The 60948-nt window shown below is 35.2% G+C and overlaps 7 protein-coding genes, 1 long non-coding RNA gene and 4 pseudogenes across 10 annotated transcripts; 8 read left to right on the top strand and 4 right to left on the bottom strand.

Annotated features, from left to right (window-relative positions):
- The first annotated feature begins 5238 nt into the window (after positions 1–5238).
- LOC120197576 lies at positions 5239–7046 on the top strand. The gene is made up of 6 exons (XM_039199063.1): positions 5239–5282; positions 5336–5402; positions 5506–5620; positions 6010–6092; positions 6489–6550; positions 6907–7046. Exons 1-6 carry the CDS (start codon positions 5239–5241, stop codon positions 7016–7018), a joined length of 483 nt encoding a protein of 160 aa, XP_039054994.1. The 3' UTR covers positions 7019–7046.
- A 362-nt stretch (positions 7047–7408) lies between these two features.
- LOC120198478 lies at positions 7409–9054 on the top strand. Its single transcript, XR_005523372.1, has 3 exons — positions 7409–7572; positions 8453–8636; positions 8871–9054. It is a non-coding gene; the product is annotated as an uncharacterized LOC120198478 (long non-coding RNA).
- Positions 9055–9388: 334 nt separating this feature from the next.
- LOC120198419 lies at positions 9389–12891 on the bottom strand (annotated as a pseudogene).
- A 1893-nt stretch (positions 12892–14784) lies between these two features.
- LOC120198400 (probable transcription factor PosF21) lies at positions 14785–18159 on the top strand. The gene is made up of 4 exons (XM_039199751.1): positions 14785–15713; positions 16505–16637; positions 16828–16912; positions 17367–18159. The coding sequence occupies exons 1-4, from the start codon at positions 15082–15084 to the stop codon at positions 17735–17737; spliced, it is 1221 nt and encodes a 406-aa protein (XP_039055682.1). The 5' UTR covers positions 14785–15081; the 3' UTR covers positions 17738–18159.
- Positions 18160–18370: 211 nt separating this feature from the next.
- LOC120198409 (protein STRICTOSIDINE SYNTHASE-LIKE 13-like) lies at positions 18371–20097 on the bottom strand. Its single transcript, XM_039199760.1, has 4 exons — positions 19680–20097; positions 19290–19574; positions 19016–19183; positions 18371–18786 (listed from the first exon to the last, which is right to left on the bottom strand). Exons 1-4 carry the CDS (start codon positions 20042–20044, stop codon positions 18387–18389), a joined length of 1218 nt encoding a protein of 405 aa, XP_039055691.1. The 5' UTR covers positions 20045–20097; the 3' UTR covers positions 18371–18386.
- A 659-nt stretch (positions 20098–20756) lies between these two features.
- Positions 20757–23440, top strand: LOC120198441 (B-box zinc finger protein 25-like). 3 transcript variants are annotated; one of them, XM_039199796.1, is made up of 5 exons: positions 20757–20773; positions 22225–22280; positions 22318–22545; positions 22662–22961; positions 23071–23301. In XM_039199796.1, the coding sequence occupies exons 3-5, from the start codon at positions 22363–22365 to the stop codon at positions 23299–23301; spliced, it is 714 nt and encodes a 237-aa protein (XP_039055727.1). In that variant the 5' UTR covers positions 20757–20773; positions 22225–22280; positions 22318–22362. The 3 variants fall into 3 exon arrangements, with proteins under 3 accessions (XP_039055727.1, XP_039055721.1, XP_039055731.1); XM_039199790.1 differs by lacking the exon at positions 20757–20773 and having other exon boundaries at positions 22067–22280; XM_039199800.1 differs by lacking the exons at positions 20757–20773; positions 22225–22280 and having other exon boundaries at positions 22363–22545; positions 23071–23440.
- Positions 23441–25177: 1737 nt separating this feature from the next.
- LOC120198426 (fructokinase-2-like) lies at positions 25178–27455 on the bottom strand. Its single transcript, XM_039199782.1, has 3 exons — positions 27015–27455; positions 26049–26381; positions 25178–25522 (listed from the first exon to the last, which is right to left on the bottom strand). The coding sequence occupies exons 1-3, from the start codon at positions 27420–27422 to the stop codon at positions 25277–25279; spliced, it is 987 nt and encodes a 328-aa protein (XP_039055713.1). The 5' UTR covers positions 27423–27455; the 3' UTR covers positions 25178–25276.
- A 10955-nt stretch (positions 27456–38410) lies between these two features.
- Positions 38411–39761, top strand: LOC120198433 (probable fructokinase-4). Its single transcript, XM_039199786.1, has 3 exons — positions 38411–38883; positions 38973–39305; positions 39425–39761. The coding sequence occupies exons 1-3, from the start codon at positions 38476–38478 to the stop codon at positions 39668–39670; spliced, it is 987 nt and encodes a 328-aa protein (XP_039055717.1). The 5' UTR covers positions 38411–38475; the 3' UTR covers positions 39671–39761.
- Positions 39762–40137: 376 nt separating this feature from the next.
- LOC120198389 lies at positions 40138–43543 on the bottom strand (annotated as a pseudogene).
- Positions 43544–48629: 5086 nt separating this feature from the next.
- On the top strand, positions 48630–48989 carry LOC120197342 (defensin-like protein 1). The gene is made up of 2 exons (XM_039198906.1): positions 48630–48687; positions 48771–48989. The coding sequence occupies exons 1-2, from the start codon at positions 48633–48635 to the stop codon at positions 48938–48940; spliced, it is 225 nt and encodes a 74-aa protein (XP_039054837.1). The 5' UTR covers positions 48630–48632; the 3' UTR covers positions 48941–48989.
- Positions 48990–51203: 2214 nt separating this feature from the next.
- LOC120197330 lies at positions 51204–52057 on the top strand (annotated as a pseudogene).
- Positions 52058–58797: 6740 nt separating this feature from the next.
- LOC120197555 overlaps positions 58798–60948 on the top strand; it is an 11695-nt pseudogene continuing 9544 nt past the window's right edge.

Genomic DNA, 60948 nt, shown 5'->3' with positions numbered 1-60948 from the left:
ATTCTTTTATGGCGGGAACGCCTCGGCTAGCGGGAAGTAACCGATTTTCCTATCTCTGACACTTGTCACAATTATGGGGTTGTGTTTTTTTTATTTGATTCCCGTTCTAATTGATGTAAAACCTAAACAATTAAGGGTTTGAGAATCGGAGATTGTTTTTTGAAGTTAATTATGATGGCGAACGCACCGGGGAACCATCAACGAGGACTGAATCACCCGTTGCCTTCTTTCAATGGAGCACACTTGAACAGCGGGAATCCGGTTTTTGGCTCGGGTTTGATGCATAGCCCGGGTATTTCAATGCAGTGGACCTTAGATGAGCAAGCTATCCTCGAGGAAGGGTTAAAAATGTGAGTCTTCATTTTGTTTTTTAACTTGAATAGAATTTTGTGAAATTCTCTTTTGTAAATCTTACGTCCTAATGTAAATTTTGATTTTTTTTTAAATAATAGAAACGAGAGTTTCGTTGTTGGGTTCTTATTTGTTGTGGTTTCTTAGAATTGATTGTAAATAATAAATAAGCCAATAGTCTGTCTATATTGCAGTTTTGCAATGGTTGGATTTTATAAAGGCCAGGGAAAAGTTAGTAGCCGATATGCATGGGAGCAACGTATTTATATCTATCACTGTTCCTCCGCGGAATACAATTTCACTTCAATGGTTTGGGATGTTTATGTTTTCCTAAGTTGCTTATCATAATCATAGTTGCAAGCTGAGTATTTAAATGTCTGTAAGCTAAGTCACTTGGATACGGGTGTAAGTGTCTGTATCCGGATGGGTATAGTTATATTTTTCTAAGGTTTTTCATTTATTCGGATGATTGTTGGTGGTTTTATCTCATATCCATGTGTTGGACACGGGTACTTCAATTTTTTTTAAGAGTTTGTGGTGCCAAGATACAGGAGGTAAAGTGAAACATTTTGCTTCGAAGAATGTGTACCGCTGACCTTTTAGACATTTATTTTCCATAAGGAAGCATATGAATAATATCTGTTCCCCAACCTCTGGGTTCATTTTTGCCTTCAATTGTATCAAAACTTATCGAATCACCAGCTTGAAACTTGCAGTGTATTTGGTTCCATAATTGAAAATATAACATTTTTGTGTAGGTTTTGCATCTTTCTTAATGTCTGGAAATCTAATCGAGTGGCTTACACATCCAAAGCATATTAGTTCCTCTAACTATTGTTTTTGTATTTGGTAATCATGGTAATCAAACTTTGTTCTGCTCAGAAAAATGTGGTTCTCTTTAACTTCCATATTTTTTTAAAATTTGCATTTCTTTCTTAATAGGAAGACTAAATTTAGTTACAGTCGGATGCTCGAATTGAGATTTTTCTTCGAAGTATGGAATGAATTTGAATTACAATTAGTAAGGCACTGATATATATATTTATAAAATCGAATTTTCTCTTGTGATCTGCCATCCTTTTCAATTTTCATTTGTTTTGCATGTCATGTCTACTTTATTTTTTTTGCTTGCTTCTTCCATGTTGCATTCTTTTCCTATATTGTATCTGTGTTTTTTCAATACCCATTATCTTCTTTACAACACCCTTCTATAACCCACTTTGTTTTCCTTCTTGGGATCTCCCATCTTTACCTCTTATCGATTGGAGGGGGGGGGGAAGGGGAAAAAATTAGTTTTATATATGTTACTGGTGCTTACCATTGTTATCCTAGAGACAGAAAAAAGTTTTTGATATTGGATCTTAAGGTTTCAAGAGTGAAGGTTAGTAGTGCTGCTCATGTTTTAACCATTCATTCTTTCTTTTTATTTCTTTGTGTTTGCTCAATATGGGTTTGTTGTGGATAAAACCTTTCTTTGGGGTAAGTTTCCCCCTGATTTGTAGATATTCGTAATGTGACTTTATCTTGTTAAGTAATAGTTTGGTGAACTAAATGTAATGGATGATACGCATGCTCTAATTGGTATCATTGTCTTATTTCTAATTTTCCTTGTGTATTGCGCTTAATTCAGTGGTAACTGAGAGTTACATCCCAAGCTGGTAGGCTTGTGAGATTGAACTTCCAAATGAATTACGACATATCAGTATTTACCTCTCTATGGAAAGAAAATGAATGATTTCCTTAGTAAGGCTTTTTTTATTCTGTTTTTTATCCCTGAGAAAACTAGATAAATGATATCATAATCTTTTATTCTTTTAAGCTGACATTTTAGGAAAAAGAACTCGAGCCTAGATCGATAAATCAGTTTTTGGGGGAAATTTGTTCCTTCCTCTAAACTACAATAGTCTGAGAAGTATTATTGATTGATTTTCCTTAAACAATTATCCAATTAGATGAGGAAAAAACTAGATTTGTCTAAAACAAAAAGAAAATAAACTGAAGAGATCTTTGATAGAAATGTTTCTTAATAATTTAGTAGACAATTAGTGAGGTGAACAAGAACAAGCAAGAAGAGCAGTTCATAAATGTAAAGAAAGAAGAAGAAAAAATTCTTTAGATATATTTAAGGACGTAGAGGGCAATGCTCTTGGGCCTTGCATTATAGAACTGTAATCTTGGAGTTGGTGGGGTATGGCTTTGTGTTTTATATATTAATAAGAGAGAAAGATATATCGCAAATATGCATGTGGGAGCTTAAACAATAATTGGCTCCAAAGAGAAGCCTTCTACCATTTTATCAGCTATTAATTCTAGACATTGTAACTACAAAGAACATTCATTTCTCAAGGAATGCATAAGAAGGGGTACTTCACGTTTGAATTGTCTGCTGAAGTTCTTAATTAAGTAACTGGAAGATGTCCATCCAGTTTATTACACTTGTTAGGAAATGATTGCAAAGAACTGATTCTCCTTCAGCCTTTTCTGCACTATAGAAACACTAATATTTGATATAGAAAATTCAAATTGGATTCCTTATTTATAAGCGTGTAGTTTGTCACAACAAAGAAAATTTATTGTTTAAGTAACACATAAGAAGGGGTAACATGCAATAAAACTTCTGCTGAAGTTCATAAGAAGGGGAAGGTAAAAGGGGTCGTCCAAACATTGAACCCGGACTGGTGTCAATTGAAGATTTGATAACAAGTCTTTTGCAACTTCACCTGTGGTCCAGTTGACATAAAACTCTTAATGCATGTGGTTTGTTGCTGGAAAGCACATTTGTTGTTTTGAGTAACGCATAAGAAGTGTTATCACTTGATATGGAAAATTGAAATATTGTGCCTTATTTATCCTGTAGTTTGTTGCTGCAAAGAGCGTTATTTCTTAAGTAACGCATACGAGGGATATCATGCTTTAAGGCATCTGCTGAAGTCTTAATTTGGTAGTTGGTAATTGGCCATCCAGTTTGTTGCACTTGTTGGGCAATGACTGCAGAAAACAGATTCTCTTCTTCAACCGTTTCTTTTTGGCACTATAAAACGCTGATATTTGATGCTGAGAATTGCAATGGTTCCTTATTTTTATTTGTGTAGTTTATTCTATTCCATACTTGGAGTCTCCGATTGCTTTTCTACTTGGTAAGTCATCAGGATTGGTAGAAATACAATATATGGTAGGATCTCTTTGAGTCAATTATTTGACAGAAATCATTGATCTAATATATTTAGATGTCACTGATGTTTTCCATTTTACAATATTCATTATAATCTAATCATTTTCCCTTCTGTTTAATTTCATGAATGCGTTGATTATGTTTCTTGACTTCGGTTAATTATAGAACCAAAGAAACAATTTTCCAAGTTTTTCAAACAACCATGTGTGGAGGAGGTATTACTGGTGAGATGGGTATCTAAGTTTCTGGTGGGAGAAAAACAGATAGAAGTCCTTTTCTTCCCTTCCCTCCCTTTCATTTTTTCATATTTTGTTTTTGTTAACTAATACCGGATGAACCCTTTGGAGGATGCACTCAAGCATGCTATCTTTTCCAGAACATAATTTTACTTCTGTTATTCAATTTGTCTTGTTTCCTTTTTCTTTTTTGCCAATTAATTGAGGTATTTTGCTTTCAGGGTTAACAAACTGAATTGTTTTTCTTTCTTTTTCCCTTGAATTGAGTTCATTGACTTAATTTTCACGGTGATATCTATGTATTTCTTGCAGATTTGCTTTAGATCCGAGCACAACTCGTTACGCGAAGATAGCCATGCATTTAAAAGATAAGACAGTGCGGGATGTGGCTTTGCGTTGCAGATGGATGACTGTAAGCTTTTTCTCATTCGTCTCTATTTAAACCTATCAGTTATTTTTTTGCCAGAATTGTAGAATGTAGACTCGTATACATAACCACATGAGGAACATATTTCACATTAGCATGCTCTGCTTCAATGATACAGGCTATAATCATTTTACACAATTCATATATATTTGGCCAAATGTTCAAATAAGTGCCTAACCTTTTAGAGTTTACTTACATAAGGGCCTAACCTTTCAAGCTGCTTGAATAAGGGTCTAACATCCTCGGTTTTGCTCAAATAAAGGTCTAACCTTTTGTAAAGGCAGGATAAAGGTTTAACGTTTCCGAATATGCTCCAATAAGGATCTAACTTTTTTTAATATGCCCAAATAAGAGCCCTTATTTGAAAACATTTTCAAAAGGTTAGGCCCTTTTTGAGCAGATCCAATAAAATTAGGCCCTTATTCAACCATTTTGAAATGTCAGGCCCTTATGTGAGTAACCCCTAAAAGGTTAGGCCCTTATTTGAGCACTTAGCCTATATATTTTGATGGTTTCATTTTAAATCTACTTTAGAAGATGAAGCATTCATGATTGGACAAAAGGATATTTACTCTGTTTTTACTGAGAAAAATGTTGTTTATGCATGCATGTGTGTATTATAAGAGCATGATTTGATTTATGCTTTATGCAGAAAAAATAGTGTAGCAAGAGAAGGAAGGAAGAGGCCAGCTCAGCCAGGAAAAGTAAAGACAAAAAGGTTAGATTTACTGGTTTTTTTCTGTTTGTGTGTGCAAAGCTGCACTTATTTGTGTTTGATTGCTCCTAAGAGCCGTCTTAGTTTCTTACCTAAAATTAATAAAATTAGACTTAAGCTGAAAGTAATTTAAATCTCTGTGAAACTGACATGCATAAGTTCTCTGTTTATCTATCTCTCTTCCAATCAGGCACACCTGAAAAGATGTGAATGACTGCTTTCATTCACACTCAAAAACTCTATTATACATGTGAGGTGTTGGAGGGAATCTACTCGACCTCAGGAGAGTTATTGAGTTTAGCATAATAGTACATGTTTTTCTTAGTAGAGATGTTGGATGGAGATTGAATTAGTTCCTGCCTCCTCTCTAGGGGGGAACTTGTATGGAATTTTGAACAGTCTTTTGTCTGCTGATAAGAAGTTCACGATTTCAGCCGATATTTAGACTTGGAATTTATTAGACTTAACCGGGAAGTTTTCTTTCAAAGCTTCCAGGTCATGGTAATAATTTGTTGATATGATGAGAAATAAAGCAATGATTTTATTATAATCATACATTGGACCAATAGATACTTAGCAAATATCTTTTGTTTTTGTTTTTCAGGAAAGAGTTGTTGATCCTTCAGCAAAGCCTACACATTCTGCTGGTCAATCTAGCGTTTCCCCAAATCCAACCACAATGGCTCCTATGGGCTATAATGATGGTATTCCATTCAAAGGTTGGATTTTATCCTTGACAATTTTTACGTTGCTCGTAATAGCTAAGTCTTCTTTGATTCTTTCTTTCTTTCAAGTTTTATACTTTATTAAAATAGACCTATTAGCATGCAATTTTAATTAAATTTATCAGTTTACATTTTCATCAAGATATAATTAGTATTATAATGAAAGAAGTTTTATATACATAGTCTTGAAGTAGGAATTGAGTTTTACTATCTCATATTCTGTTGCTTTAGTAGTTGCACTGAATTTTTGGTGTTTTCTCTCTATATAGTTTTATTTAGTTTTACGGTTGCCGAATTTTTCTATGCATGAAATCTCCTTTTGTCATCTATGCTGTTATTATTGGAAAATTTAATTGAAAAACTACATTAATGCCTTTTCACAGCCATCATCGGGGTGGCAGGTGAACTTCTGGAGCAGAACGCACAAGCCCTAAATCAAATATCTACAAATCTTGCATCTTATCAGGTATTGGCATGTTATGAGTAGATCAAATTTACTGTGTTACTTCCACTCTTCATTTTTCTTGAAGTTCTTCTGTTTACACCAACGTCTGATGCATATTCAGACTTGAGTATGGGGATGGGACCTCCCAAAGATCCTTTAGATACATGGAAAAACTTGGAGATTTTCGACATACCAGAGTCCAAGTATTATAGCTTCAATTTTCCGCTTACTATAGTTAAAAATATTCGAAGAGTCTCCTCTTATTATCTGACATTACCATGACGGTAATGTTTTGAGTTGGCATATATTATGAGTGTAGTTGCATATATTTTGAGTTGGCGTGGATGAAGCCTAACTTCTGTGCTGTTCAGCCTTGGCGGGTCGCTAATGGAATTTATCTCCTTTACCCTTTTCCAGGTACTGGAAAATATCGGTCTCCTCTCCCAAACTCGTGACAACCTTCTCCAACTATTGAATGTGTAAGTTCCTGGTTTTTGTTAAACATCCGTTTCTATAATAGTTGGAATCTTAATTTGTTTTCGATACAAAAGAATCGAGTTCTTTGAACAATTGTGAAGTTTATGCACTTTTTCTTTTCTTTGACTTATTCTCATATGATCGGATGCAACACAGGTTTGCTTCGTTTTTTTTTTACACATGCCAACTATTCTTAACCCGTTAAACCATCTTGCGGGTGCAAATATTATTTGGCATATTCCCCCTATGTTGCTGAGTCTTTACTTAAAATCTACCGTTCATCACTTGTGCTCAAAGCATATCCGAACATGTGTATCGGGAGGATTCTGATATGCTTCTATTGATTTTCCATTTGCAGGATGAATGACAACGTGCCCGATATCATGAAGCAGATGCCACAACTCCCGGTGAAAATGAACCTTAACCTTGCCAACGCCATCCTTCCTCCTCCACCCCCTCCTATGCCGTGATCGTCCTCCTAGCTTATCTATTTACCTTCCCCTTAGACACAGTGCTGTGCGCATCTCTGATGAACGGGAAAACAATTGCCCGTCGACGCTCAGTGTGTTTATTTTACTTCTCAACTCTACAGTTTGTTTCTTAGTTTATGCACTTTTTATATTTAGAATTTAATCTTACTTTTTGATTTTAAAATTTAAATTCAATTATTAACATTTTTTAAAATTATTTTGCTAAATTCATTCATGTGATAATTTTAAATAGAAATACTATCTTGGTAGTTTTTTAATCAGAAGAATGGCGTTGTAACGGAGAAAATTTAATAATATTAATACTTGGACTTCTTTCAATCTAAAAAGTACAAGGATTAAATTGCCTAAAAATAAAAGTTGAAGAACTAAATTCTAAATGTTTGAAGAGTACAGGGGCTAAGATCATATTTTAACCTAAAACAATATATCCCCTAGGGTTTTGTTGGGAGCGTATATAATCGTTGAATATCACAGAAATTAGGGTCTGGAGCGTGCTCTGTTGTCTGGGTTTCAACTAGCTTCAATCGAAAATGGTTAAGCTTATTTCTCTCTTCAATTATCTCTTTAGATTCTGAACCTGTTGTTGATTTGATCTTCGTTACCTCCTTTTTACGTTTACCGCCGATTGTATATATGTGTGTGTGTTTCTGGCTTCCTTGTTACTTCTTTTTTTTTCCAATTTTCTTCTGTAATTGAAATCGACTGAACCTTGAAAACTTCCAAATGGAGTTTATGAAGACAGAAGAAAAATGGTGGATGTGGGCTATGTCTTCAAGAGTTCTAGAAACTGTACAATCATGATAATTAACACTTTTCCATTGATGGGGTTTTCTTGTTTAGCAACATCTGTTTGATTTGCTTAATATTGGATCATCTGTCAGGTATTTAGTATCATTTTAGTCGACATAGATGTTAAGTTCAGTTGGAGTGAAATGCAGGGTGCTTAATGTGTTAATTATGATGTTTGCTTATGAAAAGTCCCCATTGTTTCAAGATCATAAATGTTGTAGGATAATAAACTTGTATAAAAGAACTTCAATAATCAATGATCTTCTATGCCACTATATTCCAAGGTATCCGATCATGTTATTTGTAAAGAATTTGTTAAGTTTTTTTAATTGTTTTAGTATCAATTTGTGTTATTGCCTTGTGCTTTGAGTTGCTTATTCGCTTGTTAGTGTGACCTTATGTTACTCGGACTTGTGTGTAAGCTGGATACCGGTTTTTTCCTTTGTTGGTATCTTCATTTGTTTTCAAATTTTCCATGTATTTAGAGTCCCGTATTTCCGTGCACATGTATGGACATAAAGAGGACATGGATACTTTTAGACAATGAAGAGTTGGAGCAATATAGATGTTACCTTTCTGTGTTTATGGTTATGATCTCTGATTTACATGTTATGATGCACACAGCCGAAGCAAATTCATGAGATCAAAGACTTCCTTCTCACCGCCAGAAGGAAAGATGCACGCTCGGTAAAGATCAAGAATAGCAGAGATGTAGTTAAGTTCAAGGTCCGTTGCTCCAAGTACTTGTACACACACTGCGTTTCTGATGCCGAGAAGGCTGAGAAGTTGAAGCAGTCCCTTCCTCCAGGTAGATTGATATGCATGAATATAGTAGCCTCTTTTTTCCTTTGTTTTCAAACGAACCACCATGACATAATTTTAGATAAAATGGATCATTGTTTATCTCATAATGTAGTGGAAACGTGTTGTAGTTTCCATTGCTAGCAGCATTACCGTTGACCTTAGTGTTGTTTCTTATAATGTCGATAACATAACGATATTGGTAATGAGTTTTGACCATAACCTCACTTTTTTTTTGCAGGTTTGAGTGTCCAATACCTGTGAAAATAGGGTTGCACCAAGTCTATCATTCAACTTCTAGGCTAAATAGAGTTTGATTCTAAGTTTTATTGTATTTTATGTCATTTTACATTCAAACTCAGCAAAAGTTTCTGTAATGGATTTATATTTTTGGTGTTTCGGTGATCTGTGCACTTTTTGATGATTGGTGAGATGTTGATTCTTATTTTAATAGGAACCTCTACAAGGTTGAAGAGGCGCATAGTTGCAAAAGTTCTTTCGATACCTTCATTGCCCTTATTCGGATTCATTATGTCTGGTACCAGCTTAACCAGAAAATATTTAGTAAGAGATTAACATAAGTTACAAATATGCAAAACCTATTCATCAAGAAATATACATATACATATATGCATGTAAATTGTCATCCTCAACCAATTACTAACGAATCAGTGTGCTCTGCTACATCATGCATCATGTAAAATGTCATCAGTACAAAATGATTCGGATGAGTTATCATGAGGAAAATATTAGTTTATAATAACAAACTTTTCTTTAACTTTTGATGTTAGATGTTTCGATAGCATCCACTGCTTTGAATTGGAGAGTGAATAAAACGAACTGAGAGAAGCAGATAAGCATGATCACTGCTTCGAAAAGGAAGGGATACTTATTCGTAGGATGCATGGTGATATAAATAACATGCAGAACCAGAGAGCACAAACCGAGAAAGCCCATTACAAGTGGGTGGAAAGCAATGGAAGAAATGAATTCCATGCCTATCTTGGTCGTTTGGCTATGATCACGAGTCTTGCTGCCGTTGCGTCTTCCACTTGGCCCACCAGGTGCAAAATAGACGAGTAAAAAGAGAGCATAAAGAGCAATATATGCTAGAACCAGTTTGTCCCGATGTAAAAGAGGAAACATAGAGAACATGGCAAAGTGTGTTAACCAGAGTAACGATTGATGCACTTCCAAAGCTAATAGGGTAAGAGGCAGAAGCGGAAGCAGAATAGACTTCCCATGCACTGCATATTTAAATGACGAGAAATGATGCTGAGAACTATTAAGCAACACATAGAGAAAACCCTTACTGCTCGGAGCAAGGACTTGTTGAACCATTGAGGGTAGACATGTTAAAAGGGTTGCGGCAAGGCCAAAAATCCTTAATGATTGTGTACTATATAATTTTTTCCATTTCACGAGCATAGAACTGGTGCACCAAAAATTAGCCACGTAATCCTCGAATATCCCTCTCTCAAATGGAGCAAGACGAGACAGAACCTGCAACAAGCAATCATATTGGAGGAAGTCACAATGGCATTCTTAAATGACCAAAATTTTCCTCTTCTTTTATTTTTAAAGAACCAGTATGAAAATTTTCTTTCGACAAGATGGTGACTTGGTATTCAAACCCTAAGTATGACGTGTCACCTCTGTTAAAAGGAAATATAACAAATACTGTATTTTATAATTTTTATTCTCCATTGTTATGGGAATGGTCCAAAAGTTTCATTTAGTGCTCAAGCAGTTATACTCTCCAGACAAGATTATTACACTCTCCAGACAAGAGTATTACAATATGGGATACTTCGATGGGCGAACCTCAAGGAGAGGTCAATGCCCTTGGTTGCTTATTGCCTTGAATTCCAATCTCAATTAAAAAGCTAGATCCACACCAACTAGATGCAATATGATTAAAAATTGAGAAGCATCTGGCCTGTTGTTTGACGAAAAGATCAATAGCAGATTAGTACCAATCCAAAATAACTCCCATAAGTAAATGTATGTTCAATAAAAGAAAAAGGTAATTAACATAGTGCTGTTCATTTCTTTAGGGATAAGCATCAATTCCGGACAAACAAGGAAGAGAAAAACTGTAAAAGAGTTCTATTAAAATCAATGAGAGCAAGCTAAAGACAGAAAGCTAATTAAGCAGTAAAGAAACTTAAAGAGGAAAAAGAGAAGTTCATTCTACCACTTACAGCCAAAGCAGCCTCTTTTGACTGAAGATATGGCCACCACGCAACAGAAAACGTTCCTATAACCATCAATCCAAGCTTTGTCACCTCGAAGCAGTGGATTTTTATTCTTCAAGCATTTACCCAACAGATAGCTAAAGAAGGCAGGAGCAAAATATGCACTCATCTGGAAAACATAAAAGCATAAGAAGATCCACATTATAATTCTAATCCTGAATAAATAAACAAATAAACATCTTACATAAAACAAATAACAAATAAATTTTAAGTGGATCTGTTGATTTTTCATGTTGATTAATCGATACAGTCACTTTTTCATTTGTTAGCAGTGTATCCTCAGTTTCTTGACTGAAATATGCCCTCATGCTAGTACATCCAACAAGTTTCACTAAGGCTCTTCTGGGTACTAAGGAAAGGATAAGGATGAAAAAATGTTCAATTCAATGGTTAAGCTAGAAAATAGGAACGCAACTTGAAATCTTCTTGAAAAGTTATCTTCGATATGGAACCTTACAAATAATCTACACTTTTATATTTTCCATCGAAATTACTTTCTCTGACATCTATTAGCATTTATCAAGTATCAAAGTATTATATGACTTCACAAAATAGTTGTAAAGATTAAGTAATATAGAACACATATGCTATTTTGAATTATGTGGTTAATGATAACATTTGTTCATGTATGGCTACTTTAAATCATGTAGGGTACTTAATACTTATTATTACCTTATTTTCTTCAAATTAGGACTTACTTCACGTTTCTATCAAGGTTTGGTTCAGTTATAAATACGCAAGTTCTAATAGTTTTAGGGGCTTCGGATAAATGAAAGATTGATATTTCTGAAATCAAGTTTTTTGAGTTACTTGTCCTCTATGTTAATGGACTCATGTCATGTGAGTGTTGGATACAAGTATCTGCTCAATACAGGTATATTCCCCTTACACATGTTCAAAGATGTGTAGAACAGTGGTACTAAAAGAAAAACAAAGAGTTGTAGCAACATAACTTGTCCTACAGCAATATGACTAGGAGCTTTTACTGAGAAACAATAAATAACATCCGTGATGCAGTAAACCACACATTTGATCAAACAGTACACAAATCCAAAGGAAGCATGAAAACTTAAAAATTTGCAAAAAAAAAAAAAGCTAAACCATAAGTCACCTGTTTCTGGTTGAGAGCAAGACAATATAGCACAGAAGCAACAAGATCCTTCTGAGAGAGTGCTGCAGCAATGGCAGCTATGGTAAGACCCAAGCTGATACAATTATACTGCAAAAGGAACCAAACAAATATTAAGATCCAACAGAATCTTTCATAATTTAATTAGAATTGTAATGAAAAAGGGACTTGAAAATACCTGGAAATCTCCATGGTCAATTAAGATCAAGCATGGGTTCAGTAGAATCATTGCAACGTGCCAAGCTACATCGTTGTTTTGGCCAATGCAAAGCTGCATAGAACAATACACTAACACAATATAAAGAACTGCCGGGAAGAATATCAGCACATCAGAAGATAAAACAGTCCATCTCATTAGCAATTTCCTGCCATTTTTCCCCGAACACTACAATCAGATGCCGATCAATCTCAAATTAAGAATCTAAAAGAAGAAACAATGAAAAGCCAACAAAAAATACGCACCCAAGATAAGATTCATAGCCTCGCGAAGTGAAAAGTGCAATGGAATCAGGATCGAAGGTTTTAAGAAAAGCCCCATGAATGTAACTCTGGTAAGCAGTTAATGGCGGATAATCAAGTCCCCAATAAGAAAGGTCGTTAAAAGTACTGTTGCGATACCAGTCTTTAGCTGGAATATTAAGAGTAATCTCCATCCAATGCCTTCGCGCCTCATAGTCGCCGAATTTTGGCGGGGTATTGGCGCCGGAATATGAATGAAGCCCAACGGCGACGCGAACCAATAGCGCGAATATTGATATACAAAGGAACGACGGTTTGATCCCTTTTTGAACTAGCCACCACCAAAGATCGTCATGTTCGCCATCGTTGAGCTTATCTTTCACCTTTTTAACCTTTTTCGTTTCTCCTTTTTTTCTTCATCCATTGATTCCTATGTTGTAAAGTTCGTTTCTTTAGTACAACTTCATCTGCGGCTGCCGCCGGCAGCGAGTAGGGATCTGGACTCGAGAGAGCACTGGGATTCAGCGTTTAAGCGTGTAAATACAAGATTAAGTTGGACTAACTTCGACATCTTATTTTCTTATAGTGGATCCACCATAACCTGCAACGAATGTAAGGAAGACTGGTCATTAAGAAACTAAAAAGTTTATTTTCTTATTTGTTGTATCATCTCCTTTGAAGACAGTCAGGTTTTCAACCTCTCTGCTATTCACTTTGAGCATTGGAGTTGAATCGCTCACTCTCATATTTCCTCAACACTTTTTGCTTCGTGTGTCATTGGCTAACATTGAAAAACACACGAGTTTCAGTGGAAAGATTCAATTTTTATTTAGAGTATATCTTTCTAACTTTATTTTTCACTCTTTAAAAGATTTTTACCAGTCTTTAGATTCTTTATACATTATATGCTCAGGTGTTTCTATGTTTTTCATGTCGTACAAGTAGCCTCCCATTCACGAAGCTTTGTAATTTCTGATAACCTTGTTGAAGTTCCATAGGTTACAGATATTCTTTTAAAATCATGGCATTTGTGTAAGAAATGTTATGATCTTAGGATTTGTGTCGGATTCAATCATTACACTTTGATTACTTTGGTCTCATGCTTGCTGTTGTTTTGAATTTGTCTTTCAAGAACAATCAAAAGCTTATACTCTTTGATATTGTTGTTGTTTTAATCATGTTGTTCAAAAAAAAATGAAAGGTTTGTACATGATTTGCTGCTTGCTGTTTCTGTTATCCTATTTTGGAATTGTTAGTTTGCCTGTTCATACAACCCAGAAAATAGAGTATGGACTGACCAAAACTGAAATAAGATGGTGAAGACATGTATTTTTTTAAATCGACAAATAACACTTCCGTTAGAATAACGGGAGTTAACAGCTGAAGGACTAAAATCAAACATACTGATAACTCAAGGGATCAAAATCACTTTTTTTGAATTGATGACTAAAATCGATCGGACCAAAAATATAAACGATCATATGTATAGTTTACTCATTATTAAAATGATTAATTTCAATTATTTTCGATTATTAATGTTTAAAAAATAATATTTTATTTATTAATAGAGTAAACTATGTATTTAGTCACCCACTTATTTATGCGGTTCCATCTGGGTCACCGGATTATGTTTTTTCAAAATCATATATAATGTTATATTTTTGTTCCGTCTTGGTCACCCATCGTTAAAAAATAAATAAAACTACTGACGTGATGATTTTTTTAATGATGTCGTGGTATTATCTTATGTTGATACGTAAGTAACATTGTTAATTTTTTAATAGCGGGTGACAAAAATAGAACTTAAACATAACGTTGAGTATGATTTTGAAAAAAATAGTTGAGTGATCAAAACAAAATTATAGAAATAGGTGAGCGACTAAATATATAATTTACCTTTGTTAATATTATTGATATGCAAGAGAAAATTTTAATTTTTGAATAAAATATTAATTTAATTATATTTTTGTGGTTAGGACTGAGATTTTAATACTTTAATCGATTGAATTAACATATAATAATTAAACTTAAAATTTATAGATAATATAGGGGCTCGTGGCAGCATATGACCTAATATTTTGGACAGCATGTATATAAATACGAGAAAATAAATCCAGATATAAAATAGTGTTGTCAAATTTTCTCCATTCCCGGGGGGGGAAATTATTCTCCTTTGATTTCCCACAATGTGATTTTCTCTCGTTCATGTAATCAATCAATGCCTTTCTTCGATTCCTTCTCTCCAATTCCCTTCTCTTCTTCCCATTTCCTTTTCGTTTCTTTTCCTTTTTTCTTTTTCTGAGTGATTTCCTTCCATTTTTCTACTCCATTGTTTAATTTGAAGATCTAATGTTGATTTTCCTGTCCCTGAAAACCCATTTCATTTTCCCGGAAAATCTTCTTCCTTTGCCATTTTTTCCCTTTTCCTTCACCGAATTCTCAGTTTGTTTTTACCTTTTACGTAATTTCTTTGTAATTGTCCTGTCCATTAGATCTTTGCTGTCCCTGGACCCTGGTTTTACTTTTTTACGTAATTCATTTGTAAAACTCGTTTCCCTTTTTTGGATTTTTTTCTTTTTTTAAATTTTCTGGTTTTATATATTAAAATGGAGAAGGACAAATCTCCAGGCTTACCGCTGACGGCAGGTCGAGTTTCGGGGTTATCATTTGCCGGAAATGCTACGAACACTTCAAATGCGAAACCCGAACCGGTAAATTCCGGTCAAACTTCGGATTCGAATCGTTTCTGCCACGATATAAGCGAAATGCCTGATAATCCACCGAAGAAATTAGGCCACCGTCGTGCCCAATCCGAGATCATAACTCTTCTGGATGATCTTAACTTCGACAGTGATCTCGGCGCTGCGGGGGCAACCGCAACCTACGGGGCTTCGTCCGACGAAGCGGAGGAGGAAATTTTGTCTGCGTATCTTGATATAAATAAGTTCAATTCTTCTTCTGTCACCTCGTCGTCTCAGGTCTGTAAATCTACAGCAACGGCGGGTACGGGAGGAGGGACGTGGACGTTGGGTGAGGAAAATGCGAGTAATGGTGTTGGGTCTTCTAGGAAGCCTAGAGGTAGGCACCAACATAGCCTGTCGATGGATGGGTCGACAAGTATTAAGCCGGAAATGCTTATGTCTGGTTTGGCGGAGGCTTCGCCTGCTGAGTCTAAGAAAGCAATGTCCGCTGCTAAGCTTGCTGAGCTTGCTCTTGTTGACCCCAAGCGTGCTAAGAGGTGTTTTCTTTTTGTTATCTTGTCATTTCGAATTCTTAGATTGCTAAGTGAATGGAATTTTACTGCCTTACCGGTTTTTCTTTATGAATTGACATAAAAGGTTCATGTTTTATAAGGAGAGTTTGTGGATTTTGGCTAAAAGCAGGTTAGGATTGTTTCCTTTAATTGTTTTAATGACAACAAGTTTCGTCTATATGAGTTTGGTCAAAACTCATGAGTGAATTTAGAGTTAATATGGATGTGTTGCCTGTTATTGAAGTTACTCCATATAATGTTGTTTTTTTGTAGTCAGGTTGAACTCGAGCAGGGATTGACTTAGAGGTGGCTGGGGGCAGTCCCCCGGAAATTTTTTAATTATCATTTATTTTAGATATTTTCTCTGTATTTTCTATTGATGATCTGATTTCTCCCATTAGAATTTTTTAAGTTCACCCCCTCCTAAAATTTTAAAAGTTGTCCCTCGGCATAGAATCATGTGTTCGTCCCTGAACTGGAGCATTAAGTGACTTGCTGCCCGGTTGAAACCAGTTCGATAAAGATGTGATAGCAAAGAGACTATGTAACTATATTTTAATTTGAAGCTAGTGCAAATGCTTATGTTATAGTCGATTTCTTTTATCTCCCCATGTTTGTGTCTTTTGATAATTCTCCTTCGGTTCCTTTTCTTTCCCTCTCATTTAAGGAATCTTTGTCTTTCTATCGGATTTCATCGCTTCTAGAACTGGAATGTATGTTGTTACCCTGATATATTTTTCTTTGGCACCACCTTTATTTTCTATGCTATGTAATAGGATCTGGGCAAATAGGCAGTCTGCTGCAAGGTCAAAGGAAAGAAAGATGCGATATATAGCTGAGCTTGAGCGGAAAATACAGACACTGCAAACAGAAGCAACGACAGTCTCTGCTCAGCTGACTCTATTACAGGTATTTGCATCGGCACTGCATCTTCTTCTCACGTGTTTGCTAATTCAAAGGTTCTGTTCATATACATATGCATGTATATATTCCGTTGGACCTTCATTTTCTTTTATTTTGTACTTCATTGTTTATATGTTCTCTTTTATTTAGATCTAATATGGTTCATTTGACTCTTCCCATGGTAACATGTGAGCAGACAGACTCCACTGGCTTGACTGCTGAAAATAGTGAGTTGAAGCTGCGGTTGCAAACAATGGAGCAACAGGTTTACTTGCAAGATTGTGAGCACCTCTTTATATACTTCATTCGAATAACAATAGCTTTTCTGTATTGCTTTTCTTATTATTTTTGTCTACTACCTCTTCATCATAATGGAAAAAGGTTTGAAAGATCTTGCTTGTGAGAATTTGGTTGGATAGCAATCAGAGAGAAAAAAATAGATTGAATCTGCAACATGCTGGATGTGTGTTCTTTGTATTTACATACCTTCAGTGCACTTCTTATAGATATGCATTTTACACTTAACAGTATCTCCGACACCTCTAATGTGTGTAGAAAAGATGTTATTACAATGTAATTGAATGGTTCTTAAAGTAGGTTTTTCAACTTTTGGCTTGTATATTAGTTGGGAATAAAATGTTGCTCGTTTTATCCTGAGCACCTCACTAAAGCTCGAGCTGCTTTTATTGTTGCCTGCATTAATGATGTTTTCTCCTTTTTTTTGTTATCTGATAGCATTAAATGGTGCACTGAAAGAAGAAATCCAGCATCTAAAAGTGCTGACTTCTCAATCCATGTCAAAAGGTGGACCAAGGATGAACTACGCATCTTTGGGAGGTAGTCAGCAACACTACCCGAATAATCATGCTATGCAGGCTCTTCTAACGGCGCAGCAATTGCAGCAACTTCAGATTCAGTCTCAAAAGCATCAGCATCAGATTCCACCACATCTATTGCATCAACTTCAACAGCTACAACTGCAACAACAACATCAACAGGAGCAGCAACAGCAGACAGGAGAGATGAGAGCTAGGGCATCTATGCTTTTACCAAACCTGAAAGATGGTCCGTCTTCAGATGTCAGCTCAACCGCATCAAATGATTGAGGAGTTAAAAATCCATAGGGACAGGTATTGATGGGCGTTTCGCTTCCGATTCAAAAAATTTTGGTTGCAATCCATTGTTAGATAGGACAACATTTATTCTTTCCATTTGTTCTTTCACATCAATCTCTTTATATAACATTTATTTCTAGTTATATAATCTTCTGGTATGGTATATCTTTTAGGAATTGTCCAATTTTCATCGGTTACGTTTTCTTTCATCATTAGGTTGAAGGGCGGAACCATTGATGACATTAGTTAGGTATGAGTTTTTCATGTGAGTTTTATTCGCTTGTGATGCATTCAAAGTTCTAATACGAATGTCGCCAGGCACGGTGTTTTTGTTTATTCGTCTTGTTATTACGACTATTATGGAATTTTGCTTAAGCTTGTCTTTTAAGTGTTTTGAAAATGTTGTTTACATCTGTCGGCTGCCATGCAAGTTACAGTAAGTCAATTGCATGAACTGATTAAACTGAACAAAATATCTAACCGGTTTGATCTCTGATTCGGTTTTCTCAACACTGCAACAAATTCATTGATAAACTAGAGAAGAAAAAACAGGGATAAAAAGTTCATGATCAAAGGAAAGTTGAACAGAACACAGTTTATGGTCTAGACAAACATATTGTAAGTAAAATGAGACAGATTTTCAAGGGTAAGATAAAGTGGCAATGTGATTATGTGCCACAGTTCCAATCCACAGTTTCCCTTCAACTTCCCTAACTTCACTCACTAACTTCATCACCACGCCTTTTCGATCTTCAAAAACTTCTACAATCTCACCGTTTTCATTGAAGAGAGAGATCACCGTGAACATCTTCATCCCCACGATTCTTGCTAAAATCTTCAGTTTGATGGGTAATCTGAAGTATAAGTTCCTGATCCATGGATTCTGAACCAGAATCTCTTGTGCTTGAGTTCTGCAACAATCTATGGCTACCCAGAATTGACCTTTGTCGTTTATTCTTACATTGTCCGGAAAACCGGGTAAATGTGCAACAATCTCCATTGTCCCAGCTTTTGGTCCTTCAAGCCAGTATTTCGTTAGCCTGTCACCATGTCAAAAATCAGTATCAAAATGCAGAATAAGGTTCTAGTGTGAGTATCAGGTACCAGTGTTCAGTAAACATCAACAATCTCTGGATTAGCCAGTTGGTTTATGCATGCAGACTTGGGATTCGAATCCCAATATCTGTAACCCTTGTGTTAACCCTAGAACACGGTCTCGTTTGTACCAAAAATAGACTCTGAAGAACACAAAGAATGAGATGGAATTGCCTGCAATTGCTAGTCTCAGTGAATAAGAGGAAACTCTGGTCCAGAGATAACTGAATCCCATTCGGAAAAGCTAAGCCATCCAACACCACATGAGTTGTCTTTGTCGGAGGATCATATCTGAGAATCCTTCCGGTTGTTTCGCCTTCCAACAGAATGAAGAAATGATACCTGCTCAATAATCTTCTGTGAGTAACCCTTCATTGTAGGTAGATAGATATACATATTAGATTTGAGAAAAAACAATGGGATGTTTCAAGTATTGTTGTTTACTTACACTCTATTGTACTTCCTGCTTGTGTCTGTGAAAAAGATGGAACCGTTTTTATGGATGTCCAGATCATTTGCAAACAGTATTTGCTTCCCTTCCACATGAGTCGCTAATGGTGTGGCGAGTCCACCAGCCGGTCCGACCACAAGCAGTCCGTAATAGGCATCTGCAATGTACAGATCTCCACTGTTTTTGTTGAACCTTAACCCGAGTGGTCGACCGCACCATTTCTCATGTCTCCATTGCTTTGATGTTGTTGAGTCCACACCTCTGGCACATAGCTTCTCTGACCTTCATTTTATGTACATTTCCACCACAAAAATAAAGAATGTGAGCAACAAATCTGATAGTTTCGTATATATGAAAACCCCTAGATAGCACACCAAAGAAGCTCACCAGTTTGATGTAACAATGGCGAATGTCTCCCATCCGATACCCTCACCCATCCACCGAACAATTCGACCATCTGCTAATCCTGTGTAAGGACCACGACCAAACCCGTCGAACTCCAACGATTCAGGGCCGAAAACTTCATCAACAAACTCAAGTTTCCCATTTCCCAACCGGCTTTCATTGTCTCTAGGCCAACTTCCCATCACTTCCTTGTATGGTGCAATGTCATGTTTCACCGGTCTGAACTCGATCCCACCGACCGGTCCGATCTCAAAAGGATCCATCAAAACGAAACCAAGAACCAGAACAGCAATGAACAAAACCGGGTGCTGCAAGAAAGCTTCTTTATGCTCGCCCTTCTTCTCCATTGATGATTCTTTTTCTTTTTTCCTCTGAAAGATCAATCAAATCTCTGGTATCTTGAATTTAGTGGTTAATTTACTGTTAATTGGTTACGTGGGTAGGAATTCATTGGTTAAGAAGTTAGAGAACATGCATTTGATGTGTATTCTCTGATATATGGTGAAAGCAGGTTTCTTATTGTTGGCCATGTTTGTTTTATGAGAAAGACCATCAAATGGACTCTTGTACTCAGATTGTAAGTTGAGAAGTCTCCATTTTTTAACATAACAGTGACATAATTTAGTATAATAATTTTAGTCCTTAAAATTTATATATTCTATCAATTTGATCCTAATATGAAATATTTCAATAAATTTAACTATTCATATTTAAAAATTATATCGATTTAATCTTTTTTCTTCCCTCATAAATATTATATTATTTTCTTGATAATATAACAATATAATAGTAACTTATTCATGCTTTAAAGTACAATGCAGTTGTTAAACTAATGCTTTCATCTTATGACTCAATTGTCGTAAAAATGATTAAATTGATGAAATTTTTAAATACGAATAGTTAAATTTATTGGATTATTTTGAATTAACACCAAACTAATAAAATGTATAAATTTCATAAACTAAAACGGATATTGTACCGGTCACATTAGACGTCATGTTCGATTTTAACAAATGAGTGACAAGCTTATACTAATATTTTAAATCGATTAAATTGTAATTTTTAAAGAAAAAAAAGTAACCTTCTTATAATTGAGTGACCTAGGGTGTATTTTATCGTCATATTTATTATCTTTTTAAATTTTTCTCTAATATATATTACTAACCTAAGATATTGTTATTAACGTTACATATATTTTACTTTTTACCTTAAAAAGGGTTAATCGCATCATGCATCCCTAAATTATTATTCTTATTATAAATTATCCCTAAATATTTTAATATTCTAATTTTATCCTCAAACTATAATACTCATTCTAAATTAGTCCTTAAAATTTTAAATATTCCAATTTTATCCTCAAAATATGAGACCCATTCTAAAATGGTCCCCAAACTTTAAAATCTTCCAATTTAATCCCTAAATTCATCCAAATATGCAATTAGTTTTAACCATAATTTAACCTAAACTTTATTTTTTTTCAAACATATAATAATATAGCTTGGCCTAGATTTTATTAACATGGAATGTGATTGGTATATACATATAATATGGGGCGAATTTGAAATGTTGAAAAGTTTGGGGAACAATTTAGAATGAAGGAAATAGTTTAGGGAGGAAACTAAAATTTTCAAAAGTTTAAGGAAAAATTTAGAAGGATAGTCATAGTTTAAGGAAAATTTGGAACAATTAGAAGTTTAAGAACCAATTTAAAAAAAAATCATAATTTAAAGACGTATGATGTGATTCACTCCAAAAGAATTAAATCCACTCCAAAAGAATTAAAATCACGCTAAAATTGAAACAAATTATAACTTTGGCCCTCTAATTTTATTGTCCATATGTATATTGGATGACGAATGTTGTCCTTCTTGTAACAATTTGAACATTGTTGTTGAAACATAAAGGTTTAATTATGCCTTCAGTCCGTGTACTCTTCAAGATTCAAGAGTTAGTCTCTTATGTTCAATTCCAAGAATTTAATTCCTCTATTTATCAAAATTTCAATTAAACTATTATTAAATTTATTTAAATTAAATATTTGATATTTTAACATTCAAAAACATGATTTAATTGAATTTTGAATTAGAGATCAAACAAGAACTAAAAACAATTGAAAGATACAGGGACTGAACACACAATAAGACTAAATACAAAAGAGTACCAAAGAATAAGAAGTCCCTAATAAATATCCACCAATAATGGGGACCCCCAAACACGTTTTCAGTTGGTAGCATGAACACATTGCAGTGCCCTTATCCACACAATCCATGAACATGGTGCATCGTTGTAATCACTTAATTTCATGATTTTGATTCCACTAAATCTGCAATTCAATTCTCTCTCTTCCCCAGGGTTTTTTTCTTTTCCTCCCTTCTTTTTCTCAGGAAGAAAAAAAGTAGAAGGGAAGCTTTTGTAAGGTCTACCCAGATCTTATTTTCTTCTTGGCTTCAGTTTTTCATCGTTTTCACAAGGTTTTAAAATCTGGTTTCTCTTACTTGGGTGTTTGTTTCTCAGGAACAAAAAGAAGGAAAACTTTTTTAACTTCTTAGGTGGTTTTAAACTATGGGTTATCCCTTGAATTTCTGAACCAAAGGGAAAATATTTTGTTCCGAGAGTGAATTGAATCAAAGGTTCCAAGTTTTACAAAAAAAAAAGAAAAGAAAAGATGAAAATCCAGTGTGATGTTTGTGATAGAGCACCAGCAACAGTGATATGCTGTGCAGATGAAGCTGCACTTTGTGCTAAGTGTGATATTGATGTTCATGCTGCTAACAAGCTTGCAAGCAAGCACCAAAGGCTTCTCCTTCAATGCCTTTCAGACAAGCATCCTCCTTGTGACATATGCCAGGTTTATTTCATGTTTTTTTTAATATCGAACATATTCGTATCCGATACTCACATTCGAATTTGAATTATGTAACATAGACTATGAATCTTGTGGTAATAAGTATCTATGATGTACAGGAAAAAGCAGCTTTCATCTTCTGTGTTGAAGATAGAGCCCTTTTTTGCCGGGATTGCGACGAACCGATCCATCCGGCCGGCAGCCTTGCCGCGAATCATCAAAGGTTCCTCGCCACGGGAATCCGAGTCTCCTTGAGTTCGAGTTGCAATAAAAGTACTGAAAACAATGTGTTGGAGCCACACAACAAGAGTGCACCTCAGACTTCAATGAAAATGCCTGCCCCCCAACAATCAAGCTTTGCATCCTCATGGGCTGTTGATGATCTGTTGGAACTTTCGGATATTCAATCTCTAAACAAGGTGAGAAACATGATAAATGATCCGAAAGATGTTTGTCTACACACCCGCATCCGAATAACATAGATATAAACCGGTGCTTCCGATAATGTTTTTCATTGTCTTGTTGCAGAAAGAGCAGAATGAGCTTGGAGAGCTCGAGTGGCTAGCAGACATTGGTCTTTTTGGTGATCAATTGCCTCCTGAGGTATTAGCACCAGCAGAAGTTCCTCAACTCCCGATACTGCAGTCAAACAACCCGAACTTGTACCGACCTACCAGACATTCCCTGCCTCTGAAGAAGCCTAGAATCGAAATCCCGGACGACGATGATGAGTACTTCACGGTCCCTGATCTAGGATGAACCGGTGTGTGTCGGTAGTTCGATCGAACTATATGTTTATAGTTTCATATGTACGCATGCTTAAGCATGTATTCATCTTATCATGCTTGACGATTATGTTGCATTTGTTTTGAAGTATCTACTCTTATTCGAACATGAACATAGAGATATGATCATACATATGCTGAGCATATTTGTTTCCGATATTCGCATTCGAGTCCGAATAACGAAACTTATTTCAATTATGGAGCCGATGTCCGAGTTTAGCATGCTTCTTTTACCTCGTTGATAATTTTTTGTGTATAATTTTTGCTGATAGAAAGTAGGATGAAAGGAGTAAAGATCAAAGTCTGCCTAACATAACGAAATTGGTTCACTATCTTTCTACCTGATGTTCAGGGTCTTTACCATCTAAATATAACTAGTACTTATACCTTATTCTCACTTACATTACTCGAATTCCATCAAACAAACTCTTCGAAGAGATGGATTCCCGAACCCGAATCCCATCATCTTCTTCGGATTCCATCGTCATGGTTTTAAGCATCGGTCTATGCACTCATTCATTCGATAACATTGAGATCAGACAATGAAGCTCTTCAAGCGTTACAACGTTTCATCGGACCCAACATGATTCCCTGGTCGTCGTACATCAGTTCATGGGAATTCTCGATGGATCTCTGGGATAGTGCAGCGTGAAATTCCCGGGGATTTTGTGTTTGAACCCCTGAAAACAACATAATGAATCGAATCGGATCGGATCGATTGAGCTTGATATCACGGGATACGATGGGTTTTTAACTGATAATATAGGGAATCTCGCTCGACCTTAGTAGGAACCAGTTTAAGGGCTGTTGCCGGATACTTTAAAGAATCTCAAGAAGCTAACAGAACCTCCTCTTTCATAGAATTTCTTCACAGGCGGTATTGCGGAATGGATCGATGGATTGAAGAACATGAAACCAAATCGATCGACTTATTGGAAAACCTCGTCTCCGGTCCAATCTCAACGAGGATTTCCGGGTTAAGGAGATTGACACAAATGAGTTCAACAAACAACGAATTCTCGAGAAGAATTTCGGACATTAATGAACTTACACTTCGGATCCAACACGTTTTTCGAAAGCTTAACAAAGCTTCCGACAAAACTGAGATCTTTAATATTGCCCCCATAAACAACTGTCACGACATATTACGGAACAGGGATCAGTTAAAAGGAGCTGAGACACATTAAGCGACAAGAAGTTCACAGGCTCCGTTTCTAGATCGGTTCTCTCATCGCCTTCCTTGAATCAACTCACTCCGGTCGAAGTGAACACTCATCTTGGGAGCGGTTTTCCGCTCCAAGTTCTGAACGCACAACGCAACCGGTTGCAGGGTCATTTGCAAGTGATCAACTTGGCCTACAATGGTTGACCGGTTGGATCCCATTGGCGTACAGGCAGTGGAGAAGCTTGTTCCTAGACGATTACTTTTTGTCGGGTCGGATCCCGTGGCAGTTCCTTAGCAGCGGCTCCAGGGTCAGTGGCAACGTCGTGAATAGTAGAGTAAAATCAAATATAATTTTTATATTTTTGTTCATATTTAAATATAATCGTTTATAATATGGTATTAATTGATTTTAATCTAAACAACTCTTTCTAATTATATACAATATACATATATATGTACCATATTTTATTTCATATGTGTATTTAAAATTTATAATATTATTCAATAAATAATTACTATTTAAACTTTTTGAAAAGTTTAAAATCTTAAAAATATTTTTTTTCCAAACCAAATCAAAATTTATTCATTCATTTATATTCTATCACATGGCAAATTATAAATGGGAAACTTTCTTCCTAATGTATTAAAACCACAAAAGCGTTTCCATCATTACACCGCAAGGAAATAAGGAAAACCACAGGTTGCATATCAGAGGGAAATAAATTGAAAACTCATTGAAATGTGGGAGAAAAAGAGATAAAAACAATGTAAAGTTGCTTAGAAACTAAGCTCCATTGATTAAGGCAAGTGCATCGGCTTCAGTCGGCAGTGCCGGGATGGCTCCCTTCTTGGTGGTAGTGATGGCTCCACATGCATTAGCAAATTTCAACACTTCCCTCAGCTTCGATTCATCCTCGAGAATCGATGTATCATCGACGATCTTGGATAGCAAAGCACCGACAAAGGAGTCACCGGCGCCGGTTGTATCCACAGTATTTACATGGAACGCATCCACTGCCCCATGGAATTTCTGACATTTCAATAACAAACAAAACATAAGCCAAAATAGTTTTGTCCCACTGTCAATACCTAAAAAACATCGAAATGTAACATTGGGACCCACTGTTTTCTTGAAATTAAATATAGCCAAACGCACACAGTATTTGAGTTCAGTTTGAAGAAACCACCTACCAGGTTACCGCCAACCCTTTATAATAAAAATAATTAAAAACAACTCCAAGTTGCAATATATGGACCCAATGGTTAACTTTGTAAATTGCTTTAGCCGTTGGTTTTACTCAAAGAACAACAATTCCAATGTAATGGACCAAAAAATATAATTATTTATATTAAACATAATATATTCAAAGGTTAATCTAAGAAATGATATCTAATTCGGCAATCCGAGTCAGTTCCAGCACAAGGAATTGAAAACCTCTGGAAAACTCCACCTAAAAGTCATTATCTACCAGAAAAATAAATACACCACCTACCATAACAGGCACTACTAAGAGTCAAATTCTTTTTTGGTTTCTCGGAAATAAAATTTAGCATACCTTGGTGTAGTATAGGCTACCCTTTTCACCAAGGGTGACCAAGAGCAAGGTAAAATTGGGGCGCCAGAGTTTCTTGGCAGTTTCGTCGTCAACCTTGTCGCTACCGGTGAGGAACTCGAGCTCAACGTCGCTGACCTTGACAATATCGGCCTTATCCCAGATGGACAAAATCTGTTTCCTGGCTTCGTCAGCCGAAGGCCAAAGTGGAAGACGAAGGTTAGGATCATAAGAGAGCAATGCACCAGCTTCTTTGGCCACTTCCATTGCCTTCAAATGAGCTGATCTGCATGGCTCCACTATCAAACTTATCGATCCATAGTGAAAAACTTTGGCCTGCATGAAAAACAAAGAAATATAAATTACAAATTCAATTGAAAGTGTTAAGAAAATGGGTTAAAATTTAGATTTATATGGTAGTAATTGTTAGGTAAGCCAATTATATTACTTCACTTGTACTTCACTCGCCAAATCACATCTACCATACCTACCGACAGCATTATACTAATTATACAATTATTAATAATTTGCTAAAAAATAATAGAAATTACTAAAAACAAAAGTGATTGTATAGTTTAAGCAATTTTTATTTAAAAACGCCGAAAAAATGGAAAATAAATAAAAATGTCTAGGTAGCACGTGATTTGGACAGCACCATCCACGCTAAAGACTAAAGTAGCTTTTCAATTTACATCGATGGCAGGTGACAATATCAAAGCCATAATTTTGGGGGGCAATGAAAAGGACAAAATTTTCGAAGTTTAGATACTGTGTGTGAATCCGAAAAACAATATAAGAAAAAGGCTACGCTCACACTACGGCGCGTAAGAAACACCGATTGTCCATGGCTTTAAAGTCAACATCGAAGAAAGAATAAAGGAAAAGCGCGGCAAATCAAACAAAGATCTATGAGGAGAAGAAATCAACAGATTCGTTAATTTGAAATAAAAATACAATAAAATGACTTACAGATCTGATGAGATCAAGGTTCAATTCCTCCGGCTTCAACAGCATATCGGCGCTGGGATTCCTGTAGAACATGAACTCACGCTCTCCGTCGGCGCGTAGGGTAACGAAGGCGAGAGCAGTCCTAGCACCCTGGTCAAACAAGATCCCATCGTCGGAGACTCCGTTTTGCTTGAGAATATCCGCCAGCATACGACCGAACTCGTCGTCTCCGAGTTTCCCGACAAATGACGCCTTGCCGCCGAGTCTAGAGACAGCGATGGCAACGTTAGCGGGGGCTCCGCCGGGAGCTTTGAGGAAACCGGGTGCTTCGGCTAGAGAAACGCCAGAGACGGTGGGGACAAAGTCGATCAGCATCTCACCGAAGCTGACGATCAAGCTCTTGCCGGAAACAACGCCATTGGCTGCCATATCTTCGAACAGAAAAAGAATGAGAGAATATAGTACAAGACGGGAGAAGGAAAAAGAATAAAAGGCTGTTTATATAGGGAAAAATAATGGAGTAAAACCCGGAAATTTGATTTTTATTTATTTAATTGTAAAATATTCTGTTTACAAAATAAATAATTAACTTAAGAGAAAATCGCCTCAGTGACCAAAAAAAAGTTATAATATACGATTTTAACCAACTTTTTTTGGATTTGCCAAAATGACCAACAAAATCGCAACGCGAAATAAAAATCGCAACGCGATCCCCAGAATCGCAAATCAGTTTCCAAAATCGCAACGCGATTCTTGAAAATCGCAATGCGATAGTACAAATTCGCATTGCGATTTTCCAAAATCGCAACGCGAATATGAAAATCGCAACGCGAACACATAAATCGCAACGCGTATCCGTAAATCGCAACGTGTATCCGTAAATCGCAACGCGTATGGGTAAATCGCAATGCGTATCCGTATATCGCAACGCGTATCCGTAAATCGCAACGATAATCCGTAAATCGCAACGAGAATCTGTAAATCGCAACGATAATCCGTAAATCGCAACGAGAATCTGTAAATCACAACACTGAAATTTTGGGTATATAACACTGAAATCATAAACTAAATCCCTAAATCGCAACTCATTCCATCTCCATCTATCACTCTCTCCGGCGACATCCGTTCCTATATCCAACGACATCCTTCCCAATCCGGCAACAGGTTTTAGTTTCGCAGCTCGTCTGTTTAGTAAATTAATTTACAACCATGAAATCATCTAATGTTGATCATGTTTGGATAGATTTGTGTTTTGGAGGGTCATGGGATAATGTTCATGGTGTTTTACAATATATGCCTTTACCCATGAATCTTCAACTAAAATTGTCTTTACAAAGTTAACTTATGAAACTCTAATGCTACGTGTTTCAAATAAATTGAATTTAGAGCCCCTAAGTGGATTTAGGCTATCTTATCAGAGAAATGGTAAAGTTTATTTGTTAACCGACAATGAAGATGTTGAACGATCATTGCTTACATTAGTGTTTCACAAGATGATGTTACATTGTATGTTGTTGAACCTAGAAGTAGTATTGTTGGGTCAGTAGCGGGTAGTAATCAACTAAGTTTTTCTCAAAACCCACAACCTTTCTCTAATCCAAATCCCAATCAACTTTCAGCACCAAATTCCGGTTTTCGTATTGACCAGTTAGACGATGATGAGCCAACAGAAAAAATTGTGAGTACTAGTCAGTATTCGAAATTTGGTCTTGGTCAATATCCGGACTTTGATATTGGTCAATACACGGATTTTGATGATGTTTCAGAAGAAGAAACAGACCCTGCGTGTAATGATTTTGATATTGGTCAATACCCGAATTTTGATGATGAAACAGCCGTTGTCGAAGAATGTATTGTTGATGATAATGAGGAGGAAGTTACGACTGTGAATGAACATGTTGAACATCCATTCTGTAATTCATATAATCCTGAAGAAGAAAAAGAAGAAGAAAAAGTCCCGAAGAAAAGAAAATGCCACGGGCGTATAACTGGAATATGCCAGAATTACTTCAGATACCGGAAGAAGAGTTGGTAAAGAAAGCAGTTGATTGTTACACAAAAGTTATTCGTATCAAGAAAGATGATTGTTTTGATACAAAGGAAGACTTGAAGATAGCTTTGTATACGAAATGTGTGGAAGATGGCTATCAACTAAAAGTTAACAAATCAAGCAAAGATCGTTTCGAAACAAGGTGTATGATTGACAAAAATTGTACGTGGCGTATGATTGCAAAGAGAATAAAAGATTGCGAAGTGTTTCAAGTTAGGACTTTTATTGATAAACATACATGTTCAAGAACCCAAGTTTTTCCTCACCATAGACAGGCAAACAAAAAGGTGTTGGGTGGTTTTCTGGCTGAGTTAATGTTTTTGAATGGCAGGGTATATCGGGGACATGAAATTATGACTGACATGAATGCTCGATTCAAGATTAGTATATCATATTCTCAAGCTTGGAGAGCCAAATGTTATGCCTTGGAATTGTTGAGGGGGTCGCCAGAAGCATCGTTTGCCCAACTGCCGGCTTATTGTCACAATTTAAAGCTGAAAAATCCTGGGTCGGTAACTCATATCAAAACAGATAGAGATGGACGCTTTGAGTTGCTGTTTATCGCCATTGGTGCTACGGTTAGTAAATCAATATAATTTTGTTGACTCATTTTTGTTAGTTACATGCATTTCACATTTAAATGATTATATTTCTTGTGTATATTATTTTGTAGATTCGTTCGTTATTACTTGCATGCGCCCAGTTATTATAGTTGACGGAGCACATTTGAAAGGTCGATACCTTGGAGTAAACTTATTAGCAGTAGCCATGGATGCTAACAATGGGATATTGCCAATAGCTTACGGGGTTGGCAAATCTGAAACCTCTGATTCATGGACATGGTTTATGGGGCATCTTAGGGATTGCATAGGTCCTATTAGCAATCTGACAATCATATCCGATAGGGCAAACTCAATTGACAACGCTGTTAGAAGGTGTTTCCCATATGCTTTTCATGGACTTTGTGGTGTTCATTTGTATAGAAATCTAAAATCAAGGTCTGCTGGTATAAAAAAACACAAATGGACATACTGGAAGGCTGTAAAAGCTTATCGGGAAGTGGATTTCAATAAGCATATAAATTGTTTAAGACGTGTTTTGCCTCAGTGTGCTCAAACACTAGAAGATGTCGGGTTTGAAATATGGTCAAGAGTACATCAACTTGGAGCAAGATATGGTTTCATGACGTCTAATAGTGCAGAATCAATCAACGCTCTAAGTCGTCATTCCCGGAAATTACCCATTACTATGTTAATGGAGTTTTTTCGAGCCTCTATTCAACAGTGGTACTACAAGAAAAGAAACCATGCAGGTATTATTTCTTTGAATTCGTAACTTATCATATTTATATATTTTACTAAGTATTGTTTATTTAAATTTACAGGAACATTGGAACATCGTGTTACACCATGGACTGAAAAAAAGATAACGAAACGTGTTGTGAAGTCAACGTCATGGAGAGTTGAACCATGTTCAAACACTTTGTTTCAAGTACTGGATAATAACTTAAATGGGCTAGTCGATCTAAATGCAAAGACGTGTAGTGTATGAAATGGCAAACATCTGGTTATCCGTGTGGCCATGTTATAAAAGTTGCTCTTCATTTAAACCAAGATGATTCAAGCGCATACGCTATGGATTGCTACACTACAGAAGTTTATCGACAGACTTATGCCGAGATTGTCTACCCTATTCCACATCCTTCTGAGTGGGACATACCAGATGACTTACAAACAGTTTTGCCACCAGCCATGGACAGAAGGCTACCTGGCCGACCAAAAAGTCACGATCGTATACCGTCTAAGGGTGAAGAGAAGAAGAGATCGACATGTAGTCGGTGCAAGGAAAGTGGTCATACAAGGTTGACATGTGGATCACCAGTGCCATCAAAATCATCTTTTCCTCTACCAAAATATGGATCCTCATCAAAATCCAAAGCTCATATGGTGTCAAGCAAAAGGCAATCATCTTTAAAATCCTAATCACAATTGGCTTCACCTTTTGGGACTGTTAACTTAGGTGATTTTTAAATGCAAACGTTGTATTATGTGGATTTTATGTGTGAACTTTTAACATTTTCAGTTGAATAATGACTCAGGCCAACCATTTTGACTTAACCAACTCTTGTTATTCAGTTGTTATCACTATTAGGCATGCATTTGACTATCGCAACACGGAAATTACAATCGCAACGAGAGAATCGCAATGCGAAATGAAAATCCCAACATGAAAATCGCAATGCGGAAATGAAAATCGCAACGAGAGAATCGCAATGCGAAATGAAAATCGCAATGCGAAATGAAAATCGCAATGCGAAATGAAAATCGCAACGAGAGAATCGCAATGCGAAATGAAAATCGCAATGCGAAATGAAATCGCAACGAGAGAATCGCAATGCGAAATTATAAACGCATTGCGATTCTCTCGTTGCGATTTTCATTTCCGCATTGCGATTTTCATTTCGCATTGCGATTATCTCGTTGCGATTTTCATTTCGCATTGCGATTTCATTTCGCATTGCGATAGTCATTTTTGCCTTCAACATAATGCAGATTGAAATCAACAAAATCAACCATTACATTTCAATCAATTAAACAAGCACAAATAATAATTATGTTCGCATCAATTACACAAATCAACTTATACAAATCATCTTTTACAAATCAATTAAACAATCAAAAAATAAGCAATAATTCTTATTTCCGATCATCTACTTTTGAATCAACTTTTACAAATCAATTAAACAATCAAAAAACAATCAATTAAACTATTGAATCAACTTTTGCAGTCATACATCATTTTCACGCAGTTCACTTCTGAGATTAACCTGCAGAAACCAAACATTTGCTCAAACAACACTTTCTACACATCTAAAACCTACAAACAGCAAATTATTGAATTCTAGGTACTTAACCAAACATTTTCAAACCAAAGTATATAAACTTACCAATTGTTTATGGACATTTTATAACGCGGATGCAGGTAGGCAGCGTCTCGTATATATCGATTTAGCCATATAATGCCGAAACCACAAGCCTACTGCAGCTCTATCTCTATCGGTGGGAGGTAGATACTTGATGCTTCCCGTCGTCAAACGCTCCAACGCCAAGCATACGAGAGGACCACAATCTCCTCTGGCTCCGCTCGTTTGTTGTGGCGCGGTCTCGTCTCTAATAACTGTAATATTGAGCTTCTTTGGCTTCTTGTTTCCAGAACGAGTCCAATAATTGATCGCATCCAAGAATTTAGCCAAATGAGAGCTCCATCCCTTAATAACATCTCTTAAATCAGCCAATGATATGTAATTTATCATGCTGTCATACACTATTGTCTTAAGGGATGGGAGCTGAAGCTCGACGAGAATCCAATGTTTACGTTCCAAAACAGGGATAAACACCTGCAATCATAAGTAATAATTCATTCATTTGCGCACTTATTTCATAAAACCTTTAAACTCAATCTAAAATAAATACTAACCTTATCGACCTCCCACCATGCAGGATAAAGTTAGCTTGTCCATTGCCCAAATCAAATGATTCATCTCGTGCATTCTTCAAGTGAACGGCGTGAAAAGACGTCGGCATAATTGTATATCGTATATTTTTATTTTTCTTATTATTAGAAGACGTGTCACCCACGCATCGATATGCTGTTTTACAAAAAAAGACATATATTAGTGACTTACATAAATTAAAAAAAAAATTAATCAAATTGAAATATAAGAAAAATATAAGACTTACCCCCCCATCGAAATAGCCATTGTCTTCGACCCCTAATAATACGCCCCACCAAGACCGATCAAGCAACAAATATATATCATCGGTGAGCTTGCATATGTCAGTGAAACACCCCTGGCTCCGCTCATGTAGATAAAAATCAACAGCGGTCTTAGCCCAAAGGGTGTTATCCAGAATTGTGTCCGGTAGTTGTTCCCTCTCCTCTTCAGATACCGGTATGGTACTGGCCGGTAACTCATACGAGAGCCAACTTGAATCCATCATGTCCGGCACGTCAGAGGGTTTCTCAAGAAGCCTACATATGACGCCATGTGAATCGGGCTCTTGAATGGTGGGAGGGACCTCTTCAATGATGACAGTGGCCTCTTGATCGGTGGGAGGGGACTCTCGAGGAATGATAGGGGGGCCTCTTCAACGATAGGAGTGGACTCTTGAGGGATGACAGGCGAGTCGGGCTTCTTCTTGCGGTGTCTTCGCACTATTGGGGTGTACGGAGACTTAATAGCACGTGCATGCTGTCTGATGCGTGAACTCCGTCGTGCAAGCATAACCCGACGTAAAGCATCCACTCTATCGGGCCGCTAAATAATTAAATACAAAAATCAGTAAATAAACAGACATGATATTTAAACAGTGAAAACAAAGACAAATATGTTTCAAACTTGCATTGTATTCACCCAAGTCATTATTCTATCATAGTTCACAAAATGCATCAGATAACAAAGAAAATATGTTTCAAACTAATACCCTGAAGTTAGTATTTGTCTTTGTTTTGTCTATTGGTTGAAGTAATGCAATCCATTCAAGTTTCAATTTGCAGAAGAAGAAATAGTTTACTTTCGCAACACGAAACTTAAAATCACAACGCGAAACCAAAATCGCAACGCGAAATGAAAATCGCAACGACAGAATCGCAATGCGAAATGAAAATCGCAACGAAAGAATCGCAACGCGAAATGAAAATCGCAATGCGATTTTGGTTTCGCGTTGCGATCTTATCGTTGCGATTTTGGTTTCGCGTTGCGATTCTGTCGTTGCGATTTTCATTTCGCGTTGCGATTTTGGTTTCGCGTTGCGATTTTAAGTTTCGTGTTGCGAAAGTAAACTATTTCTTCTTCTGCAAATTGAAACTTGAATGGATTGCATTACTTCAACCAAAAGACAAAACAAAGACAAATACTATTTCACAGTGTTAAAGAATACACAGTTTAGCAGAATTGGCACCAACCGAACAAATTTACTTTCAACCAAAAGACAAAACAAAGACAAATACTATTTCACAGTGTTAAAGAATACACAGTTTAGCAGAATTGGCAGCAACCGAACAAATTTACTTTCAACCAAAAGACAAAACAAAGACAAATACTATTTCACAGTGTTAAAGAATACACAGTTTAGCAGAATTGGCAGCAACCGAACAAATTTACTTTCAACCAAAAGACAAAACAAAGACAAATACTATTTCACAGTGTTAAAGAATACACAGTTTAGCAGAATTGGCAGCAACCGAACAAATTTACTTTCAACCAAAAGACAAAACAAAGACAAATACTATTTCACAGTGTTAAAGAATACACAGTTTAGCAGAATTGGCAGCAACCGAATAAATTTACTAAGCAATCTAAGTGAAATGGCTAATCTAAGTGAAATTACGAGTAAATTATCATTAAGTTAAATATGGAAAATCTTAAACTTACCTCGTTGCGTAGAGTATGAACCTCATTCTGCAACGATACTATCATCTCACGTAGAGCGGCAACCTCACCACGTAAAGTTGACACCTCCACACGCCATGCACCATCGTTATCGCGTAGAGTACCGATCTCCTCACGCAAGGCATTGACCTCATCACGTAACTCCCTTGACTCATCCCGTGGAGGTGGAGGTGGAGAACAGGGAGATAGGAGTCGTGGCATCTTTGCCGGTCGCCTATCATGAGGTGATGGTGGAGAAGAGGCTCGATGATGTGACGGGATAGGTGATGGCTCTCGTTCTAGAGGTGTATAGTCGGGTCGATCGGGTGATGGCTCTAGGTGAGGTGATGGCTCTCGAATTGGAGGAAGTGGATGCTGCTCATCATCCGTGCCATCAAAAAAACTCTGACTAGCTTGCCACCAATCAGTGGCAAGCTCTTCCTCCGTGGGTGTCAGTCTTTGTAATGGAATGTTGGCCTCCTAAAATATAAAAACTCAAACAAAGTTAAACGTCTACTATTAATAACTTGTTTATATATTATATGAAAGTATTTGTGTTAACTTACATTATTTATTGTCGCATATGGTATTAAGTCTTCCCAATCCAACAGAGTTTTCCTCTTCCAGGAAATAGCCCTGGGAATATCATTTGACGTTTTTATTGCATATGTACGCATGCTGGGAAAGCCTCGAATATCCAAATCTACAAACAATATAATAACAAAATTAGTAATTGTTAAATAATTAATTATAATTTTAGAAACATATATAGAAATTCTTACCTTAAAGGCCCAAACAAAGCCTGACAAAGTGTATTTGGACCCATCGCCCCGCAAACTTTTGCGGTCATCAAGGCAGACGACAACTTAGTCCAGGTAGCTTTCCATATATACGAACCCCACGGAAACAGATTCCATGCATTCAGGTCCTCTACCAATATTATTAGCTCCCGATGATAGGTTGTCTGGCCTCTCTGCCTAAAAAGCCGGCATACACAAGTAGTAGAAGGCATACTCGGACAACATCGACGTCATCCATCCGAGTGAAACCAGCTTTCTTATTAAACAATTTCTTCAGGTCGTCGACATGTAGGTTCGGCTTCTCCATTGACTCATCCGGAAAAACCCGGGATAACCATGATGGGCGGGCGATATGACGAGTGTACCGGCCTACATCATCGTGTCCGAATCGTAGACCAGTGATTAAGCAGAACTCCTTCCGCCCAAAACAAGTATACGCTGGTGGAAAATGAAACCATATCTCTTCCTCACCACGTTGTATACTGTCGGGTAGATTTGATGTCATGGTCTGAAGCCATAAATGGGTCAAATTAGCATCTCCACCCGGATGCTATACTCTCAGCCATGGCCCGAAGCAGGTTTCCTCAAACAATTGTCTTTGAGCAGGTGAAAGCTTCGAAGCAATTGTAGTGGCCAGGCTGACTTTATTTCTCAAGGTCAATTGAGCCGAAAAAAATTTCTACAAAAACAATAAACATACCAAGTTAGATATACCAAAAACTACACTGTGAAGATATACCAAAAACAATAAACATAAAAAGTAGTAGTTTATTCTTGAAACTAAAATTTGCAACAATGTTTTGTCTTTTGGTTGAAATGAAAATCGCAACGAGAGAATCGCAACGCGAAATGACAATCGCAACGAGATAATCGCAACGCGAAATGAAAATCGCAACGAGAGAATCGCAACGCGAAATGAAAATCGCAATGCGATTACGGTTTCGCGTTGCGATTCTCTCGTTGCGATTTTCATTTCGCGTTGCGATTCTCTCGTTGCGATTTTCATTCTCTCGTTGCGACAGTCATTCTCTCGTTGCGATTTTCATTTATCTCGTTGCGACTCTTCTGCAAATTGAAACTTGAATGGATTGCATTACTTCAACCAAAAGACAGAACAAGACAAAGACAAATACTAACTTGAAAATCGCAACGAGAGAATAGCAACGCGAAATGAAAATCGCAACGACAGAATCGTAACGCGAAATGAAATCTAAGTGAAATGGTTAATCTATTATTGAAATGACCAGTAAACTTATCATCAGTTTCAATATGAAAAACCTACAATAATGCAAACATTTCAAAATAAAAATAATTAAAAAACTAACCCTCGGAGGTTGATTTTCCATTTCTGAATATTGTGAGGGATTTCTGACCGTGAATGGTTGTGAGAGATTTCGCCGGAGATGGGGACGGAAATCTTCGGAGATGGGGACGGATTTCTTCGCCGTAGAGAGTGAGAGATGGAGATGGGACTGAGTTGTGATTTTAGGTTTTAGGTTATGAGTTGCGATTACGGGATTTTGTCTTAATATTCGTTTTTGTAATTTGAAAATAAAATATGCGTAGCGATTATAATGGCGCTTTAAATATCGCGTTGCGATTTACGGATACGCGTTGCGATATACGGATACGCATTGCGATTTACCCATACGCGTTGCGATTTACGGATACACGTTGCGATTTACGGATACGCGTTGCGATTTATGTGTTCGCGTTGCGATTTTCATATTCGCGTTACGATTTTGGAAAATCGCAATGCGAATTTGTACTATCGCATTGCGATTTTCAAGAATCGCGTTGCGATTTTGGAAACTGATTTGCGATTCTGGGGATCGCGTTGCGATTTTTATTTCGCGTTGCGATTTTGTTTGTCATTTTGGCAAATCCAAAAAAAGTTGGTTAAAATCGTATATTATAAGGCATTTTTGGTCACTGAGGCGATTTTCTCTTAACTTAATTATTCAGACGGGTCTACCGAAGGAACTGTGGGATCGAGTTCTAAATATATTATACTTCATCGCCTATTTATCCAAATATCCATATCCTTATTTGCTAAAGCAAAAATTATACTTCAACTTCTATATTTTTTGTATATTCAAAATTTAGTCTCTTTTTTTTTATTTTAAGTAATTTAGTCCCTTATGTTAACTCTCAAACCCATATTTCAATTTAATTGTACTCGAGTTCACATTCTATAAGAACTTTTAGGAACATTAATGTCAAATTCTTGTATTATTTACTGTTTTACTATAATTAGTAGTTTAATGAAAATTTAAAATTTTATAAACAAAATAATAAGATAAAGTTAAAAAATAAAAATAAAAATCAATTGACCATTACTAGTTTTTTTGTTATATTAGTATTGTCAAAAATACATAAATTATACATTTAAATAAATTTAAACATATAATATTTTTTATCTCAAAAAATATAAATTTAAATGAATTTGAACATGTAATAATATATTATATGTTATAGAAGACTTTTAAAAATTACAAATTTAAAGAGAATTATGGATAATGAATTTTCGCCCCCCAGTTAGAGACTTAGAGTGAAACGTAAGCAATAGTGATCACATCATGTGAATCAAGTGGCATGCTTTCCTTCTAATTTACACTAATACTAATACTTCATTATATATTAAATATTGAAAGCAACTTTACCATACCTAAAATATTTATTCCTTCGTTACTCTGTTGTATTCTTTATTTTTCATATTTTAAAATATATATAATTGAAACTCATGTCTTGCGGATCTCATGCGTAGATCCAGTAATTTGATTGGAAAAATAAGGACAAATTATATTATTAATCATCAAATTATTTATGTTTTTATATTTTGATCACTGATTTTTATAATAAAATCATTATTTATTTTATTTTATTTTATTTTAATCATTTAATGTTGAGTAACGATAATAATATTAATATAATATTTTGGATTGTGTTTATTTTCATCTTGTTTATAAAACTTTTGCAATTTCAGTAAAACACTAATTCTAATAAAGCACAAAATAAAATCTTAAATTCAATTGTAAAATAAATAAATAAATAAATAATTTCCGGTTTTTTCACAATTAAGTTTTCCTATATAAACACTCACCTTTGTTCATCTTCATCAACCATTCTACTCTCCTCTTATACTATATTCTCTCATTCTTCCTCTGTTCCTCATCAAAATCTTTTTTTTTTCTCAAAGATATGGCAGTCAATGGCGTTGTTTCAGGCAAGAGCTTGATCGTCAGCTTCGGTGAGATGCTGATCGACTTCGTCCCCACCGTTTCCGGCGTTTCCTTAGCCCAAGCTACCGGCTTCGTCAAGGCCCCCGGAGGAGCCCCTGCCAACGTGGCAATCGCCGTCGCTAGACTCGGTGGAAAAGCTTCCTTCGTCGGGAAACTCGGGGACGACGAGTTCGGTCGTATGCTGGCGGATATTCTCAAACAAAACGGAGTTTCCGATGATGGGATCTTGTTTGACCAGGGCGCTAGGACTGCTCTCGCCTTCGTTACGCTACGCGCCGATGGAGAGCGTGAATTCATGTTCTACAGGAACCCCAGTGCCGATATGCTGTTGAAGCCGGAGGAATTGAACCTTGATCTTATCAGATCCGTAAGTGTTCATCTTATCGTAAATTTCTCTTCAACTTAACGAATCAGTTGCTTTATTGAAATTTCAATATGTTGTGTTTTTTCATGCAGGCCAAAGTGTTTCACTATGGATCGATAAGTTTGATAGTGGAGCCATGCAGATCAGCTCATTTGAAGGCAATGGAAGTAGCCAAAGAAGCTGGTGCATTGCTCTCTTATGATCCTAACCTTCGTCTTCCACTTTGGCCTTCGGCTGACGAAGCCAGGAAACAGATTTTGTCCATCTGGGATAAGGCCGATATCGTCAAGGTCAGCGACGTTGAGCTCGAATTCCTTACAGGAAGCGACAAGGTTGACGATGAAACCGCCATGAAACTTTGGCGCCACAACTTTACCCTGCTCCTGGTCACCCTTGGAGAAAAGGGTAGCCGATTCTACACCAAGGTATGCCAAATTTCAGCCTCTTCGTAGTTTGCTCAGTTCCCATACCCATATCTGATACATTTTGACACTTATTTTCGAGATTCAATAACATAAACTCTTTTTTGTGATTGAAATGCCAGAAATTCCATGGGGCAGTGGATGCATTCCATGTAAATACAGTGGATACAACCGGCGCCGGTGACTCCTTTGTTGGTGCTTTGCTTTGCAAGATCGTCGATGAACCATCAATTCTTGAGGATGAATCAAAGTTGAGGGAAGTGCTGAGATTTGCAAATGCTTGTGGAGCCATCACTACAACCAAGAAAGGGGCCATCCCAGCACTGCCAACCGAGGTTGATGCACTTGCCTTAATCAATGGAGCTTAGCCTCTAAGCAACTTTAATTATTTTCACTTTGTTTTTCTTTCGTTTTCCCCCTCACTTCAAAGAGTTTTCAATCTATTTCCATTTCATGTACTTTTAGGATTATTTAGGAAATGAAGTAAATAAAATATTATATTATTCCCATTCAAGTAAACCCCAAATTTATATTATTTTCACTCAACACTATATATTATTTCTACCCTTCTCTTCTCTGAACTTGATTCATAACAAGGATTGAGTACATTTCACCTACACTTGAAAATGTACAAGTTATATAAACTATCTTAAATATTACTCACTAAAGTTATTTAGTGCATAGTTTACAAATAAAATTTCCATTTACCATTTTGTCTTTTAACGGATTGAAATTTGTTTAAATACGATTATATGATCACACGAAACAACATAAAGACAATACAAAATAAGACGGACATTATATGGATATACGATATATAAAAAGAACACGAATATGATATGAATATTGAACTTCAATGGGTCTATCTTTGTACTAAATGAAACAAAGGGTAGAAGAATTTTGACAAATATATTATTTTCTCAGGTTTCAGAGTTACTTGTTCTCCAAGGAATCAAATTCTTTAGAATAATATCTTTGGCAAACATTCAATGAACCCAATTTGGTATCTAAACTTCCTTCACTATCTTCATCACAGCAACAAACATTATCTTCACAATATGAGTCACTTAAAGATAAATCATCTTTGTCACTCTTGTGCAACCCGGATGAGCTTCCTTCATTTTCTTCATCAAGATAAGAAACTTCGTATTCAGAATCTGATCCTCTCATCGATAAGTTGTCACCTTTTGAGTCATCTTCAGTTTCCGATTGTCACTCTTGTGCAACCCGGATGAGCTACCTTCACTTTCTTCATCAAGATACGAAACTTCGTATTCAGAATCTGATCCTCTCATCGATAAGTTGTCACCTTTTGAGTCATCTTCAGTTTCCGATAGTTCTTCGTATATTGGATCATCATCTTTTGTATCTGATATACTTGAAGAGAAGCCAGTAGGAGTCAAATCATGACTATCTCTTTCAAGCATTTGTGGTTCCTTGATTTCCCGGTTGCTTTTTGTTGGACTGTCCAAGATTGAGATTGGATTCCGGTTATTTAGATCACCATAGAGTGCAATGTGTCTGTAGTACAATTCCAGTTCCTTCTCTGCAATAGCAATGAAGTGTCTCACTGACTCGAGTGATTGCTCGTATTTTGATTTTTCAAGTGCCTGAGAAGAAATGACAAAGATGGTTTAGTTGAAGAATGTTAAATACACATCAATACTCTCTAAAATGAAATTACCATGATCATTATTAGCTGCCAGAGGAAGAAAGATAACAATAGTTCAAAGAGATGCCAAATGAAATTTCCGAAACCCTCCCATTCATAAATAAAGCAAAGTGAACGGGGGAAAATGACAATAATATGATACTATCAAGAAATAAATAAAAAGAATCGTAAACAATATTAGCAGCCTATCAAGAAGATAATTGAGAACATTTTAACACATAAGAGAGCATTTTAACAATAGTTAGATCCTCTATCAGGGAACCCCCTTCAAAAAGTGTATTCCCAGAAGGAAGAGAGCCAATAGGCTTTGGACATTGAGAACATTTTAAGCACCATGACCACCGTACAAAAGAACAAATTCTGGACCAATTTCCTATGTTACTGCACTCAAGTATGAATGCCAAATCTATATATGAGCATTTGGAGCGTTTTAGGAGGATCATATACCCATAACCATAAAAAATATATTAACAAATAATGGCAATTAGTACAAAATATACACACATAATGGCAATGATATCATTTCGTTGAAACCTACTTCCACCATAAATGTGATTATAATGAGGATGCTATGGTGGACACCATGGAAAAATAATGATTATGCACGTGTGCACGTAAAGAATGTGAGGGTAAATGCTATTAAATCAGACACCGAAGTTAGCCTAGTTTAGACACTGCTAAAGAGGACTATTTCCAATTAGTCTAGTTTAGACACTGCTAAAGATGACTATTTCCAATATGTCCTTACAATGTACTGGGCAAGTGAGGGTAACGTTTCCTTACGTTCCTTGTTAAAATTTGGCCCTGTAAAAATGCAGAAATTGTTTATGCATGCATGTGTGCATGTGAAGAAGATCTAAAGAGGTAATTGAGAAGCAATACTCACCCTTTTCTTGGACAATGTATCTACCGGAGACATAAGTTCTGGCATCACGTAGTTTTTCCCTCGATAGAATACTATAGTGTCATCACCAATTATTTGAACTGGGATCCCACCACTCAGTCTGGCAATTTCATCTGCATATTCGTGTACATGGCCAGGCTTACAAGGCTTGCAAATGACCTTAACGGTTTCATGTTTTTTCCAATGCATATGCATATTAAGAATAACCCCGCCAAATATTCCTCTTCTCCCAACTGGCACATAGTTGGACCTTTTCTGAGCCATTTTTTCATATAGAACCGTTCTTCACCTGTCAGATCATGAGGTTTAACCACAGGTCCCTGAACTTTGGAAACTTCATAGCGCTTAAGTCTTTCAACAAGTAATGCTTCCTTTATTTTGGCCTTGAGAAAGTACCATAGAGACCAAAAACCATATGTTAAATGTTTTATAACCATGGGAACTAACAAAAGAAAGAAGAAAATAATTCATAAAGAACAAATCTTGAAATTTAAAATGAGCTAACTGGTTTTCACATAACAGATTCTAACAAATACAGTAAAATGACATCAATGAAGTTCTTTATAACGCCAAACACAGTTAAAGCTTAACGTTTACAATTCACTGCATTACTTGGACTCAAGTGAGCGTGTTGGATACAAGTATGTATCATATACGGCTATGTTCAATTTTGTCAAAGTTTTCCATGTATTTGGAGGATCTTAAACGGTTATATCCTTACAAGGGGATCGAATATGGCTCGGATATTGGTGTTGAACACAGATACTTGGACAAAATTGAGAATCAAGCAACAGAGACAATTCCGATATTCCAAATGGAACAAATCATACTAAATAAGGTTTATGATATATTAACAGCATAAGGTGCACATTTCAATATCAAACATTCATGAAATAAACCCAGTTTTGCAAATTATTCATCAAATGATAAATCACGAGCTAACTGAAACATATATTATACCAATGTCATTTATACATCTGAACACTGAACAGCTACTTAGTAAGCTTTAACAATCGTTACAAAAGGTATCGCTGCCAGAAATCTAACAAATCAAAGTATCAATCATACAATTACAAGGCAAAAAAGTTTAATTTCAGATACATAAAACAGTGGCAAAATTATTGATTTACCTTCTCAAGCTTGTACTTAATCCTCTCCTCTGCATTAGTAAACTTCCTCTTTGGCTTCCTAGTGAGGCCCAGACGACGTGGGTCTCTCCTATTGGCGGCTTTCCTCTTATCTTTCTCTCTCTTCTTCTGCAACTTGAACCTTTTCTTATTCTTCCATTTCTCCTTCTTTGGAGGCTCAATTTGATGAGTTTCGAACTTGGGTTTCCCTTGAGATATCACCAGGTTTACGGTTCCATGGCTGAAATGCCTCGAAACCCACGGTGGGGTTGTGGGGTTTGGTGGAAAAATGAGCTTCAATGGACGAAAAATTGCTGCTTCGGGGCCGAGGGAGAAGGAATGGTGAGGAATTGAATCGGAAAGTAGAGAAGCTCTGCGCAGGCTACGAAATAGAGCTTTCGCCATTACAACTATTTCATCAAAAACAGAGTGAGAAAGAGGGGAAAAGATCATTATTTTCTTTGATAAATCATTAACCCCGTCGAATATACTACAAACCAATGTGCTTAAGCCCCAGAAAGGCTATGGCGGATTTGGATTATCCAAATTCAATTGGTAGTTCAGCCCGACCCTGGTCAACATATATGGGTCGACCCTTTTTTAGTTAATTACTATACGTCCTTAAATTATTATTTTATTTTATATTGAAATTTAAGAATAAATTAATTTGATTTTAAATTAATTTTTTATATCATTTAAAATTATTTTTTCAAGTTATTTTAAATTTGATTAATTCAAAATCAAATAGTATCTCAAAACTAAATCACAAGTGGAAAAATAAAAAATGTATTATCGGATCTTTGATTGATATTATTAATGGTGAGTAAAACTCGACTCGAATTAATTTTATGTTGTAATTTTATAAACTCGGTTAAAAAAATTTAAATTCAAATCAAGTTATAAAATACAACTTGAATAGCTCGAATATTTTAGTAATTAATGAATTGATTTTCAAGTTTGAGTTGAACCCTAACTCGTATGATATATGTATATCACATATGAAAAAATATGAAGAAATATATGTGTGTTATACATGGTTATAAAAATCATTTAAATTGAAATAAAATAATACCATAATATTATCAAATTTTACAATTAAATTTAAACATAAATTCAAAAACTCGACTTGACTCGAAATTTTTTTAAGTCAAGTTCGAGTTGTAAAATAGGATTCGTCAACTCAAATAACTCGAAATTTTTTTACTCGACTCAACCGAACACTCACCCCTAGATACCATGAATTATTAATTATTTTTTTAGTATTAAAATTTTAATACTCTATTTTAAAAAATTAGTTATGTAATTTTTCTTTTTTTTCCTATTCTCATTAACAAATTAAACTAAATTTAACAATTTTTACAAAAATAATGGGGTGTATTTGCTCAGAGAGCCACATACACCTGCCCTTAAAAGTGTGCATCCTCAAATTATGGTCTTCATTTTAAATTAATCCCTAAATATTTGAAAAGTTCAATTTCATCTCCAAATTATAACTATGATTCTAAATTGGTCTCCATGTTTTTGGATGTTCTAAATTCATTCTTAAACTATGATCATCATTATAATTTAATATTCAAACTTTTAAACGTTTTAATAACATCCTTCAAAATCATTCAAAAGTTTAGAGATAAAATTGATATATTCAAAAGTTTGGGGACTAATAATCTAATATAGAATGAGAGCCATGATTTGAGGATGAATTTGGAATGTTCAAAAGTGTATGGACCATATTAGAATAAAAGTCATAGTTCAAAAATAAAATTAAAATATTTAAAAATTTAAAGACTAATTTAAAAACATAATTTGATAACACATAATATAATAAATTCTAAAAAGTAACGTGATAATACACATTACCAATAGTAGATTTTTTTTTGTATATTACCGGGAATGTCATTACCTCCATTTCCTCATGTATTGTTGGATTACCGGCGTTTTGGACTAAAATGCCTTTAAATTGTTTTTCAAAAATATCCTTATTCTGCCATTGAATAATAAAAAGAGAAAATAACCTCAGTGACCAAAAATACCTTATAATATACGATTTTAACCATCTTTTTTTGGATTTGTCAAAATGACCAACTAAATCGTAATGCGATCGATAATTCGCAACGCGATCTCCGGTATCGCAAATCAGTTTCCAGATTCGCAACGCGAACTTCGACTATCGCATTGCGATTTACATATTCGCATTGTGATAGTCCAAGTTCACGTTGCGATAGTCGAAGTTCGCATAGCGATTTTCCAAATTCGCGATGCGATTTATAACAAATTCGCGTTGCGATTTATTACAAATTTGTTGCGATAGTCGAAGTTCGCGTTGCGATTTAATCCAAATTCGTTGCGATAGTCCAAAATCGCAACGACTGGTGGTATTGCATTTGTTTCTTAAGAATTTTCTCTAAAACGATAGTATTCGCGCGGACGTGTCGAAGACACGTATTACCACGACCACGACCACGAGACGACGGCGGCGCGCGAGAGTCCCCCTTGTTCTCTATCACTCAACAAGGAAGTGGGAAAGCCAAGCCTTAAATACCATTCCCAATAGTGTTTTCAATACTATGTGGGATTGAGCATTACCAACACTTGTTTTCAATACTATGTGATTATTCAGGAAACAATTAACAATCATGCACCTTAAAACAACTGAATCAACAACCGATTGCATTAGTATTATACGATTAAATATGTCATAATTAAAAGTCAATCTACAATCAATCGCGATTATTGCATTTTTAAGCAAAACATTCAAAAAAAATTGCATCACTCGCGAGAATAAAAAAATTGTTATCGTGCAATTACAATCAATTGAAAATAAATTAGAATTGCATGAAAACTAAACGAACCACAAATACTTTTCATACAAATACTAAAGTCATTAACTATAATTCACAAATAATATCACTATTTAAGGCTCAATCCCACATAGTATTGGGAACAAGTGTTGGTAATGCTCAATCCCACATAGTATTGGAAACACTATTGGGAATGGTATTTAAGGTTTGGCTTTCCCACTTCCTTGTTGAGTGATAGAGAACAAGGGGCACTCTCGCGCGCGCGCCGCCGCCGCCGCCGTCTGTCTCGGGTCGTGGTCGTGGTAATAAGTGTCTTCGACATGTCTGCGCGAATACTATCTTTTTAGAGAAAATTCTTAAGAAACAAATGCAATACCACCAGTCATTGCGATTTTGGACTATCGCAACGAATTTGAAATAAATCGCAACGCGAACTTCGACTATCGCAACGAACTTGGAATAAATCGCAACGCGAACTTGGAATAAATTGCAACGCGAGCTTGGACTATCGCAACGAATTTGGAATAAATCGCAACGCGAACTTGGACTATCGCAACGAATTTGGAAAATCGCAATGCGATAGTCGACGTTCGCGTTGCGATAGTCGATGTTCGCGTTGCGAATCTGGAAACTGATTTGCGATACCGGAGATCGCGATGCGAATTATCGATCGCATTGCGATTTAGTTGGTCATTTTGGCAAATCCAAAAAAAATGGTTAAAATCGTACATTATAAGGCATTTTTGGTCACTGAGGTTATTTTCTCTAATAAAAATTTTACGAATGTTAAATTATAAATTTATCCTTAAACTATTTTAGATTTACAAAAAAAAAATTATAATTAAAATTTTATATGAAGTTCAGTGGTTAAAATAAAATGTTACCCTTTCGTTAAACATTTTTATATTTTCAATTTTGTAAAAAATTATATAAATTTTATAAATTTAAATTTTTTAAAGAAAATATATAAATATTTTCTATCTTGTTAAAAAATAAATATATAATAAGGACAATTTGGTCAAATATAAATTCCAATAATCTTTTATTCTTTTAACCAAACACGGTAATCTTACATTTCTACTAAACCAACCAAACACAAAATACAACATTCTCAGTAATCCTATTTCTTGGTAATCTTTTATTCATACTGATAATCTTACATTCCGTGAACCAAACGCACCCTTAAGGACCGGGGGAGTTGAAAGTTTGTTCTTAGTGAATTACAAATATTTCCCGTCTATTTATTGAATGAACGCATCAATCAAAAGGTTTTAATGTTTAATGGTTAAAGGAATAATTATTAATTTTAAAGTTATCAGGTTCGAACACGATATTTACAAGGATATTGAGTGTTTATTATTAAATGATTGAGAATCTATCTAGACTACTTTTTATTAGTGTGAAGTGATTATAAGATAATATTTGTTAGAAACATTTTCAACCATTTGACAATGAACGTTTAAGCACTTATGCGGACAACGTACTCAAAACTAAAACTTCAAATGATAACAATTATCTTTTTAATCATTAAGATCACTTATCCTCGCGAATAAAGATATAATTTATTGAACCGAAAATAATTAAAAAATATTTTTTTGGTGAATAAAAGAAGTAAAACTACATAGGATTAGTCCTCTACTGTCAACGTGCAATCTGCATCATCCTATTGGATTAGATTAGTCACTTCCAATGGTGGGGTGGAGAAAACCATATGAACCTCTCCTCTAGTCGCGGCAATCTTAGCTAGTCTATTCGCCACCTTATTTGCAGTCTGGCTTATGTGCTTTAAAACAACGTTTCAGTCTCTGTTAATCAACTCATTCACACGGTCTATAAGAGTAAAAACCGAGCCTCTCTTAGAGTTTTCCTTTAACATTCGGACAGCCTCCAACTATCTGTTTCCACTGTGATTTGCCTCTCTCCTAGATTCCAAGCATGAGAAAGACCTTCATGGATACCCCATAATTCCGCTTCAACTATAGAACATATTATGATCGCTTTTGAGAATCCAAGCATCCAACCACTATTCGAGGATCGAAGGACACCCTCACATGTTTCAAATCCGTTTCCTATGATACAGGACCCATTAGTATTAACCTTACACCAAATGTGAGGAGGCGGATGCCAAGCATCAAACATAGTAAATGATTAAAAAATATTAAACTCTAATAATATATTTAAATGTCATTGTATACCACTCATCTGTCGGTGCAACTGCTCTTTTCACTAGATACGATTCACATTCAACATCTACATATGAAATATGTATAAATATTCGAATTCATGTGTATTATCACCCCCAATCCTTTGAACTTTAAACCAAAGTCATGCATGTTATCATCACGCAGTGATATATTTAGAAATTCTTTAAGGATGAATATATATACGTTAATAACATATAATATTTATAAAAGATGAACATACTCATCCTAAACTTGCTGTGGTTCTGTCACTGTATTCACGTGTATCCTACGAGCATGCAGACGGTGACAAACTGGAAGCGACATGGACATCAGTATCTCGAGATGGAGCAATCGCCAAAGATAAAAAAACAGAGAAATCAGATACGACGATAAAGATTTTATGTGGATGAGGTGGTCGATTCGCCTATATCTACGTTCTGCAAAAACCACGTGAACCAGATTCTTTGCTTTGCTTTCAGTCTGGCATTGAGCTTTCCCAGTCTCACAGACCGTCTAATCCGACACTTTCTGATTCTCTTCAGCTGCATTATTGCCCTTCCTGTGTATATATATGGGGTGTAAAACAAGAGTTTTTCAATCCAAGGTTTAATCAGTACTCATCCAGAGATCTTGATAGCTAAAGTTGATGATGAAAATATCGTTGGGGATTTTCTTTCTTCTCCTTATTGTCTTAGCCCTCCGTAAGTATATATACACATAAATATTTTCTTTAAGATGTATGTATATATGTATGCATGTATGTGACTGTGTATGATGCATGCAGAATGGGGGGTGCGGCCAGCAGAGGCTAGGGTTTGCCAGTCACAGAGCCATAAGTTCAAGGGTGCATGTATGGGTAACCACAACTGCGCGCTGGTGTGCAGAAACGAAGGCTTCTCCGGCGGCAAATGTCGAGGATTCCGTCGCCGCTGCTTCTGCACTAAGCTCTGCTAGTAGCCGGTGACATGGAAGGGGATGCATGTTTAAGAACATTGCTTCCCTCCCACGCTTTTAACGAGTTTAGGGTTTTTCATGCATATCCATTGTGAAATGTTTTAATAAAGGTTTGATCTGCCAATTAGTTTCTATTTTTGGGAGATCATTTCTTCGTCTCTGTTTCTTCATGCCTTTGGTGGGCTTTGTTTCTTAGTTTTGTTTGTGATGTTTAGTGTACTAAAACTGCATTTTGCAGCTACTTTCATTAATGGATCTACTTATTTTATAAGCTGCCATGGAAATCTGTTGTTTTTACTTATAAACATTATTTCGTCTCGGTATGTATCATTTAAGATTTTCTATGACATAGATAATGTTAATTGATCTATTAATGAGATTTTAATTAACTATATAAGATCAAATAGAGGCTAGATTTACATCGAAGATGGAAGCAGATTTGTCCATCTATCGTCTTCCATTCTCCATATTGATAAGGTAAGACTACTACAACGTAACAATCATAGAATTAAGCAAACATGGAGATCAACAACATGAAATATTCCGGCAAAGGTTCTGCAGCTACTACCGGCAGCAGCGTACACATCTGCGTCGTCCCAATCCCATATACTTCCTCTCGTGCACTTAACTCATCTGCTTCTTCTTCGTGGCTTAACAGTAACAATCATGGCATGATTCTTACGGTAATGACTACGTCGAAAGAGGTTGGAGTTTGTTTTCTTCGGGCCATGAAGGAACCGATGAAACGAATCGAAGACTGCGACGATGACCGAAGCACGATCCCTCGAGGATTTGAAGACCGAGTAAGGGGAAAAAGGCCTAGTGATTAAAGGGTGGGATGGCGATCCTTAAGCATCGAGCCGTCGATTTCTTACTTGACACATTGCGGGTGAAACTTGGTACTAGAAGCCACTGTTGCAGGAATCTTGTTGCTTGCTTGGCCCGATGATGTGGACCATTTTCAGATCACGACGCTGTTGTTCTGATGAAGTTGGTGCGCCGGCGATTAGAATTTGCGAAGGTTTAAGAACTGTTCCCGATGCGACCAAACTGGCTTGGATCCTTGTCGATTCAACGACCACGAGACTACCGCAAAGAGTTTAAGGAAAAAATTTACATTTTTGTGTTATGTTTTATTTCATCTCGAGTCGGACCATAATTTGTATTTTATTCACAGAAATTTGCATTTTTTTGTGTTATGTTATTTTATATTTTAATTCATTATGATGTGATGAAACAAATGGAATTAATAAGAAAGTTGTCTTCATAACGAATTTAAACAATTAAAAGTGACAAAGGATTATATCAAGTTTTTCATCTATTTGAATCCGACTCGAAAAACACACCTCATCCATCCGAATACGACTAAGTCAAGGTTATGGATGTCACATCTAACCTGAAACTCAACTTAAATTTTAAGGTAAAAATTCACATTCAACCTGATTCAATATAGATATGAAAAATTAACCAAAAGAATAGGGACCTAAATGAAAAAAAATAAGTATTATAACAATTATCCCTAAGTATATAAAAGAAAAATATATTATTGTCCCGGGTCAAATTGAATATTTTTCAACTTAAACCCGACCTAATCTCACCCTTTACAAAATCTAACTTGAACCCGTTTTTTAAAACGATGGGTCAAGTAAGAACTCATCAGATTCGAATCAAATTATTATTTTTATACGAAATATTTAATCTAAATTAGTCGATCAATAGATGAAATAATGATGATCATATAACAAAGAAAAATTATAATTAGAGAACAAATCCCACGAAAGATAAATAGATAGATGAGTAAACCCTAGAAAAAGTTAATATAAAGGCTTAAAACTTTTAAAGTTTTGTTAGGACAAAATTTAAATTAAAATAAAATACAGGGACATAACGAATGTAAATTTTAATTATTTAAACATTATTATTCTAATATTTTAGAATATGTTGAATATTTTAAATTTTGAATGAAACTGATATAACATATAAATATAGAAAGTTAAATTTACTATCATGTTAATAAAATTTACGTAAAATTGAAGAAAAATATAAGTGAAAATTCCTTATTTTATGAGAAGGACTAATTTCCAATTTCAAAATTCAGGAGCTAAGACGAAATTTTAGCAAAGAGGAGGAGGGATTGGAAATAAAGAGATAGAAGGATATAATCTCACCCAAAGCTGACCAATCAGAATCCAGCATTGGAATACCCCAAATCCTGATATATGGTGCCTTTTGTATTTCCCTCCATCTTATCTAAAGCCCCCAATAACTGCTCTCTTCTACCATTCTCATTGTCTCACGCACACAATCCCGCATCGGCACAAAACTATGACCACCATTAACTCCCTCCACCACCATTACTCTTTCCTCAAACGGCTCTCGACCTCAGAATCCAACCTACCTCCTCCTCCTCCTTCCTTCCTCTTCCTCCACCCTACCACCACCACCACAACAACAACAACAACCACCGCCACCTTCTCTCTTGCCCCTCCAACTTCCTCCACCACTTCCACCTCCCCCACTTCCCAACCTATCTCCTTTGACACCCTCCAACACCACCTCTCCACTCAAAACTTCTTCCAAGCCGACGAGGAAACTCGCCGTCTCCTCATCATCCTCGCCGGCGAAGCCGCTCAGAAACGCGGCTACGTCTTCTTCTCCGAGGTGCAGTTCATCGACGAAGCCGACCTCAAAGCCATAGACGAACTCTGGAGACAGTACAGCAACAACAGATTCGGGTACAGTATCCAGAAAAAACTATGGCAAAAAGCCAACAAAGACTTCACCAAGTTCTTCCTCAAAGTCGGGTGGATGAAGAAACTGGATACCGAGATCGAGCAATACAATTACAGGGCTTTCCCGAACGAGTTCACGTGGGAACCAACGAAGAAACGCCCGAGGGTCATCTGCCATTGACGATGCTTTGAGAGGAACGCAGTTGCTCAGCAGTATCCTCAGCCATCCAGCTTTTGATGGTGAAGAACATGACAAAGCAATTGAAAATGAAGCTAAAGGGAGCTTAAGAGATGATGTTAAGGGCGCTAAGCCACTCGGCAGCTTGTTTCCTAAACCAGATTATAGCTTTTAATCAGGTTCTTTAATGGCGTTTTAGCAAAAATACAGTGTAGAATCTGAATTGGGTCTTAAACTTTTTAGTTAATGATTCTTCATTAAGTGGTTGAAACTATTGTCTTTTGGTTTTCAATGTAATTTCTTCTTGTTTTATCTTTGGAACTATGATTGATTCACATGTACTTTTCCAAGTGTACATAATGACTCACTGGTACCTTTTGAAGTATTAAATTAAATGTGGCAGTTGAACTTCTTTAATGCTTTTCCCGATTAGTAAATTTCATGTAATTAAATTTTTTATTATTAAACTTTTAAAAATGATAAAATTATTATTAAAATTAGACTTGTAAAAATAAATATTTAAATTATGTCTTTATCAATATTTTTAAGTTTTTTAATTTTATCTTTTAAAAATAAAAATAATATTTTTCTCAAAAAAAAAAAAACCCACACCCTCACACTTCTCCCCTTACGTCCCCCAATCTCTCTCTCAATCAATTGTATTTAAATGATATTTTGAATTCGGGGACAGTTATTTGAGCATTAGATTTAAGTATTTGAGTTTAGAGATTATTTATTTAGAGGTATTGAGATGACGAAAAGAGAGATTGTTGATAGTGTAGGTCCGATTATATGTGAGTGTTCGTTTAACGATGACGAAAGTCGTTGTAAATAATAATCTTTTTATTCATTTATTTTTTGATAAATTTGAGGTGAATTTAATGTGGTATGTGTTTAAAGATTCTTTATCATTTGACAACTTCTACATATGTAGAGCTCGAACCAAGACCTTAAGAGATAATAACAAATTCTTTAAACACTGATGTCGTTTAGTTCGTGTAATCTTTATAATATTAATAATTATATGATGACAGCAAATTTTTATTTTTGATGTAATATAACTAAATATAAATATCAATAATTATATTACAAATAAATAAATATAACTATAAATTAGTGGCATGCATTGTATTAAAAAATCGATGCTCCTTTTCTTTGCTTTAGATATTGGCCACGTATCCGACATGTTCCGCTGTTGCTCTCCACAAATATAAATGGATTAATTATAAGTTAGATGTCTAAACTTATTAACATCTCTCAATTTGGTTTCTGATTTTTTTTATCCTCACTTAAGCTGGCTTCCGTTTAAGGTCGTAACTGAAAGGTTGTCTTTAAATATGTTCCTAAATATTGAATGTACAGTAAAATTTTAGATATTCCTTTAATTTTGAATAATTCTGTTATAAGTGATGATGTCATAATTGTCGTGTGTTACAATATCAAATTATCACGTGTTCTATGCTCAATACCGTTAAAAAAGGACGGAATAAATGTTATGATCTCAAATTAGAACCAAAAAGATATTATATATCAAATTAGGAGAAATGGACAGCTTGAAATACCAAACTTACAATTAAACCTTTTATAAATTGTACATAAAGCTATTATCCAATAAATATAATCTTCCATTAATTATTTGTGAATCATTTGTATATTATTTGTTTAGTTAAATAAAAGAGAATGAATTAAATTATTTATTTTTATTAAATAAATTAATTTAAATATATATCAATTTATTTTTTTGGATAATTAAAATTTTTTATTACCCAAAATCAACCAGTACAACATTAAAGGAATAAGCAGTGATCATCCAACACAAAAACAAAGATCACCCTATATTTCAATTCCTAAAAAGAGTAATATTAACATTGTCATTACAATTGAATTTCCTATTGCGTAAGTGCAGTCCAATTATATCTCTGATTGTATGGAATAATTCTTGAGCATTCTTGGATCTACCTTGGAACATTCGCTTGTTTCTTTCATCCCATAGTAAGTAAATAGTAGCATTAAAAGATAACTTCAGAATAAGAGTGGGCATTGATTTGCCTTTCCAAGCATTGGAAGCCCTTGCACAAAAAGCGTCCCACGGGCAAGGGAAGAAGTGAAGTCCCGAGAGAGAAAAAACATTTTTCCAGATTGAATTAGCCATAGGACAGAGCATAAAAATATGGTCCCTAGTTTCCAAAGGCTCATCACATAAAATACATTTGCAGTCAGTGATTAGTCCCATATGGTTTAGTCTTTCTCTTGTAGGAAGCCTATCAAGCAAAGCCATCCAAGAGATTAAACTATGCTTAGGAATGTGCATAGGAAACCAGACAATTTTCTGCCAAGGCACAATAGCTTTCTTGACTCTAATGGCATCCCAAACTGTTGTAATTGTTGTATTTCCAGCGTCCAGAATAGGACGAGCTTCCTGTCTTAATTTTAGGAGTTTCCTTAAGCCCCAACTTTGCGATGAACGAATGTCAACATTCCAAAAGTCTTTGTCCTTAAAAATATAGCATTTAATCCATGCTACCCAAAGAGAACCCTCACCTGCAAGAATTTTTTTAATGAGAATGAGCATACAAGCTTTGTTCCAAGTCTTTAAATCTTTGATTCCAAGACCTCCCTCTAATTTGAGGTAACAAATATTATTCCAGCTCACACGAGCACCAGAAGTTTTTTGATCAGCTCCTTTCCAGAAGAACCTAGAGCATAATTGCTCGATTTTTTTAATCACTGACTGAGGAAGAAAAATTTGTCTAGACCAGAAATTGGAAAGACTGGATAAAACAGTTTTAATAAGTTCCATTCTCCCTGCATAGCTAAGGAATTTAGAAGACTATTGATAAAGCTTAGCTTTGATTTTTTCAATGAGGGGAAAGCAATCCTTATCAGAAATTTTTCTAATGACTAGAGGAATACCCAAATATCTTACAGGCAGGCTGCCATTTTTAAAACCAGTAGACAGATTGATTTCTTCCAGTTTCGTAGCAGTCATGCCAGCATCAAATAGCTCACATTTGGATGCATTGAGTTTCAGACCAGACATTTTATAGAACATGTCAAGGACACTATTAACACCAATAACAGATTCAGTGTTTCCCTTGCAAAAAATAAGAATGTCATCAGCAAATGAGAGATGAGTGAGTCCCATTTTTTTGCATTTGGGATGATACCCAAAGATTTCTCTAGTGGCAGCTAAGTTTAAGAGCTTGGAGAGAACATTCATAGAAAGCACGAATAACAAAGGAGAAAGTGGGTCTCCTTGCCTAATTCCTTTAGCTCCTTTAAAGAAACCAACTAATGTCCCATTAAAGGAGACAGAGTAAGAAGCAGTTGAGTAGCAAAGTTCAATCCAAGTGATAAAGGTTTGAGACAGTCCAATGGCTTTGAGAACAGAAGAAATGAAGTCCCAATTAAGGGTATCAAAGGCTTTATGAAGATCTACTTTCAATGAGCATCTAGGGGAAATAGTCTTCCTACCATAACCTCTAACCAATTCTTGAGCAAGTAAAGTATTATCAATAATACTTCTACCTTTAATGAAAGCAGTTTGGTTGAGAGTAACCAAATCAGGAAGAACATTGGTTAATCTACTGACCAGAATTTTAGAGATTGCCTTGTACACAACTGAGCAGCAGAAAATAGGTCTGAAGTCCTTAACTTTACAAGGGCCAGGAATCTTAGGCACAAGAACAATAGATGTAACATTAAAAGCTGGAAAAAGGAACATATCTTGAAGGAACATATCTTGAATGAAAAAATTAATGGCAACAATAACATCAAAACTAATGATAGACCAGCAGAATTTAAAGAAATAAGGCGTATAGCCATCCGGGCCAGGAGATTTGTCGTTTCCTTGAGAAAAGAAAGCTTTCTTGATTTCATCCTCAGAGATTGCTTTAACAATATCTTTAGAGTTATCCTCAGTCAGAGTAAAGTTCAATAATTCTTTCAACAGAACTGGGTCAACACTATTCACTTCAGAATCAACAGAACCAACTAAGTTGCAGAAGTAGCTAGAGACCTTAGTTGACATGGAATCAAATGTTTCCAATTTATTGCCTTGGTCATCAATCAGAATACGAATGGTGTCTCTCTTGTACTTGAGAGCCACAGCTGAGTGGAAAAATTTTGTGCGCCTATCTCCCTCCTTTAGCCATTGAATCTTTGCCTTTTGTCTTAGAAACAAATTCTCAGCATCTTCAAGCTGCTTTAGCTCAGTTTGCAATAGAATTTCCTTAAGGAAATTATCCTCTCCATTTAAAGTTTTAATCTGTTGGAGTTCGAGTCAGATTTCTTATGTAAGACTCTGTTTCTTAAATCACTGTAGTTGGAACGGTTGAACTCTTTAAGATTAACTTTCAAACGTTTTCATTTCGAAAAAAGGATTTGCATATGATTACCAGAAGAATGGCTGCTCCAAGACTGTTGAACAACTCTCATGAAATCAAGATGACTCGACCGAAAATTGAAGAACTTAAAAGGCTTTAGCCTATTAGCTTGAACATCTTTAGAAAGCCATACCATAGCTAAGCAATGGTCAGAGATGCCAGGAGCAAGGAATTCAACATGAGAAGTTAAGAAAGAGTTAACCCAAAAAGAGTTGGCTAGAACTCTATCAAGTTTCCTAGTAAGGAAGGAGTTTTGCTGTTTATTACTCCAAGTAAAAGAAGGACCATAGTAAGGGTGGTCAATTAAATCAAGGTCAAAGAACACATCTTGAAAGTCTCTCATGTCAGAAGTAATTAAAGTGATGTTAAAGTCACCACCGATAATCCAAGGAGTATGACCTATTAGGACATTCAAATCTTAATTGCTGCATATATATCAATTTAGTTTGTTGATATTCATAAATAAATATTCATAAACTAATGTTATGCATTATATAAAATATAAAGTTCATTAGTATCTAAAATATTAAATTCGAACTCTTTTTCTTTCTTAAGATATTACCCAAAATAAAAATTTATGTTAATTTAAAAAGTATAAGTTTAATTTTTTAAAATTAATTTAATGTCGAATTAATTCATTACATCAGTTCTATACCCACTTAATAAAAACAATATAGTTAACAAACCCTAGTCGTTTTCTTCCTCATCATTTCTTCTTCTTTTTTTATTCTTTACAACTTGTATCAATTTTATTGATCATTCCACTTTTTCTTTTTTAATTTTATTTAACAGCGGCGACACCGATTTGATGTTGATTGTTGTCTGTCAGTTGTATTTTTTTTGTTTTTAGGTTTTAATAAGAATACTTATGTCTTTGTAATATGTTCTATGTCTTTATGACATTTATCTATGCATTTATGACACGATTTTCTTTGCCTTTTGGTAGCGTACAAATTTATTTGTTGTTTTTTTCATTTATCTTTTTTGACACAGTCACAACTGATCAAGATGATGTTTATTTGTTATCATGCTGATCTTACCTGATTTGAACCCTCAAATTGATTTGGATATGCGTTTTGCATTTGTGGATAGTTTTCTCACATCACTCGACTATGATTAGCAATTTGTCGACGGTCTTCAGTAGTTTCATCACCTTTGTTGTTCGTTTGCCTATGCAGTTAGATTTGTTGTTATCTTTATTTTGTTCGAGCATTAGTTATATTTTTTAATCTTTTTTTTGTGTGGTATAAGTAACTAGTTTTGTGCCAATGATTATAAGAAAATCATAATTATAATTAGTTTATTTACGGTTGTGTTTTAAATCTTTATTGTAATTCTAGATATTTTCTTTTTAATTAAAACTAGTGAATTTCTCTATAAAAAAATAAAAATAATATAGTATAAACAAAAATTTCCGCTGAATATAAATTTTGTCTAAAAAATTAACTTTAAATAGTTTATTTATTTATTTTAGCCATCTTCTGCTATTCTGGGTACTTGTTTTATAAGGAAAAAGCCTTGCAATTTCATCAAATTTGGACATTTCATTAATTTTGAAATAATGGCATGTGTTTAACAATAAAAATTAGTTCATTTACAATTTTGGAAAAAATTGTGTAAAATCATTTTTATCATAAAATCATTTTAATCATATTTTACAATGAATATTAATTACAATTATTTTTATTATATATATAATATATTAATTTTGATTTTATTTAATTATATACATGAAATCAACTATAATATAATTCAAGTATTATAAATCACTGAAATTATTTATGTTTATATATTACATATACAAATAATAATATTATCCATTATAAAATTAAATAAATGTATTTATTTTTTTAAATATATATATATATTTAAATAAAAATTAAAGTTCATATGTATAACTAAATTAAATTAAATTAATATCTAAATTCAAGATTTTTTACTTAAATTTTCTGACATCATTACTAAATCTGTAGTAATATACCATATTGTAACATTTTAAAATATTGAAATTTTAGTTATAATTTTATTATGAAGAAAAGAAAGCAACGAAAAGAATAACAATTCCTTAATATTCGGAACCGTAGTGTGATTTTTTAATTATTTTTCAGTTTATATTGTTGGAGATAGATATGCTCAAGTTACAATCACAGCCATCGAAAACACGAATTAATTAATGAGAAAATTAAACGTGGCAGATCCTTATTCGTCAAATGTCAACGGTCCGTAACTTGACCATTACCGTTTTCCCTCTTTTAATTTAATTCTTAATAAAAAAAGTTTTTTTCTCTCTTAAAAATATTGAATAAAAAAGAGTTTTTTAAATTATTAAAGAATGAAGTTATTTTATAATAATAAATCATAAGTTTTGGCCTTTGGGGAGAGACCTGAGAAGCCTCTTCTCTTCCTCCTCAACTGGCAATTTCTTCTGGTAAAAGAATTTCAATTCGAATTAAAATTTTTTCATTTTAATGTGATGTTAATTTGTTTATTTTTTTTATTCTATGAAATGTAGAATGAATTCGGTTTTTTTTTAATTTCTGGAAACTTTTAATTTTTTTTTTCCTGAATTGTTCATCAGCTTCCAAGCTAATACGAATCGGATGGGCTCGTTTCTCTTGGTATTTAAGAGTTTCGATCAATTGAATTGGTATCTGTACTTAATTTTCTGTAATTTCGTTTTCATTTATTGCATCTATTTTTTTATTGTTTGAATAAATAAAAAGGTTCGAACCATAAATTCTTCATTTGATGTAAGGACATTGTTAAATTCTTCATTTGATGTAAGGACATTGTGGTAGAAATTCAGTTGATTTTCCTTCTGTGTTGTTTTGAATTTGCATGTTATGATCAATGAGTAATCACTAAATTCGCAAATATTATTTTAGATTTTCCAATTTTTTTGGTATGTATTTTAGTTTAAATTTTATTGTCAATTTGTTTTTCAGATTAGTGTTTGAGATCCCCATTGTAAAAATGGGGTGGTCAAGGCGGGTTTTGCCCGTCTGCTGTAACATATGTCTCTGCTGCCCTTCGTTGCATACCAGGTCGAGACAACCTGTTAAAAGATACAAGAAGTTACTATCTGACATTTTCCCCCGTAATCGGGTATTCTTTTTAGCTCATCTTTTTTTCACATTTTACTTGAATTCTGGAATTTCGACTTGTTTATTATTACTTGATTATTTGAGTAAAAAAATGCGTTTGGAATTTGGATATCAGTCTAGCTGTTCATTGTTTTCTACTGAATGAATGATGATCAATGGAGTGAATTCAGTCAAGTGTATTGTGGTATGAAATTGTCTATGCGTACCGAGTTATGATTTCAATACATGTAATTCATATTCCATGATGAAAGTTTAAGAGAACTATAAATTTGTCGGTAAGATCTATAGCACCGCTGCTATTTTGGTTTGGATACAAAATCTCTAATGTACGTGGTATTATATATTATTTAATGAAACCAATGTTTAGGAAGAAGTAGCTTTATTGCTATTAGCTTTTTCTGATATTTGGGAATTAAGCCATTTATATGATGCTTTCAAGGTCTTTAGGCCTTTTTGAAGGCTATTCTACTACCCCTGGGTACAAACAGGTAAATGTAGAGGAAGAAAAATCACCGTTTGATATGCTTAGCAGTTGTCCAATTACATTTGACAGGAACCTGAACCAAATGATAGGCTAATTGGGAAGCTTTGTGAATATGCTGCAAGGAATCCATTACGAATACCGACGGTATGGCTTTTCTGTTGGTTCATTTTTTCCTTGGCGGAGTTTGATATTGAATTTCTGAAATTTTAATTTGATTTATTTATTTAATTTTCTGTTTTCAATTTTTTCCAGCATTTGTTGGCTTGTTTTATTCTCCGTGTTCAAATATTTAATGTTTTCTATGTTCTAGTTTTCACAATTTGTTGGCAGTGCTTCTCTGTTAATTTAATGAAAATGTGACATATTAATGAGAAGGTGTCTATCTCTTTCTACTATTGGGGTTTCTACTTTTAATAAGTTAATTTTGTTTGATATAATTTTTTGTATTTTAGGATTTAAATATTGTTTTTAAGAAGATTAATTTCTGAAATGATGGTAATTTTTTGTCAAGAATGTTCAAAACTGAGAAAATTTCTGAATTGCTATTTATCTTTTGTTTATAAACGTATTGAAGCATCCTTGATTTGTTCGAAACTAGTGTGAAATTTACCATATTCTATGATACATAACTTCACTGAATTTCCTGTTGATTTGTTTAACATCTTAAAGAATTTGTCTGCACAGATTACAAGTAACCTAGAGCAAAGACTTTTCAAGGGTTTACGGAACGAGAAATTTGGGCGTGAAAGTCGTATTGTGTGTTTACAAGAAAATGCTATCGACATGTAAGGAGCATATGTAAGTTTGGTGCGTTGAAATTAAATATTTAATTAATGTTAAATTTTCACAGCATCATTTCTTCCAGCCAAGTTCATTTTGGGTGAACATCTAAGAGAGGTGTTTCAAAGAATGAATCACTGAATTTGGATAGGATAATGTTAGATAGAGCATAATATTTTGCTTGTTATTGTCACTCCATTAATGAAGGGGTGGGTCGGGGGATCAAATTCTAGCAGCTAAACATTAGAAGATAGCTACGTATCAATTTACAATCTATATATTAACTTTATTTGTTATTGGTGAAGTTTTGCTTTGTATTGAAAGAATACCGGATTAGTTAACAAT

This window comes from Hibiscus syriacus, unplaced genomic scaffold (genome assembly GCF_006381635.1).
Source record: "Hibiscus syriacus cultivar Baekdansim isolate YM2019G1 unplaced genomic scaffold, ASM638163v2 tig00004779_pilon, whole genome shotgun sequence".
Lineage (NCBI taxonomy): Eukaryota > Viridiplantae > Streptophyta > Magnoliopsida > Malvales > Malvaceae > Hibiscus > Hibiscus syriacus.
This window is presented reverse-complemented; position numbering and strand designations above follow the sequence as displayed.

Coding starts and splice junctions, on each gene's coding strand:
- LOC120198433 (XM_039199786.1), top strand. CDS start 38,476: ATGGCAGTCAATGGCGTTGTTTCAGGCAAGAGCTTGATCGTCAGCTTC. Junction 38,884..38,972: donor ACCTTGATCTTATCAGATCC/GTAAGTGTTCAT, acceptor TTTTTCATGCAG/GCCAAAGTGTTTCACTATGG. Junction 39,306..39,424: donor GTAGCCGATTCTACACCAAG/GTATGCCAAATT, acceptor TTGAAATGCCAG/AAATTCCATGGGGCAGTGGA.
- LOC120198409 (XM_039199760.1), bottom strand. CDS start 20,044: ATGGAGAAGAAGGGCGAGCATAAAGAAGCTTTCTTGCAGCACCCGGTT. Junction 19,184..19,289: donor AGCAGGAAGTACAATAGAGT/GTAAGTAAACAA, acceptor ATTATTGAGCAG/GTATCATTTCTTCATTCTGT. Junction 18,787..19,015: donor ACTGAGACTAGCAATTGCAG/GCAATTCCATCT, acceptor ACATGGTGACAG/GCTAACGAAATACTGGCTTG.
- LOC120198441 (XM_039199800.1), top strand. CDS start 22,363: ATGAAAATCCAGTGTGATGTTTGTGATAGAGCACCAGCAACAGTGATA. Junction 22,546..22,661: donor CTCCTTGTGACATATGCCAG/GTTTATTTCATG, acceptor TATGATGTACAG/GAAAAAGCAGCTTTCATCTT. Junction 22,962..23,070: donor ATATTCAATCTCTAAACAAG/GTGAGAAACATG, acceptor GTCTTGTTGCAG/AAAGAGCAGAATGAGCTTGG.
- LOC120197342 (XM_039198906.1), top strand. CDS start 48,633: ATGATGAAAATATCGTTGGGGATTTTCTTTCTTCTCCTTATTGTCTTA. Junction 48,688..48,770: donor CCTTATTGTCTTAGCCCTCC/GTAAGTATATAT, acceptor TGATGCATGCAG/AATGGGGGGTGCGGCCAGCA.
- LOC120197576 (XM_039199063.1), top strand. CDS start 5,239: ATGGAGATTGAATTAGTTCCTGCCTCCTCTCTAGGGGGGAACTT. Junction 5,283..5,335: donor TCCTCTCTAGGGGGGAACTT/GTATGGAATTTT, acceptor TCACGATTTCAG/CCGATATTTAGACTTGGAAT. Junction 6,093..6,488: donor CAAATCTTGCATCTTATCAG/GTATTGGCATGT, acceptor ACCCTTTTCCAG/GTACTGGAAAATATCGGTCT.
- LOC120198426 (XM_039199782.1), bottom strand. CDS start 27,422: ATGGCAGCCAATGGCGTTGTTTCCGGCAAGAGCTTGATCGTCAGCTTC. Junction 26,382..27,014: donor ACCTTGATCTCATCAGATCT/GTAAGTCATTTT, acceptor TTTTTCATGCAG/GCCAAAGTTTTTCACTATGG. Junction 25,523..26,048: donor GTAGCCTATACTACACCAAG/GTATGCTAAATT, acceptor TTGAAATGTCAG/AAATTCCATGGGGCAGTGGA.
- LOC120198400 (XM_039199751.1), top strand. CDS start 15,082: ATGGAGAAGGACAAATCTCCAGGCTTACCGCTGACGGCAGGTCGAGTT. Junction 15,714..16,504: donor GACCCCAAGCGTGCTAAGAG/GTGTTTTCTTTT, acceptor GCTATGTAATAG/GATCTGGGCAAATAGGCAGT. Junction 16,638..16,827: donor CTCAGCTGACTCTATTACAG/GTATTTGCATCG, acceptor ACATGTGAGCAG/ACAGACTCCACTGGCTTGAC.